Raw genomic sequence first — 67871 nt, 5'->3', positions numbered from 1 at the left:
CTTAAATTTTATACCCCAGCACACAAGAGCCTGCATGACTTCCTACAGCACAGTAACAGGAAACTACTGTTTGGAAGCTGTTGGTGGCATGGAGCTGTATCAGTTTCCCAGCTCACCCACTGCTCACATCTGTCCTTTTGTCTCCTTGCCCTTTCCAGCAGCTTTACACAGCCAAATTCTGCCATCCCTTTCGTTTTAAGTATTGATGAGGGGTTTATGTAGCTGCTTTCTGAAAACTAAAAGCTGTGAGGTACAAAGCTGCTCCTTTCAGTTAAAGAAGACCCAAAAAATGGTCTACAAAAAACAGTGTTGGGAAACTTTTCTTGATAGAGTGCTGAGAATTATTGTCCTGTGTTCTTTGGGTGGAAATCGAGATACCAGAGCTTTCTCTCCTGTTGTGCAATTCCATTTTCTGTCCTGCGTCCCAGCTCAGGGTTTGTGGGCTGGTGGTCACCTCTGATTCCTGAAGCCATCCCACAACAGCTGCTGTTCCCCAGTGTCCTGTGCTCAAGGGCTCTGGCAGCGTGGGGGGAAGGTGTTGAGCAGAACAGTGTTGGGGAATTATGCAACTGCCATGAGGAAGTGAGGGGGCCACAGCCCATCCTGAAGGGGGCAGATGAAGGTACAGAAAAAAGAAAATGAAGGGGTGGGCTTCAGGTTGCTGCAGGCCTTTTTGAGCTGGGAGGCAGGTTACATCTCCCACATCACTGGCATGCTGTGTTCTGCAGCAGGGAGGCCCGGCTGGCTGTGCAGTACCTGCTGCTGGGGCTTTGCTGCTCTGCTGTTGTGTCTGTCTGGTACAAGTAAGATTTACTTGTAAATCTTTACTTGTAAATCTTACCTCTCCACTCATGAAATAGGCACAGAAGTCTGAGGAAGACATCAAGCCATGGTGTTTTGATTGTGTTTATGAGCCTTCATTTAAGAAACAATCAAGATCATATGAGATCCTTGCAAGGACCTGCAGAATCTTGCATTTCAACAAGTGGTCTTAAGACTAGCAATAACACTTTGTAAAGTTAAGAAAATTAATCTTCCTGAGGCTTTTTGGGTAATCCCAAGTATCCCTGAATAGTGAGGAGCAGATGTCACCAGAGGATCCTGCTGCCCCACACCTTGGTGGCCTGGCCCCAGAGGGGGCAACTTATACCTGCACAGCTCCCTGGAGGGCTTTGGGAAAGCTGCAGGGCAGAAATGACACTTCCCTGCCAGCCCTCTGTTTGAGCAGAATTACAGAATAAGCTGAGTTGAAAGGAACACACAAGGATCGAGTTCAACCCCTGGGCCTGGACAGGACACCCCAACAATCCCACCCTGGGCTGAGATCATTGTCCAAATGCTCCTTGAACTCTCTCAGGCTTATGCTGTGACCAAATTCCTGAGCAGACTGTTCAGTGCACCAGCACCCTCTGGGTGAAGAACTTTTTCCCAAAATCCACCCTAACCCTGCCCTGGTACAGCTCCAGCTGTTCCCTCCAGTAGTTTAGCCCTGTGTTCATTTGAGCAGGCATTCACAATTTCAGTGTTAGAAATGTCTGTTCTTGATCAGCAGGTGAATTCTCTGTGTAAGTGCCACATGAAGCATGAACAGTATGGAATTTTAAAAGGATGCATTCAGGGAGGTCACCAGCGATCCTGATATGCCCTGTTTGAGCTAAGTGCAAATGGGATATTCTTATGGAGTGTGTGGAAGTGAACAGAACCAATTTCATTAGCTCTTGATGTTCCTTATATTAGCATCAAGCTATCAATATTGGTGTTCCATGTTCCATGTGTTTGGGTATTCCTCAATGAGCAGGAAACTGTAACTTAGGTACAGGCTGTGTAAAAATCAAGGCATTGCAAATGTGTAAGGACAGTGTGTGGTGCAGCCTTGGGAAAGGCCCGGTGATTCCCCCTTAGGCTGTGATTGTGGCAATGGTTTCACACACTTGCAGCCTCTCCCAGGTGGTCTGTAGCACTGGGACAGGAGCAGAAAAGCACAGATCCAAACATGAGTCCTGAGCCATCTCTCTGCTGCCTCATTCCAAGTACTCCTAGAGAACAGCCTGGACCACAGCTCTCCACAGCCTGGGGTAGCAATTCAGAGTTTCTGCTCATGGCAAACATGCTGGACTGGAAAGAGCAAAGGAGTAGAAGCAGAAGGTGCAGTGCAAGGCACTTTTGTTTGTGGTCTTTGGAAGGAAAGAACCCAGATGCTTTGCTTTGACAATCTGTGCAGTCTGTAGTTCTAGGAGGGTTTTTTCTAATTTGTTCTTGATGAAAGCTTTGCAGTCTTGAATTTTCCATTGTGCTCGAAAGGAAGAAAATGCCTGTCTCTAGCTGCTCTGAAACACGGTAACTGGGAGCTGATTTATGTAAACTTTCAGCAGCCTTTTTTTTTTTTTTTTTAATTTCGCTTAAGGGTGCCTTAATACCAAATGTATTTGTTGGGGATTACACCCACTGGTTATTTCTAAATTGCCTTAGCTCTACGTCCAAGATTAGCATGTTTAATTTTGGTGTACCAAATGTTATTTAAAATTCTGCCTTGACAATTGTGCTTTGATTCTAGTTTGAGCTTTTAAGATTTTGTTTATTTTCTTGTGATTTAATGTTTTCATTGGCTTTTAAAGGAAAAGCTTAAAAAAGAAAAAATCTTGGCCTTCTGGGAAAAACAAAAGCAAGGGCGAAACCTCTTGGCAGGTAGGAATGGAATCATGGATTTGACATTCTCCATGAAGCAGCAGCAAAAAGACTCTGGATCTTTTCTAATGTTAATCTGGGAAAATATCCTGGACTCAATATAAGGACCATATTTAACAAAGCATTTAAACCCAGTGTTACACCTGACCTGTGTGGGAATGCTCTAAACTTGTCTTATATCACCTGGAGTGGGTTGCAGCCCTGTCTGCCTCTGGAAACTCTGGGATGGATGTTCTGTGCCTTGCTGAGCCAACAGCACATTGCTGCAGCTGTGGGTAACCAACCACTGGGGCTGGAGCGGGATGGGGCTCTGGCAGTGTGAGAGATGCTTTGTGCCTGTTGGGATTGCTGCTGGCATGTGGCACACGGTCCTGCACAGCAAGTGCCACACGAAAGGGACTGTAAAAAACCAAACAGGTTTATTCCTTGCTCTGTGTGCCACAGGGAAAGCACTCAACAGGTCAGTCCCTGGCCCCATGGGAAGCACAGTCTGGTTTCAGTGAGGGAGGACCTGGCTCTTGTCTCTGGCTGCTGTGATACCTCTTTGTTCCCAAGTCCTCTCTGTGTTGTCCCAGCTAATTGTCCTAAAGCGCCTCTTTCTGACAGGACCAGGAAATTTATTAATGTTTGCTTTACTTTTTAGGCAGTCACAAAGCACTGCTAAGGTAAAAACAGGAGTGAATTTCAGGCAAACACAGCTGTGTGTTTGCATTGGTGTGGCAGTCATTCCTGGCCTTGTGATCTTTCCTCTTGCTTTATTTCCTCCACTGAAACTGCTGGATGGAACCTCAGGGGTGCATCACCATCAGCTGTTGTGTAGCTTCTGATGAGACTTCATCAGACATGGTGGGAAGAAATGGAGCTTTTCCTCTGGCTTCAGGGGTGTTTGCAGTGCCCCAGAGGACCCTGTGGTTTCCCTGCTGCTTTCACGGCTGTTGCTGAAACAGCTGTTGGAATCTGCTGCACCTCTTTACTGCCTGAGATACTTCTATCTTTCTTTCCTGTTAAGCTGTGGAGAGTCTTTTAAAAAAAACCAAACCAGATCATTGCTATTTCCTTGCTGTTTGTGAGGGAGAAGTGCTGAAGGAGAGGTAGTGCTCTTAACTTCTCCCTCTCACAGCTGTGCTTCAGTCAAGCTGTTCTGTGGAAACAAATGCTCAGGAAAACTTCGTATTTATTCTGTAGGCAAAGATTTTTGCCTCAGATTACTGAGGTAATCTCCTCTTCATTGGCAACTTCTCCTTAAGCTGGTTTAGTTGCGACACAAAGCTTTGCTTTCTGGGAAGTCTTTACAGGTGTGTGGCAGTGCTGGGATGTGTCTGTCTTCCTGTTTAACTGGTAGAGAGCCCTTTGGTACATGCTTAAGAGCTGCTTGGAATAAGCTCTTGACAGGTTTAAGCAAATAATAAAACATGGGATGGGAAGCCATCAATAAATTGTTGGCAAGTCCTTTGCATTCAGGTAAATGATGACGTGGCACTTGGGATCATTCATCTTCCTTCTTTAAAGAATTTCTCAAGAACTGGACAGGTAATTTTTGGAAATCGATGTTACCACAAAGGGAAGGGAAATAAATATATGAATAGTTCAGGAAGTCAGTAACCCTCACAATCTAATTTCTTTTTTAACCAGTTTTGTTTGCCCTAGGTAGTGAAGAGCAGCTCACCAGCTGGTAATCCAACATTCAAATCCAAGTTTCATCCTTACAAGAAGAAAAAAACCCTAGGGACTTCTCTGTATTTGAGCACTGCAAAGTACTCTGTATGAGGCAGAACTGGCAGGGTTTGGGGAGCCAGGGGCTGCAGGGCTCACCTGTGTGGAATGGGGCTGTGATTCCAGCTGGTTCCAACAAGCTCCAAACTAGACAAACACAGCCCATTGCACACCAAAACCACAGCTGGTCAGAGCAGCACACTGCCTCTGCTTGAATGTCTTTAAGAAAGGGTGGAAGCTGTTAGGGACAGGATGGTGAGGTCTTGCTGTTTCTTGCAGCTATATGGATAAAAAGTGTGTGTTACCCTTTCAGAGTCCCAAGGAAAGCAGAGGGTCTGGAGGGAAGGGCAGCTGGGAGGTGGCTGCTCCCTGGGCTGCTGGCCAGGTGATGTGTCAGGTAGTGTAGAAACATTCCAAAGTGGCCAGTCTGAGAGGCTGAAGGTGTCTTGGGAAATTCATAGAACAATAAGGCTTTTGTTCAATAGAGGGGGAAAGAAAATGAGAGAGAAAAAAAAATCAGCAGAGAGTTTTTGTCTTGTTTTCAACTGAAGAGCGATTAATCTGAAATGGAAAATTCTGTTATCAAGCTGACCCATAGCTTTCTTTAGGAGGCATAATATAGTTCTCCATTACATTATGCACATTTCTCGTTTGTCTGACAGAACTTCTGTTTTTACTGTTGAATTGTATTGATTTTATTTCTTTTAAATTATGCAAACTTTTACCAAAAGACAGATAGAGATTAAAGCAGAGAAGACACTAAAATGTTCTGCATCTTTCAGACAACTTTTTTCTTTCTTTCTTCAAAGAATATATTCCTTGTGAAATATTTCTGGGTTTTTAACTTAAGAGCCAGGCACCTCTGAGAAAAGCATTGTGACACTTCAAACACAAACACACACTTCAAAGAAACTGTGTGTTTATACAGCTTATTTCATGCCATGACTGCTGTCCTTGGGCTCATGGAGGTTAGCTGGGACATGGGTGCTCTACCTCAAGGGGGAAGCCAGGGGTGGGGCTGGAGATGCAGAACTGGCCAGTGTAGCAGACGAGGAGCATGGAAGGATCAGGAAGGTATTTCTGGATCCGGTTTCCTGGGCAGTGACTGAAGGATGATTATTTTCTCTGCTGCCTGAGAGCTCTCCTGTGCCAGGAGCTCTTGTGTTGGGGGCATCCAGGACACACAGTAAGGAGTAATGCTCTGTAGGGCTCTTTTCCCCTCTTTTTATTCTACTCTTTGTTTTATCTCCCTCCTCCCAAAATGTGCAGTCTTGGAAGGCCATAGTGCAAAGTAGATTCTTGTAAGAAAGTGCCGTTACCTGTCTTAATGTGATACATGCTGGGGCCTGAGCTCTGCCTAGGGCTGGTGTGTCCTCAGCAGGAGAGAAGAGGGGAAGCAAAGCTCTCCCCATTCTCTGTTTGGATATGCCATTTATGAACATCACCCCTTTATTCTTTCATAGATACTTCACGGTTATCTCTCTCAAGTGATTATAACCATTCCCTTGTTCACTTCACTCGTGGTCTCTGGTTTTTGCTGTATAACCATTCCTGGAAATCAAATGAACAGGCAGAGTCCAGAAGAGAGAACTGAAGAAGGAAGTCAGTCAGCTGCACCCTGCCATTACAGCCCATGCTGAGATCTTGACATTTAAATTTGTGTATAATGCTGAAGCCAAACAGCATCCTGTAATATGCTGGCAGAGGTATGAGAAGTATAAAGCACTCTTCAAAATGGCACCTATCAGCAGAGGGAAAATGAAGTAGGCACATGAAGTCTGGCAACTTAAATATGGCAACACCATGAGACTATAGAAAACACTGTTTGAAAATAAATTCCAAAAGATAGTAAAGCTACCAATATTATTAATCCTTTTATTTTCAAGTTGCAGAAGGAACATGAAGCCTGCTAGAGGGGCAGAAGGGTTGGTAGGGAAGGAGATTGGAAGGGAGTTCAGAGATCCCTTTGAAACAGCCCAGAATTAATTTCTGCATCTGGCTACAGGTAAGAGGAACTTGGGCATGCTGGGCCCTGCTGTTTGTGAACAGAGAAGGGCTGGTGGGAGATGTGGTGGTTGGAGTCTGTCTTGGGCATAGTTGTCTTGAAATGAGAGTTTTCAGAATGGACTCACAAAACTTCTACTTTGGATTTCCAGACTTTAGCCTGCTCAGGGTTGAGGCAATTCCTTGGGAGGCAGTCCCGAGGGACACTGGACATTCTCCAAGAACAACATCTGAAAGGCACAGGAACAGGCCAGCCCAATGTGCCACAAGACAAACCAGCAGGGAAGAAAACTGGCCTGGATGAACAAGCAGCTTTTGATTGAACTCAAGGGGAAAAAAATATATTTACCAGCTTGGAAGAAGGGACAAGTGATTCAGGAAGATTAAAAGGGTGTCATTAGGTTATGCAGGGAGAAAGTCAGAAAGGCCAAAGGCCCAGCTAGAATTTAATTTGGCATATGCCACAAGGGATAGCACTTTTTTTTTTTTCCCCAAATATATTAATAACAGAGGGCCAAGGAGACTCTCCATCCTTTATTACATGTGAGGGGATTACATGTGACTCTCCATCCTTTATTACATTGCCACCAAGGATGAGGAAAAGGCTGAGGTACTTGATGCTTTCTTTGCTTCAGTCTTTAACTGAAAGACCAGTTATTATCAGGGTGTCAGGCCCCCTGAGCTGGGAGATAGGGACAAGATATCACCCCTGTAATCCAGGAGGAAACAGTGACCTGCTGTTCCAGTTAAAATTGTACAATCTGCGGGGCCAGGTGGGATCCACTCAAGGGAACTGAGGGAGCTGGTGGACAAGCTCATGGAGCTGCTCTCCATCATTTACTGGCAGCCCTGGTCAACTGGGGAAGTCCCAGAAGACTGATGGCTAGCCAGTGTGACACCCATCTACAAGAAGGCTGAAAGGAGGATCTGGAGAGCCACAAGCCCGTGAGCCTGACCTCGATGCCAAGGAAGGCTGTGGAACAGATCATACTGAGCGTGACCAGCCAGGGGGCCAGGCCCAGCCAGCACACGTCCATCAGAGGCAGATCCTGCTTAACAAACCTGATCCTGCAAATTTCTGACTGTCTAAATGTACTGACCATTTTCCTTTCATCTTGGGCTACTGCTTCTTGTATTCAGGGAGGCTGATTGAAATGTAATGATGTTGCCATGTCTGGCTATCTGATTTTCTGTTTGTGGCCTTTGCCTAGGTACATCATTGATACTCTCTGTTGCAAATAACAGACCCTGTAGATACTTTTTCTGGACAGCTTCAGTGAGATGCCATCATATCTGTGGCTGTTTTGTGTACAGTGATCTGGGAACCAGCAGCTATCAAAACTGCCATATCATTTCTTCCCACAATCTGGTTGTTTGGTTTGTTTTTTTTTTTGATAGAAAGTTGCTAATCTCATTCTCTGACTCTTTGTTCTGCTTGCTTTTAATGCATCTTATCCCACAGAGTGTCTATCCAGCATTTCATTACAGCTATACAAGAGGGTGTGTAAACTTCTTTCTTTTACTTCAGGAGAAAACATAGTTCTAAACCCACCCTAAGAGAACTGGATATTGCAGGATTCATTCTGAAAAGGTGAAGTCATGATAAATACAGAAGATGCAGTTAAGAAACAAGTGCCTTAAATGTCCTCTGCCTTCAGCTGCAGTATTTTATTGGCCTAGTATACTACATTTACAATATTTGCTCTCCTCTTACCTCAAACATTCACACGTGCTTGGTCTGCCATCCTCTCTGGGTTCATGAGGAGGAACTCTAAAGCTGTTGGTAAAATGCTAAATCTAATTCCCCTAAAAACTAGGGGAATTTGCTGGTGGATGCATCCCTGTTGGGCATCACTCTGTGTTTCCATGCCTAGCAGCCTGATTAGTTACCTACTGAATGCTGTTATTGTAAAATCTCACCTCTTCTACACTCATTAGTAATGTAAATCTGGAGAAAATTGAGATCTTCAGCTGTTTTCTGGTGGGTCCCCAAAATACTTCTGTCAGGCTCCTTGTGATGGATGATATTTATTGTTCCAGACTCTTAGCAGCGATCTAGGTATGCAAAGGTTTGCTCGACCTTTTTCCCTCCTCTCTGTTTTTTTCCAAGGCTAACGAAGCTGTGTTGCTCTGTGTGTGCTGGATGTACATTTAAATATAGCTTTTATAGTTTAATCCCATAAAGTAGTTGAAGTCTTGACAAAAATACACAAGAACAAGCAGTAATAAAACAAAGAAAGAAGTGAAGCTATACCACAGTGTACTTCCATTTAGCCCATGAAGACTGGATGTTCATGACAAATTCTGGCTGATCTCTACCAGATCCTCCAACCAGCCCCAGGCTGGACTCCTCCAGTGCTGGGTCCCTTGCTGCAAGAGCTGCCACTCTCTGCTTTGCTACCCCAGCAGTACTTTCCCTAGGTTCAGAAGGATATTTTTAGTGCCCAGAACTGCAGGAATGACAGTTGACATGGTTACAAGAGGGCCCAGCTATTGCTTGAAAATGTTGGGATCAACCAAAGCATCTTGCCCAAGATGCAAAACCATCTCTAACCAGTTTCTCTGCATGTTCTGAGGTACAACAAAGAATTACACTGCAAATCCATTTTAGTTAATAGTATATTATGTAACAATAGATACGCATATATTTGCTACTAGTTAGATCATATCTTTACACCCTCTTTCCTGTAATTTTCTGTTAATTTTCAGGCCTATCCAGCTTCATAGGCTAAATCTCCTAATGATCTAGGTATAAGCTGTATTAATTAAATCCTAGATGAGAAACAATAGCAAAGTCCTTATTAAGATCCTCCATTTATACTCTGTTTTTGAAACAACACTTGCACTTCTGCAATATGGACAACTGTAGTTTTCCTGTAATCAGCTGATCACCTCTGGCTAAAACACTTGGTTTTACTTGGTATAGTAAGATTGAGGCCTGGAAGTTTTGAGAACTTCTGCAGAACTCATACTCTGAGAATTACACAGGTCTAATGTAATCATGTAAAAACAATCCTAATTGCTTTCAGTGCAAAGTGAGAATGTAACATTTTGTTCTCTGACATCACAAATGCATGCCCTTAAACAACTTTCACAGTTCATTTCTTCCATTTGTTATGGAAGAATTTGTCTACTTCAACTGTCATGTAGATCATATGATGTTTTATAAGACTATCACTCAGTAATGAAGTTTTTATCTTATTAGGAATGATTTGCCAGGATTCAGGAACTTCTGAATATCTGCTGTTACGATTTTAAAAGTTGAGGATTACAGGAATGCAGGATGTTTTTTGCCTTCATGTAAGTTGGCTTCATGCACAATGCATGTTGTACCATCAGTCAATCATTCAATTATCATCTAGTTTGGGTTGTTTTCCTTTTTTTGCTTACTGTGATTTTGCTACCAAGGAAATATCAGTGAAGCACTATTAATCATATAGGGCAGGAAATCACTTTGCTCAGGGCAGGGTGGACTAAAAGTAGGCATGAGCATGTGCAGATCCATCACCAGCAGATTGGTGGCAGTCTTTGCATGGTGAAGTTACAAGATAATCTGTGGTGGCAGCCCTGTGTCTGGTTCCTTTGTTTTATCCCTTTTGTGCTTGGAACAAGGGATCCTTGATGATTTTCTTATATCAGAGTTTACATTGTGCATTGATATTTCTCTTTGCATTTTGAAATTTTTGTTTGGACACATTTTTGTTAGCATATTTCAAAACCTGTATTGGTTAACTTGGCTTTTAAATTTAATAAGCAAGGCAATGAAAATTATAGGCAGCATTTTGATGGAAAGCACCTGGGCAGAAAAGGGTCTGGTCGTCCCCTGGACCACCAAGCTGACCAGAAGACAGGAGATGTCCTCACAGCCTGTGGAGCATGGCCTGCAAGGTCATGGGGAGTGATCCTTACCCACCACTCGGCACTGGTGGGACACACCTGGAGGGCTGGTTCAGGAATCCCACCATGAGGGAGGCCCGTCCGTACTGGAGCAAATCCAGTAAAGGGCCACCAAGGTGAGAAGGGGACTGGAGCACACAGCGCATGAGGAGAGGCTGGGAGAGCTCTGCTGACTTGTCTTGGACTAGAGCAGGCTGGGCTGTGTGTTCAGGGTGTGAAACATCTGGCTGAAGGTGGGTGGCTGGGGGGGTGGGTGAAGGTGGGTGAAGTGAGACTCTCCTGTGTTCAATGCAGAGATGGCAAGAGACACAATGGGCACACCTTGAAGTGTGGCGAGTTAGAAATGAAAGGAAGGGTGGTGAAACACTGGCTCAGGTAGCCCAGAGTGCCTGTGGAGTCCCTGTGCTGGGACGAGAGTTGTCATGAGTCCATCCATGGTGCTGCCGTGCATGGAAGGATCTGGGGAGAGGAGAGAGGTCTGGGACACTACAGAGCAATATTTGTTTCAGGCAGCTGAGGAAGAACTGCAGCAGAGCCTGAATTTAGTGGCTGTACTGATAAAGGAGGGATTTGATGAATGTGCCAGCAAGTCTCATGGAAGGGAAGGTGAGCCTCCCTTGATCACAGGGTCAAGGGGGAACTGGCACAGAATGAGGGACACCGGAATTTGGCAAAGTCCTTCCCTGAGGTCCCTGGCATATGAGGGAGCACTCCCTAATGAAGGAGTAAAGTATTTGGTGAAAAGAGTGTGTTTGCAAGGGGGCATCCTGTACTTAGGGCTTGGGGTGGGAGCAGGCAGCTCTGTGGAAGGCTCAGCTCAGTTACTGTGGCAGCCCCAGCAGCAGTGTGAGGGCTGGGAATTCTTAGCAAAGGAGGAGAAAACAAATCAAGCCATTTTCCCACTAGTCTAAAGCTCAAAGTGTAGCAACAGTGGGTTTTCAATTTCTTCCTTTTTCCTTAATTACTTTTTAACTAACTTGTTTGTTTATGGTGCATCTTTGTGACCTTTGTATCATCTACTCATTACGGATGAATGATGTCACATCCTCCTTTTTTTTTTCTCCATGTACTCACCATTCGTTTTTATAAAAAGGAAGTGACTATAGAGCAGTAGTCATACTTACAGACTTTAATTTTTTAAACATCCTTTCACCTGAGCAGGGAATTCTGTGGTATCTTGAAAGCAGGTACAGGTGAGTTTTGTGCCTTCTCTACAGCACCAGCTCTGTCCCACCAAGTCAGTGCCTTTTGTCTTCGACTGTTCAAAAAATTATTTACAGGGTTAACCCAGCTGTGGTGTGTGGAGGGTGGGGAATGTAGAGGGGTCTGTATAAGGCAGGGTGGGCTGGTTTTTGCTGCCTGTAGCACTGGCAGCACATGCTGGTATTTCTCTGTGGGAGGAGAAAACTTTCTGGGGATCCAGAGCTGATCATTTGTGTGTTGGCTGCCTCTCCACTGTCCCCCAAGTCACAGTGCCTTATCTTAGGATAACAACCAGTGCGTCTAAGAAGCCATTTTCTGGGCACATGAGATGTTCCATATGTGACCCAGGCCCAGAGATCAAGGGAGAAATGAGAAACGCAACACTGTGACCTGAGTTCTCTGTCCTCTTCGCAGCTTGTTTGGTTTCTTCCTCCCAGAATTTTTTGCATACGTGTCTCATGTTCAAAATGACTGGAAGATCTAAACCGTGACAGATAAGTTTTCTTATAGTGTTCCCAGAGTTTGTTGTGCACTGCTATGAAGGTGGGACACACACATTTGTGAAGGAAGGCTCATACTCTGCTGCCTCGTCTGTCAGGTTGTTTTCTTTCCTTCCCTTCAGGCTGTCTCGGGAGAGCAGGCTCTGGCTGGAGAGAGAATGCTCAGGACGCCCAGCTGCCCCCTAAAGCTGACCAGGGTGGTGCTGAGCCACAAGCTCTGTGCCCTGTTTATCCTCATCTTTGTGTTCATATACCTTGCCTACAACAAGTTGTACTGGGGCATCGGGGAGGACCCAAAGAGCAGCGTCCCCACCTACGGCTTGTCTGCTGAGATCAGCTGTGCTCACTATGTGCCTTCTCCCCTCGACATTGCTGGTGGGCCCTCTCCTTCCACAGGAAATGTGTTTTTTGTGGAGACCTCGGAGCAAACTGCCCCAAGTTACCTGTTCTCCTGCTCCGTGGAGTCAGCAGCCAGGACACACCCCGCATCAAGAGTCGTGGTGCTCATGAAAGGCTTGGCCAAAGGGAATGCCTCCTTGCCCAAGCACTGGGCTTTCTCCTTGCTCAGCTGCTTCCCCAACGTGGAAATCCGACGCCTGGACCTCCAAGAGCTCTTTTCTGGAACACCCCTGAAAAGGTGGTACTTATGGCCTCTACGGCACTGGGAGCCTCATTTTTTACCCAACCTCTCTGATGCCTGCAGAATTGTCCTCATGTGGAAATTTGGTGGCATCTACCTGGATACAGACTTCATCGTGCTTAAGAACTTACAGAACCTCACCAACGCCCTCGGCATTCAGGATGACCATGAACTGAATGGAGCCTTTCTGTCCTTTGAGGCCAAGCACAAATTCATTGAGCTTTGCATGCAGGACTTTGTGCAGAATTACAATGGCTGGGTCTGGGGGCACCAGGGCCCAGAGCTCCTAACTCGTGTCTTCAAGAAGTGGTGCTCCCTCAGGACTATCACAAGCATGAGCTGCAAGGGTGTGAGTGCTCTTGCCCGAGAAGTTGTTTATCCTATTCCCTGGCAGGACTGGAAGAAGTTGTTTGAGGCAGTCAGTGCCTTGGAGCTTCAGAAACTCCTTAAGAACACCTATGCAGTGCACATATGGAACAAACTGAGCCACGGGACCAAGTTAGAGATCCCCTCCCAGGCTCTGCTGGCTCAGCTCTATTCCCAGTTCTGCCCTGCCACCTATGCAAAGATGAAGCAGGACTCTGAAGAGTTGTCAAGGCGTGCAGTGTGACCTGGGGCCCTTGTCTGTAGGGACATTCCCCAGCCAAAAGGAAACCGAGTGCCTTTGACCTTCCCCGGAGTTGGTTTCTACACCCCAGAGCAGCTGCATCACAGCTCTGTGGTTCTGTGTCACAGCTCTGTGGTTCTGTACCTGACATTCCTGATATCTGCCTCTGATCCCCTGTGTTTCATATTTATAGCAGAACCTAACTGCAGCCTCTCTTGCTGTCCTTCACGAGACCTGTTGCTGTAGGGAAGGTTGAACTCCTTCATCAGCATGTCTCAGCTGGTCCATTCTTGGTGTTCTCCAATGGCTCCTCCTGTGAATCCCAGCCTGAGCAGCCCCTTGTGATGTTTCAACAGCTGTAGGGACCCTTGGCTTCCTCTCTGTAGCATTTATGACTTTCTGAATCACTGCCAGTCAGGGACAGAGGTCACAGGTTGCTGGGGCTCAGATGAGAATTCCCTGGTTGGCAAAGATCCTTAACATGTGGGGAAATAAATGAAGAGTATATGAAATTTGCTTTAAGAAGCTGAAAACTGTTTAGATCCTTGTGTCGCTCACTGTGAAGTTGTTCTAAACTTTTGAAGTGAGGGAAGTTCAAATAATGCTTCCTACAGTTTCTAAATCCACAGCAGTGGGATGATTTGTCTGAGATGCCTCAGGAAAAGAAACAGACAAAAGCAGTTCGTTGAGGAGCAGAAATTATGAATATCCTTGCCCTGCTGAAATAGTTCTTGTGGATACCAACATCTAAGCAGCCATTGTCACACTCTGAAGGGGCTCAGCATTTCCTCTTTCTGCAGTGCTGTGAGGAGGATTGCATCCCTTTCATTGGAATATTGAGCCCAATGTGGAAGTCCAGGGGACGACATGTCCCCATCAACAGAAGGACCAAGTGCAGGGCACCAAGCAGTGTCCCCAGGAATAAAAATAAAAACTCAGAAGCACATGAAGGTTGGAAAAGACCTCCAAGATCAGGGAGTCCAACCTTCAATTCACTATCACCATACCCACAAGCCTGTACCCCAAATGCCATGTGTTCTCATTTTTTGGAGCACTTCCAGGGATGCTGACTCCACCACTTCCCTGGGGAGCCTGTGGCACACAGTGCTTAAGCACGCTGAAATTTTTCCTCATAGCCCAGCTGAACCTACTGTGGTGCACAGAGTGCTGCATCCAGCCCTTGGCCCAGCACAGGAAGGACAGGGAGCTGCTCGAGCCAGTGCAGAGCAGGGCCACCAAGGGGATCAGAGGGAGGGAACAGCTCTGCTGGGAGGAAAAGCTGAGGGAAGTGGGAATGTTCTGCCTGGAGAAGAGAAGGCTTTGTGGTGACCTAATCATGGCCCTCCACTGCCTGAAGGGAGCTTAAGGAAAGATGCAGACAGACTCTTTGCAAAGGCCTGCAGTGACAGGACAAGGGGGAATGGCTTCACAGTGACAGAGAGAAGGTTTAGGTTGGATATGAGGGAGAAATTCTTCCCTGTGAGGGTGCTGAGGCCCTGGCACAGGGTGCCCAGAGCAGTTGTGGCTGCCCCTGGATCCCTAGAAGTGTCCAAGTCCAGGCTGAATGGGGCTCTGAGCAACCTGGGATAGTGGGAGGTGTCCCTGTCTGTGGCAGGAGGAGTGGAACAAGATGATCTTTAGCCTCCCTTCCATTCCACACCATTCTATTCATTTCCACTCATCCTGTCCCTTGTTCCCAGGGAGCAGAGCCTGACCCCCAGCTGGCTGCACCCTCCTGTCAGGGAGGTGTGGAGAGCAGTAGAGCTCCCCTGAGCCTCCTTTTCCTCCAGGTTAAACACCCCCAGCTCCCTCAGCCGCTCCTCATCAGACTTGTGCTCCAGCCCCTTGCCCAGCTCCGTTCCCCCCTCTGGACACGCTCTGGCCCCTCAGTGTCCATCTTGCAGTGCCAGGCCCAGAACTGGACACAGCCCTTGGGGTGAGGCCTCCCCAGTGCCCACAGCAGGGGGACAGTCACTGGCCTGCTCCTGCTGGCCACACCATTGCTGGCCCAGCCCAGCAGCCATTGGCCTTCTCGCCCACCTGGGCATGCACTGTGGGCCAGCAGGCCCAGGCCCTTCCTTCCCTGCTGGGCTCTTCCCAGCCACTCTTCCCAGCCTGGAGCTGCTGGCGCTTCCTGTGACCCAGGGGCAGTACCTGGCACTTCAGATCTTGTTCAGCCTCAAGAATATGAAAGGGGACTGGCTCTGACAGTGCGCCCTGGGGCACAGCACAAGTGACCCACTGCCAGCTGGATAATTCCACCACCACCCTCTGGGCCCAGCCATCCAGGCACTTTATTCCCAGCCAACAGGGAACCCTTTAAATCCATGGGCTGCAAGGACAATGCTCTCCAGGAGAGCGCTGTGGAAGCAGTGGTCAAAGGCTTTAGAAGGCCCAGGTACACAACATCCACAGCCTTTCCCCATCCATTGGCTGTTCATAGAAGGAGGTTGGGTCAGTCAAGCAGGACCTGCCTGAACGTGTGCTGGCTGGGCCTGATGCCACAGTGGTGCAGCACACATGGTGCCATTGCACTCCAGGTAATCTGGTCCATACCCTTCCCAGGCACCGAGGTCAGGCTGACACGCCTCTGGTTCCCCCAGGTGTCCTTCCAAGCTTTCCCCTAGAGGGGTGTCACATTGGCCAACCTCCAGTCACCCAGGAGCTCTCCAGTTCACCGGGACTGCTGATAAACGATGGAGACTGGAGCTTTTTGGGCTGCTTCACCAGCTCCCAGCAGAAGGATGGCATCTGCCTAGACTTGTGCATGTCTGGGCAGCACAGCAGCTCACTGACAACTTCCTCCTGCAGAGTGGGGACCTTGTTCTGCTCCCTGTTTCTGTCTTCTGGCTCAGGGGGCCAGATATGCAGAGGTCACCTGGGCTTTGAGTTAAAGGCCATTGGGTGCCTCAGCCTTTTCCTCATCCCTGGAGGTCGTGTTCCCACCCCAGTGTGCAATAAAGGATGGAGAATCTCCTTGGCCTCTTTTTGGTATTAATGCATTTGGAAAAGCATTTCTTCCTTAGCTTTTATGCTGGTGGCCAGATTGACTTCTAGCTGGACTTTTACCTTTCTAGTTTTCTCTCTGATTAACTTCCTGACATCTGTGTAGTCTTCCTGAGTTGCCTGACCCTTCTTCCAGAGCTGCCAAACTCTCTGTTCTTCCCTGAGTCCCAGTGGAAGCTTGCTGTTCATCCAAGCCAGCCTTCCCTGAACCAGCTTCCAGCACATTGTAATTGGCTCCTTCTCCACCTCTATGGAGGTTCCTTCCTGAGGAACCTCCACTTTCCTGGGCTCCCTGGCCCCTCAGGACTGCCTCCCAAGGGATTCTCTCAACCCATGGTCCAAACAGACCAAAGCCTGTCCTCCACAAATCCAAGGCAGTAATTTTGCTGACCCCCTTCCTCTTTCTTCCCTCCCTTCACCGAGAACTGAAATCAAATCGTGTCACGGTCACTGTACCCAAGATGGCCTCAGGCAACCTCACTTCCCCCCAGTGCTCCTCTGTTTGCAAACAGCAGATCCCCTGGGACACCTCCCCTGGTGGGCTCGCCTGCCACCTGTGTCAGCAAGTTCTCTTCCACGTGCTCCAGGAACCTCCTGGAGTGTCTGCTGGGTGGGATTCCAGCAGACGCCTGGTAAGTTGAAGATGGCTCTGAGGTTGTAGGCAGTCAACGATGTGGGGTCATCCATCTACCCCTAATGCAAATCCTTGCCCACCACTCGGCACTGGTGGGACACACCTGGAGGGCTGGTTCAGGAATCCCACCATGAGGGAGGCCCGTCCGTACTGGAGCAAATCCAGCAAAGGGCCACCAAGGTGAGAAGGGAACTGGAGCACACAGAGCATGAGGAGAGGCTGGGAGAGCTCTGCTGACTTGTCTTGGACTAGAGCAGGCTGGGCTGTGTGTTCAGGGTGTGAAACATCTGGCTGAAGGTGGGTGGCTGGGGGGGTGGGTGAAGGACACAAGTGAGACTCTCCTGTGTTCAATGCAGAGATGGCAGGAGACACAATGGGCACACCTTGAAGTGTGGCGAGTTAGAAATGAAAGGAAGGGTGGTGAAACACTGGCTCAGGTAGCCCAGAGTGCCTGTGGAGTCCCTGTGCTGGGACGAGAGTTGTCATGAGTCCATCCATCGTGCTGCCGTGCATGGAAGGATCTGGGGAGAGGAGAGAGGTCTGGGACACTACAGAGCAATATTTGTTTCAGGCAGCTGAGGAAGAACTGCAGCAGAGCCTGAATTTAGTGTCTGTACTGATAAAGGAGGGATTTGATGAATGTGCCAGCAAGTCTCATGGAAGGGAAGGTGAGCCTCCCTTGATCACAGGGTCAAGGGGGAACTGGCACAGAATGAGGGACACCGGAATTTGGCAAAGTCCTTCCCTGAGGTCCCTGGCATATGAGGGAGCACTCCCTAATGAAGGAGTAAAGTATTTGGTGAAAAGAGTGTGTTTGCAAGGGGGTATCCTGTACTTAGGGCTTGGGGTGGGAGCAGGCAGCTCTGTGGAAGGCTCAGCTCAGCTATTGTGGCAGCCCCAGCAGCAGTGTGAGGGCTGGGAATTCTTAGCAAAGGAGGAGAAAACAAATCAAGCCATTTTCCCACCAGTCTAAAGCTCAAAGAGTTGCTTTCAGTTTCCTCCTTTTTTTTTTTTTTTTTTTTTTTTTTTTTTTTTTTTTTTTTTAATACTTTTTAACTATCTGGTTTGTTCAAGTGATTCTGTGTGACCTTAGCATCTGTTCCTGGTCACATAAATGGTGTTACACCCTTCCCGGTTTCTTTCCCCTTATGTTTGGACTCCATCGCTCCTCCTTATTTTTCCGAAGGAGAGGGAGCTGTCAGACCATAAAGTTCTGGTCATCCTCTGAGTTTTTAATTTCATTAATATCTTTTCCAGCTGAAGAGGGATTTCTGTGGCATCCCTAAAAGCAGAGACAGGTGAGTTTTGTGCCTTCTCAACATCATAGCTTCTGTTCTAACCTAGTCTGTGCCTCTTTACTTTCTACAGCTTAAAAAATTATTTACAGGGCTATCCCAGCTGTGGTGTGTGGAGGGTGGGGAATGTAGAGGGGTCTGTATAAGGCAGGGTGGGCTGGCTATGCCTGCCTGTAGCACTGGCAGCATATGGTGGTGTTTCTGTGCAGGAGGAGAAAACTTTCTGGGGATCCAGAGCTGATCATTTGTGTATTGGCTGCCTCTCCTCTGTCCCCCTGTACCTGGTGAAGAGTGGTGGCTCCATGCTCTGACATTTGGATGCCTCCCAGTGTGGCTGACAAGTCCTTTCTGGTCACAGGGGAAGCTCCGTACGTGAGCCAGGCACAGTAATCAAGGAGCAATGATAAATGGGTCCGTGCCACCTGGGTGCTCTGTCGTGTTCCCTGCCACTTTGGTTACAGCTGCTGGATTAAAGCTTTTCCCGTTTCCTGAACCTTTCTGTCCTGGAGGGTAGGGCTTTGGAGATGGAGCTCAGCGAGGCAGGAGAAATGATGGAATCCTTTAGGATGGAAGAGATCTTTGAGTGACTGCATCCAACCCCAAAACCCGCTCTGCCAAGTCCACCACTAAACCCAGACCCTAAGTGCCACACCTACGTGTCTGTTAAATACCTCCAGGGACAGTGGCTCCACTGCTTTCTTGGGCAGCCTGTGCCAATGCCTGGTAACTCTTCCAGGAGTAGAATTCTGAGTAATGTCCACTCTAATCTCCCTTGGCACCACTTGAGACCATTTCCAATGGTCCTAAAAGGCACAGCCTTCCTCACAGCTTCTTCATGTGCTCTTGCTCATTGACCTTTGGGGCCCAGTGGTGGGCACAGGAGGTGCTGCTTCCGCTGCCCCTCGATTTATGGAGGGCAGCAATGGCAGCAAGGGCAAGGGCAGCAATGATGATGCTAATGCTGAGGATGGAGCTAGACTGACTTATCTGTTTGTTGCTGCCTTCTTAAAAATCTCTTCCACTCCAACCCTCCCTTTTGCCAGAAGGAGCAAGGAAGGTAAGGGCAGGAGAGCAGAGGGAATGCCTGTCCACCAGCAGGATCCACTGGGAAAACTGAGCAGGGCAGAGCCAGTGTGACCTGTGCAGGGCTGGGAAGCAGCCTTGGAACTCCCTTTACAAAGGCAGCTCTTGACCTTATTGTCTGCATCTGCCTCCTGAGCTGCCCTGAATCCATTCCTTTCCCACTCTCCATCCGTCCTGCCAGGCTACGCTGCCATGGACAATGGGCCAGGCTCTCTGCAGGGGCAGGTGATTGGCTTGGAAAGGCAGCAAGTGCCAGCTCAACAACTGGAAGGCTGAGGCTTGTGTTTGGTTTGGGGGAAGGACACGTCGTGTATCAGGAGAAAACAACTCCCCTCATGATAACCAGCTGTCAGTGGGCAGCAGTTCCACACAGTGTCTGTTGACAGGGCTCCAGGAATGGTCACAAGGAACATTGCTATTTCCTCCTGCCAGGACTTTGCGTGTGTTGACAGTGACCTGAAGTTCTAGAGGGTGACAGATGAGTTCTCTAATGGTGTTCCCAGAGTTTGTTGTGCACTGCTATGAAGGTGGGACACACCTGTCAAGGAAGGCTCATACTCTGCTGCCTCGTCTGTCAGGTTTTTTTCTTTTTTCCTTCCCTTCAGATCATGACGGCTATCTCGGGAGAGCAGGCTCTGGCTGGAGAGAGAATGCTCAGGACGCCCAGCTGCCCCCTAAAGCTGGCCAGGGTGGTGCTGAGCCACAAGCTCTGTGCCCTGTTTATCCTCATCTTTGTGTTCGTATCCTTTGCCTACCACAAGTTGTACTGGGGCATCGGGGAGGACCCAAAGAGCAGCGTCCCCACCTATGGCTTGTCTGCTGAGATCAGCTGTGCTCACTATGTGCCTTCTCCCCTCGACATTGCTGGTGGGCCCTCTCCTTCCACAGGAAATGTGTTTTTTGTGGAGACCTCGGAGCAAACTGCCCCAAGTTACCTGTTCTCCTGCTCCGTGGAGTCAGCAGCCAGGACACACCCCGCATCAAGAGTCGTGGTGCTCATGAAAGGCTTGGCCAAAGGGAATGCCTCCTTGCCCAAGCACTGGGCTTTCTCCTTGCTCAGCTGCTTCCCCAACGTGGAAATCCGGCACCTGGACCTCCAAGAGCTCTTTTCTGGAACACCTCTGGCACAGTGGTTCCTGCAGCCTCAGCGGCAACAGGAGCCTCATTTTTTACCCAACCTCTCTGACGCCTGCAGAATTGTCCTCATGTGGAAATTTGGTGGCATCTACCTGGATACAGACTTCATTGTGCTTAAGAACTTACAGAACCTCACCAACGCCCTCGGCATTCAGGATGACCATGAACTGAATGGAGCCTTTCTGTCCTTTGAGGCCAAGCACAAATTCATCGAGCTTTGCATGCAGGACTTTGTGCAGAATTACAATGGCTGGGTCTGGGGGCACCAGGGCCCAGAGCTCCTAACTCGTGTCTTCAAGAAGTGGTGCTCCCTCAGGACTATCACGAGCATGAGCTGCAAGGGTGTGAGTGCTCTTGCCCGAGAAGTTGTTTATCCTATTCCCTGGCAGGACTGGAAGAAGTTGTTTGAGGCAGTCAGTGCCTTGGAGCTTCAGAAACTCCTTAAGAACACCTATGCAGTGCACATATGGAATAAACTGAGCCACGGGACCAAGTTAGAGATCCCCTCCCAGGCTCTGCTGGCTCAGCTCTATTCCCAGTTCTGCCCTGCCACCTATGCAAAGATGAAGCAGGACTCTGAAGAGTTGTCAAGGCGTGCAGTGTGACCTGGGGGCCCTTGTCTGTAGGGACATTCCCCAGCCAAAAGGAAACCGAGTGCCTTTGACCTTCCTCAGAGTTGGTTTCTACACCCCAGAGCAGCTGCGTCACAGCTCTGTGGTTCTGTGTCACAGCTCTGTGGTTCTGTACCTGACATTCCTGATATCTGCCTCTGATCCCCTGTGTTTCATATTTATAGCAGAACCTAACTGCAGCCTCTCTTGCTGTCCTTCACGAGACCTGTTGCTGTAGGGAAGGTTGAACTCCTTCATCAGCATGTCTCAGCTGGTCCATTCTTGGTGTTCTCCAATGGCTCCTCCTGTGAATCCCAGCCTGAGCAGCCCCTTGTGATGTTTCAACAGCTGTAGGGACCCTTGGCTTCCTCTCTGTAGCATTTATGACTTTCTGAATCACTGCCAGTCAGTGACAGAGGTCACAGGTTGCTGGGGCTCAGATGAGAATTCCCTGGTTGGCAAAGATCCTTAACATGTGGGGAAATAAATGAAGAGTATATGAAATTTGCTTTAAGAAGCTGAAAACTGTTTAGATCCTTGTGTCGCTCACTGTGAAGTTGTTCTAAACTTCTGAAGTGAGGGAAGTTCAAATAATGCTTCCTACAGTTTCTAAATCCACAGCAGTGGGATGATTTGTCTGAGATGCCTCAGGAAAAGAAACAGACAAAAGCAGTTCGTTGAGGAGCAGAAATTATGAATATCCTTGCTCTGCTGAAATAGTTCTTGTGGATACCAACATCTAAGCAGCCATTGTCACACTCTGAAGGGGCTCAGCATTTCCTCTTTCTGCAGTGCTGTGAGGAGGATTGCATCCCTTTCATTGGAATATTGAGCCCAATGTGGAAGTCCAGGGGACGACATGTCCCCATCAACAGAAGGACCAAGTGCAGGGCTCCAAGCAGTGTCCCCAGGGACAAAAATAAAAACTCAGAAGCACATGAAGGTTGGAAAAGACCTCCAAGATCAGGGAGTCCAACCTTCAATTCACTATCACCATACCCACAAGCCTGTACCCCAAATGCCATGTGTTCTCATTTTTTGGAGCACTTCCAGGGATGCTGACTCCACCACTTCCCTGGGGAGCCTGTGGCACACAGTGCTTAAGCACGCTGAAATTTTTCCTCATAGCCCAGCTGAACCTACTGTGGTGCACAGAGTGCTGCATCCAGCCCTTGTCCCAGCACAGGAAGGACAGGGAGCTGCTTGAGCCAGTGCAGAGCAGGGCCACCAAGGGGATCAGAGGGAGGGAACAGCTCTGCTGGGAGGAAAAGCTGAGGGAAGTGGGAATGTTCTGCCTGGAGAAGAGAAGGCTTTGTGGTGATCTAATCATGGCCCTCCACTGCCTGAAGGGAGCTTAAAGGAAAGATGCAGACAGACTCTTTGCAAAGGCCTGCAGTGACAGGACAAGGGGGAATGGCTTCACAGTGACAGAGAGAAGGTTTAGGTTGGATATGAGGGAGAAATTCTTCCCTGTGAGGGTGCTGAGGCCCTGGCACAGGGTGCCCAGAGCAGTTGTGGCTGCCCCTGGATCCCTAGAAGTGTCCAAGTCCAGGCTGAATGGGGCTCTGAGCAACCTGGGATAGTGGGAGGTGTCCCTGTCTGTGGCAGGAGGGGTGGAACAAGATGATCTTCAGCATCCCTTCCATTCCACACCATTCTATTCATTTCCCCTCATCCTGTCCCTTGTTCCCAGGGAGCAGAGCCTGACCCCCAGCTGGCTGCACCCTCCTGTCAGGAAGGTGTGGAGAGCAGTAGAGCTCCCCTGAGCCTCCTTTTCCTCCAGGTTAAACACCCCCAGCTCCCTCAGCCGCTCCTCATCAGACTTGTGCTCCAGCCCCTTGCCCAGCTCCGTTCCCCCCTCTGGACACGCTCTGGCCCCTCAGTGTCCATCTTGCAGTGCCAGGCCCAGAACTGGACACAGCCCTTGGGGTGAGGCCTCCCCAGTGCCCACAACAGGGGGACAGTCACTGGCCTGCTCCTGCTGGCCACACCATTGCTGGCCCAGCCCAGCAGCCATTGGCCTTCTCGCCCACCTGGGCATGCACTGTGGGCCAGCAGGCCCAGGCCCTTCCTTCCCTGCTGGGCTCTTCCCAGCCACTCTTCCCAGCCTGGAGCTGCTGGCGCTTCCTGTGACCCAGGGGCAGTACCTGGCACTTCAGATCTTGTTCAGCCCCAAGGATATGAAAGGGGACTGGCTCTGACAGTGCGCCCTGGGGCACAGCACAAGTGACCCACTGCCAGCTGGATAATTCCACCACCACCCTCTGGGCCCAGCCATCCAGGCACTTTATTCCCAGCCAACAGGGAACCCTTTAAATCGATGCGCTGCAAGGACAATGCTCTCCAGGAGAGCGCTGTGGAAGCAGTGGTCAAAGGCTTTAGAAGGCCCAGGTACACAATATCCACAGCCTTTCCACATCCATTGGCTGTTCATAGAAGGAGGTTGGGTCAGTCAAGCAGGACCTGCCTGAACGTGTGCTGGCTGGGCCTGATGCCACAGTGGTGCAGCACACATGGTGCCATTGCACTCCAGGTAATCTGGTCCATACCCTTCCCAGGCACCGAGGTCAGGCTGACACGCCTCTGGTTCCCCCAGGTGTCCTTCCAAGCTTTCCCCTAGAGAGGTGTCACATTGGCCAACCTCCAGTCACCCAGGAGCTCTCCAGTTCACCGGGACTGCTGATAAACGATGGAGACTGGAGCTTTGTGGGCTGCTTCACCAGCTCCCAGCAGAAGGATGGCATCTGCCTAGACTTGTGCATGTCTGGGCAGCACAGCAGCTCACTGACAACTTCCTCCTGCAGAGTGGGGACCTTGTTCTGCTCCCTGTTTCTGTCTTCTGGCTCAGGGGGCCAGATATGCAGAGGTCACCTGGGCTTTGAGTTAAAGGCCATTGGGTGCCTCAGCCTTTTCCTCATCCCTGGAGGTCATGTTCCCACCCCAGTGTGCAATAAAGGATGGAGAATCTCCTTGGCCTCTTTTTGGTATTAATGCATTTGGAAAAGCATTTCTTCCTTAGCTTTTATGCTGGTGGCCAGATTGACTTCTAGCTGGACTTTTACCTTTCTAGTTTTCTCTCTGATTAACTTCCTGACATTCTTGTAGTCTTCCTGAGTTGCCTGACTCTTCTTCCAGAGCTGCCAAACTCTCTGTTCTTCCCTGAGTCCCAGTGGAAGCTTGCTGTTCATCCAAGCCAGCCTTCCCTGAACCAGCTTCCAGCACATTGTAATTGGCTCCTTCTCCACCTCTATGGAGGTTCCTTCCTGAGGAACCTCCACCTTCCTGGGCTCCCTGGCCCCTCAGGACTGCCTCCCAAGGGATTCTCTCAACCCATGGTCCAAACAGACCAAAGCCTGTCCTCCACAAATCCAAGGCAGTAATTTTGCTGACCCCCTTCCTCTTTCTTCCCTCCCTTCACCGAGAACTGAAATCAAATCGTGTCACGGTCACTGTACCCAAGATGGCCTCAGGCAACCTCACTTCCCCCCAGTGCTCCTCTGTTTGCAAACAGCAGATCCCCTGGGACACCTCCCCTGGTGGGCTCGCCTGCCACCTGTGTCAGCAAGTTCTCTTCCACGTGCTCCAGGAACCTCCTGGAGTGTCTGCTGGGTGGGATTCCAGCAGACGCCTGGTAAGTTGAAGATGGCTCTGAGGTTGTAGGCAGTCAACGATGTGGGGTCATCCATCTACCCCTAATGCAAATCCTTGCCCGCCACTCGGCACTGGTGGGACACACCTGGAGGGCTGGTTCAGGAATCCCACCATGAGGGAGGCCCGTCCGTACTGGAGCAAATCCAGCAAAGGGCCACCAAGGTGAGAAGGGGACTGGAGCACACAGCGCATGAGGAGAGGCTGGGAGAGCTCTGCTGACTTGTCTTGGACTAGAGCAGGCTGGGCTGTGTGTTCAGGGTGTGAAACACCTGGCTGAAGGTGGGTGGCTGGGGGGGTGGGTGAAGGTGGGTGAAGTGAGACTCTCCTGTGTTCAATGCAGAGATGGCAAGAGACACAATGGGCACACCTTGAAGTGTGGCGAGTTAGAAATGAAAGGAAGGGTGGTGAAACACTGGCTCAGGTAGCCCAGAGTGCCTGTGGAGTCCCTGTGCTGGGACGAGAGTTGTCATGAGTCCATCCATGGTGCTGCCGTGCATGGAAGGATCTGGGGAGAGGAGAGAGGTCTGGGACACTACAGAGCAATATTTGTTTCAGGCAGCTGAGGAAGAACTGCAGCAGAGCCTGAATTTAGTGGCTGTACTGATAAAGGAGGGATTTGATGAATGTGCCAGCAAGTCTCATGGAAGGGAAGGTGAGCCTCCCTTGATCACAGGGTCAAGGGGGAACTGGCACAGAATGAGGGACACCGGAATTTGGCAAAGTCCTTCCCTGAGGTCCCTGGCATATGAGGGAGCACTCCCTAATGAAGGAGTAAAGTATTTGGTGAAAAGAGTGTGTTTGCAAGGGGGCATCCTGTACTTAGGGCTTGGGGTGGGAGCAGGCAGCTCTGTGGAAGGCTCAGCTCAGCTATTGTGGCAGCCCCAGCAGCAGCGTGAGGGCTGGGAATTCTTAGCAAAGAGGAGAAAACAAAAAAATCCCAAATGTTTTCCTGACACAGTCTAAAGTTTAAAGTGTAGTGACAATGAGGTCTGAATTTCCTATTTGTTTTTATGATTACTTTATAACTAGATGGCTCCTTTGCCGTGCTACATACAGCTTTTTTTTGAGCTACTCACTGTTGTGATGTCACATCCTTCATCTACATCGTTTTTCCACGTATTCAGACTTTTTCCTTTTGCCACTTTTTTTCAGAAAGCGGAAGTGCCAGAACACAGAGTTTTAGATGCCCTCACAGACGCCAACCGCTTAAAACTCTTCTCCAGCTAAGCAGTGAATTCTGTGGTGTCTTGAAGGCAGGGACAGGTGAGTAGAGTTTGCAATTTCTTTGGAATAGCACATGTGTTTTCAGAGGAAGAGTCAGAGCCAGGCTTCCTGTATTTCTTTTGTAAATGAATTGAACTGGCTATTGCAGCGTTGAAATTGTTGCCCTGTCTGCTCCAAAAGCAGAAATGTATTTCTAACTTTATAGAGATGTGACGGGAGTAAAGTTTGGTCCTTTGCTCAAAATGTGCCGACAAGCTCAAAACTTGCTTGTGGTTAGATGAATGTGGCACTTTCCTGACCCTCTACTACACAGGAACTTCTTCCCAGGCCTGTACCGCTCTCTCCTCCTATGCTTGCAAAGCAAAAAAATATTTACAGGGCTATCCCAGCTGTGGTGTGTGGAGGGTGGGGAATGTAGAGGGGTCTGTATAAGGCAGGGTGGGCTGGCTATGCCTGCCTGTAGCACTGGCAGCATATGGTGGCGTTTCTGTGCAGGAGGAGAAAACTTTCTGGGGATCCAGAGCTGATCATTTGTGTGTTGGCTGCCTCTCCTCTGTCCCCCTGTACCTGGTGAAGAGTGGTGGCTCCATGCTCTGACATTTGGATGCCTCCCAGTGTGGCTGACAAGTCCTTTCTGGCCACAGGGAATCTCCATACGTGAGCCAGGCACAGTAATCAAGGAGCAATGACAAATGGGTCTGTGCCACCTGGGTGCTCTGTCGTGTTCCCTGCCACTTTGGTTACAGCTGCTGGATTAAAGCTTTTCCCGTTTCCTGAACCTTTCTGTCCTGGAGGGTAGGGCTTTGGAGATGGAGCTCAGCGAGGCAGGAGAAATGATGGAATCCTTTAGGATGGAAGAGATCTTTGAGTGACTGCATCCAACCCCAAAACCCACTCTGCCAAGTCCACCACTAAACCCAGACCCTAAGTGCCACACCTACGTGTCTGTTAAATACCTCCAGGGGCAGTGGCTCCACTGCTTTCTTGGGCAGCCTGTGCCAATGCCTGGTAACTCTTCCAGGAGTAGAATTCTGAGTAATGTCCACTCTAATCTCCCTTGGCACCACTTGAGACCATTTCCAATGGTCCTAAAAGGCACAGCCTTCCTCACAGCTTCTTCATGTGCTCTTGCTCATTGATCTTTGGGGCCCAGTGGTGGGCACAGGAGGTGCTGCTTCCGCTGCCCCTCGATTTAAGGAGAGGCAAGGGCAGCAATGATGATGCTAATGCTGAGGATGGAGCTAGACTGACTTATCTGTTTGTTGCTGCCTTCTTAAAAATCTCTTCCACTCCAACCCTCCCTTTTGCCAGAAGGAGCAAGGAAGGTAAGGGCAGGAGAGCAGAGGGAATGCCTGTCCACCAGCAGGATCCACTGGGAAAACTGAGCAGGGCAGAGCCAGTGTGACCTGTGCAGGGCTGGGAAGCAGCCTTGGAACTCCCTTTACAAAGGCAGCTCTTGACCTTATTGTCTGCATCTGCCTCCTGAGCTGCCCTGAATCCATTCCTTTCCCACTCTCCATCCGTCCTGCCAGGCTACGCTGCCATGGACAATGGGCCAGGCTCTCTGCAGGGGCAGGTGATTGGCTTGGAAAGGCAGCAAGTGCCAGCTCAACAACTGGAAGACTGAGGCTTGTGTTTGGTTTGGGGGAAGGACACGTCGTGTATCAGGAGAAAACAACTCCCCTCATGATAACCAGCTGTCAGTGGGCAGCAGTTCCACACAGTGTCTGTTGACAGGGCTCCAGGAATGGTCACAAGGAACATTGCTATTTCCTCCTGCCAGGACTTTGCGTGTGTTGACAGTGACCTGAAGTTCTAGAGGGTGACAGATGAGTTCTCTAATGGTGTTCCCAGAGTTTGTTGTGCACTGCTATGAAGGTGGGACACACCTGTCAAGGAAGGCTCATACTCTGCTGCCTCGTCTGTCAGGTTTTTTCTCTTTTTTCCTTCCCTCCAGATCATGACGGCTATCTCGGGAGAGCAGGCTCTGGCTGGAGAGAGAATGCTCAGGACGCCCAGCTGCCCCCTAAAGCTGACCAGGGTGGTGCTGAGCCACAAGCTCTGTGCCCTGTTTATCCTCATCTTTGTGTTCATATCCTTTGCCTACCACAAGTTGTACTGGGGCATCGGGGAGGACCCAAAGAGCAGCGTCCCCACCTACGGCTTGTCTGCTGAGATCAGCTGTGCTCACTATGTGCCTTCTCTCCTCGACATTGCTGGTGGGCCCTCTCCTTCCACAGGAAATGTGTTTTTTGTGGAGACCTCGGAGCAAACTGCCCCAAGTTACCTGTTCTCCTGCTCCGTGGAGTCAGCAGCCAGAACACACCCTGCATCAAGAGTCATGGTGCTCATGAAAGGCTTGGCCAAAGGGAATGCCTCCTTGCCCAAGCACTGGGCTTTCTCCTTGCTCAGCTGCTTCCCCAACGTGGAAATCCGGCGCCTGGACTTCCAAGAGCTCTTTTCTGGAACACCTCTGGCACAGTGGTTCCTGCAGCCTCAGCGGCAACAGGAGCCTCATTTTTTACATGTCCTCTCTGACGCCTGCAGAATTGTCCTCATGTGGAAATTTGGTGGCATCTACCTGGATACAGACTTCATCGTGCTTAAGAACTTACAGAACCTCACCAATGCCCTCGGCATTCAGGGTGACAGTATACTGAATGGAGCCTTTCTGTCCTTTGAGGCCAAGCACAAATTCATCGAGCTTTGCATGCAGGACTTTGTGGAGGATTACAATGGCTGGATCTGGGGGTACCAGGGCCCAGAGCTCCTAACTCGTGTCTTCAAGAAGTGGTGCTCCCTCAGTACTATCATGAGCATGAGCTGCAAAGGTGTGAGTGCTCTTGCCCGAGAAGTTGTTTATCCTATTCCCTGGCAGGACTGGAAGAAGTTGTTTGAGGCAGTCAGTGCCTTGGAGCTTCAGAAACTCCTTAAGAACACCTATGCAGTGCACATATGGAACAAACTGAGCTACGGGACCAAGTTAGAGATCCCCTCCCAGGCTCTGCTGGCTCAGCTCTATTCCCAGTTCTGCCCTGCCACCTATGCAAAGATGAAGCAGGACTCTGAAGAGTTGTCAAGGCGTGCAGTGTGACCTGGGGGCCCTTGGCTGCAGGGACATTCCCCAGCCAAAAGGAAACCGAGTGCCTTTGACCTTCCCCAGAGTTGGTTTCTACACCCCAGAGCAGCTGCGTCACCGCTCTGTGGTTCTGTGTCACAGCTCTGTGGTTCTGTACCTGACATTCCTGATATCTGCCTCTGATCCCCTCTGTTTCAAATTTACAGCAGAACCTAACTGCAGCCTCTCTTACTATCCTGTATGAGACCTGTTGCTGTAGGGAAGGTTGAACTCCTTCATCAGCATGTCTCACCTGGTCCATTCTTGGTGTTCTCCAATGGCTCCTCCTGTGAATCCCAGCCTGAGCAGCCCCTTGTGATTTTTCAACAGCTATAGGAACCCCTTGTTCTCTGTTCATTTGAAATTTTCACAGAATATTCTGTGTTGGAAGGGACCCACAGCCATCTTGGGTCCAACCCCTGGCCACTCCAATAATCACGCCCTGCGCATGACAGCGTCATTCTTGGGGCCGTGACCATCCCTGGGGAGCCTGTTCAGTGCCCCAGCACCCTTTGGGGGAAGAACTTTTCCCTGATACCCACCCTGACCCTCCCCTGACACAGCTCCAGCTGTTCCCCAGGTCCTGTCCCTGGTCACACAGAGCAGAGATCAGGGCCTGCCCCTCTTCTTCCCCTCGTGAGGAAGCTGCAGAACTGCTGTGAGCTCTGACCTCAGTTTGCTCTTCTCCAGCTGAGCAGCCCTCAGCTGCTCCTTGTGTGTCTTTCTCTTCAGGCCCTTTACCATCTCCAAAACCCTACTTTAGACACTTTCAAACAGCTTTAGATCTTTCTTATATTGTGGCACCCAAAAACACACACAATATTCAAGGTCAGGCTGCCCCAGCCCAGAGCAGAGCGGGACAATCCCCTCCCTGGCCTGGCTGGCCATGCTGGGCCCAGTGCCCCAGGACAGGGCTGTCCCTCCTGGCTGCCAGGGCACTGCTGGCCCATGTCCGACTGGCCATCAACCCCTGTTGTATTGCACTAGTTTATTTAGTTGTTGTTTTGCACTGGGTGTGTATTTTGCACTGAATAGTATGTTTGTATCCTCATGGGATTCCACTCTTATATCACATGATCTTTCCCCCCTCAAGCCCTGGTGGAGGTCTCTCCCCAGGTTACCCCTCTCCCCCTGCCCCTCCCATCACTTGTATCCCATTGGCTGTGTTCCCTCTTCTCCACCCTCTCCCCTTGCCCCTCCCATCACTTGTATCCCATTGGCTGTGTTCCCTCTTCTCCACCCTCTCCCCTTGCCCCTCCCATCAATTGTATCCCATTGGCTGTGTTCCCTCTTCTCCACCCTCTCCCCTTGCCCCTCCCATCAATTGTATCCCATTGGCTGTGTTCCCTCTTTTCCGACCCCTTCCCCTGCCCCTCCCATCAATTGTGGTCCCATTGGCTGTGTTCCCTCTTTTCCACCCTCTCCCCTTGCCCCTCCCATCACTTGTATCCCATTGGCTGTGTTCCCTCTTCTCCGCCCCCTTCCCCTGGATTTAAAATCCCCGTTATCACACAATCGGTCTCTTTTTCCTCTGGTCCTCTTGGCCTCCCTTGGACCTCCTGGAGTAATTCCACAATAAAACTATGTGATTTTTGGTCCCAAGGAGAAGAGCACCTCAAGTCTCACTTTTGTCCTTGTAAGGCTGTGAGGGGCCGGGGTCCAAAGCTAGCGAGATGGGACCCGAAAGGCCCTGAGAGATGAGCTTTACAAACCCCCAGGTCCCTTTCCACAACACTGCTCTCCAGCCTCTCATTCCCAGTCTGTCTGTACATCCAGGTTTGTCCCACCCAAGGTGCAGAATCCAGCCCTTGCTTTTGTTAGCTTCACACAACTGGTGACCAGGGCTCTCAGCAGAGCCTCTTCACCCTTGAGGGAGTCAGCAGCTCCTCCCAGTTTTGTATCATCTGCGAGCTTACTTAGTATCCCTTTCTGTCCTGCATTTCTGCTTTTTATGAGGATTTTTAAGAGAACAGGGCCTTAGATGGTGCCCTGTAGAACCCCACAAGTGACAGGCTGCCAGTCTGCTGTCACCCAGGTACTATGATTCTTTGTGCTCGACCCAGGAGCAAGTTGCTCAGCCATCACATGATGTGTTTATCCAGCTGTGGGCTGCACACTGAGATCAATTATATCCAAAGCTTTACTGAAATCCAAAAATATTACATCTACTGATGTTTTTGGATCAACTGGGTGGGTTACCTTAGCATAAAAGGAATTTAGTTTTGAAAAGCAGGACTTTCCTCTCACGATGTGTTGGCTGTGACCAATGACTGTGTTGTCCTTCAGGTGTTTTTCAATACCTCCCAGAATAATGGTCATCATCTCCATAATTTTACCAAGCACTGGAGTGAGACTCACAGGCCTGTAGCTTCCAGGGTCATCCTTCATGCTCTCTTTGAAAACTAGGACCTCTCCAGATTCTCAAGACTGTTCAAATATTATCAAGAGATGCCTCATGATGATATCAGCCAACTCTTTATGTATTCTCACATTAATCCTGTGATACCCCATAGACCTAGAGGGATCCAGCTGGGGCAGCAGATCCCTAACATCTTCAGGGTTAACTCAGAGTTTACCATTCTCATAGTCACAGTCCTTCAGCTCAGGGTGCTGGGACCTCCTTAGTCCATCTTCATTGTTGAAGACAATGAAGAGGGAAAGAAAGCCCTAAACATCTCTACCTTGTCCATGGCCCTGTTTGTGAGGTGACCATCCTCATCCTGTAATGGGCTGATGTCCTTTCAGCACTGCCTTTTGCCACTAATGTATTTTAAACCTTCTTTTTATTATCCCCCACATTTCTGGTGGCTTCAACTGCAGTGGAACTTTGGCCACACAAGTTCTCCCACTACAGTGGTAAGCAGCATCTCCGTACTCCTTCCATATCACCTGACCTTGCTTCCACCGGGCATACCCCTTCCTTTTTTACCTTATCTCCAAAAGAAGATTCCTCTTCAGCCAAGGTGGCCTTCTGCCTCATCTGCTTGATTTCCACTTTTTAGGAATTGCCTGTTCCTGTGCCCTCAGGAGCTGGTACTTAAAAAGTAACCACAGCACTGATGGATCCCAGGACCTTCAAAAGCATTTTCCCAGGTGTGTTGGTTCTCAAATCACTTCACAAATCTCAAAATCTCAAATTTTGAGGAAAAAAAACCCTCAATTTTTTTTCTCAAAATCTCAAATTCAAGATTTCAAAAATCTCAAATTGATGAACCAAAACCACTACACCGGGGGACTTTACTTACTGGTTCTCTGAGCAGCCTGAAGTCACTTCTTCTCATGTCCAGGTTTGAAGTTTTGTTGGCACTTTTCCTCCTGTCGCCAGATATTTTAAACTCGATGGCTTCATGGCCACTGTGGCCAAGACAGCCACCAATCTCCACTCAAGGGGATCACAAGATCCTCTCTGTTGACAAGCAACAAATCAAGGAGGGAGGGCATCTTTCTGAGTCCTTCTTAGGACCTGTAGCATGAAGCTGTCATCCAGGTGTTTCAGGAATACATAGGGAGTATATGAAAATTGTGTTAAAGAAACAAAATATTTTAAGGCCTGCTGTGGACCTGATGACCATCTCCTCACCTAAATGCATTCCCTGTGTGTCCAGGTCATTGTATTGTAATAATGCATTTGAAATTACCCTCTTATGGAATGAGAAGAGATTAACACATCCTGGAGTTCTGCCTGTGCCAAATCAAAGCTTCTGTCTGGAAGGTAAAGTGTAAGCAATGTGTGGTTATTGCTTTTTTAGATATGCAGTGACTAAAAACCAAGAGAAATATGTATATCAATTTTAATAGAACCTTTTTCTAAATGCCATTATTTGCTGAAAAGTACAGTGCTATCATGTAGAAGGGAAGACTGATGTAATTTAGATGTAAATTTAATGTGAGCAGGCGTATGTTTCATGGTTTCTCAGAAAATGTCACAGCACACTACTGATTAAACATTCCATTGCAGACCAAAAGAGACAGAGTCATCAATTTTTACTTGAAATGAGTTGTATAAAACAACATATTAACTTTGCTGTCTGGTCCTGTCCACCCCCCATCCATTCCTCCTCTCTCCACACTCCTCCTTTCCCTCAATTTAAAAAAAGAAGTTTCCTGCTCGCTCCACTAATCTTCACTAGTGGTGCTGAGCAGTACTGGATATGCTGTTCCAATGTGCTGCCCATGGCGCCAGACAACCACCTGTAGCTCGTACTCATCTATCTTCACTGTTTCACGTGTGACTCTTTCTTCAGACAGCAGGAAAATGACTGTGTAAAGGGCAAATTCAAACTCCGGGCTGACACCAATAAAGGTACTTCCGACTGGCTTGACCGAGCCCTTCCAGCTGAACTGGATGCTCAAAACTTGGTCATCTTTATCAGGCTGAAAGCATAAATGAAACAACAGAATAATCTCCAATACAGCTGTGACTGGACAGATAGAATTTCTGATTCTAGATTTTTGAGAGCTTTGTAAGATTTAGTCATCCTTGGTGTGCCTGGGTGCTATAGCTGGGCACAATCTTTTTCCTGACCTCTGGAGCATACATGATCATTTATCCCAACTAAGCCTCAGCAGTGTTGCAATTCTGTAAACACCAGCACTACTTTTTAAAATAGTTTTTGCAAAAAAAGAAGCTGGAAGACATGTAATTGTTCATTCTTCTTATACACAGTTACATACTATATATACTTATTGCAGTTCAAAACACTGAGCCTATGACTGCATTATTACACTTGTTTCATTACAACTTTTATCTCTGGATCCATTTGTCTTACTTGCAAAGGCCCCCAAAGGTTTGTTCTTACCCTGGTTTTGTTCTTCCGAGCTATGTATCCCTTGTAATCAATCTGGTTGCGCTTTTCCTGAAGGTAAAACTGCACCCAGTTGTGCAAACCTAAGATCTCTTTACCATGCCTTGTTTCTCCAACAAAAACATGTTCAAAACCACAAGAATCAGGTCTGTAATGAAGAAGAAAACAATAATATATAGGTATTTTATATGTTTCATAGAGCCATAGAATGGTTTGATTTGGAAGGGATGTTAAAGCCCATCTCATTCCAACCTCCTACCATGGGCAGGGACACCTCCCACTATCCCAGGTTGCTCTGAGCCCCATCCAGCCTGGCCTTGGACATGTCCAGGGATGGGGCAGCCACAGCTTCTCTGGGCAACCCGTGCCAGGGCCTCACCAGGAATTCTTCCTCACAGGGAAGAATTTCTTCCCCATATCCAATCTAAACCCACTCTCTGTCATGCTGAAGCTATTCTGAAGTTGTCTTCCAGTTCTATGGGTAGCAGATGGCACTCGGGCTTACATTTACCTAAATCAGAATAGCACAGAGATTATCAGTGCCCACACCCATCAAACATACCTGTCTCCTCCTCTCCTGGCATAGAGCTGGAACCAGATGTCATAAAGCTGATGTTTGAAATCTGCAAGGTTTGGCCTTGCTAGGTTTTTTTTTAGCAGATAGTCATGAGCTAGCTGAAGGGTAGAAAAGCAAGATACATATACAGTTTACTTTTTAATCAGTGTTTTCAGTGACAAAAAAGATCTGTGTTACTCACTCTCATGACTTCTGTTGCTAAGATAGCATCAAGGAAACAGTTGTTTTCAACTATTTCTTCTGGAGTCACTACTTCTGCTACACCAGTTGATGTCTCATAGTTGTCCAATAAGGAAATAAAGGCTGCAGAAAAAGAGAAACTTTCAGTCTGCTCATATGCCTGACCCAGACATTAGAGTACCATCATAAAAAGTCACCATAGAATATGTCTTGACAGCCCTTAGAGAAAGCCATTCCTTTATATGTCAGATTCTACTCTCAGGTATACTGTTAAGTGTAGACCTCAAGGTGACTCAAGGCCAGATCACTGCTGTACTTTTTATAGCTCTTTTTAAAGAGAAACAGCTACTGAGCTTCCTTATGGAGCCAAGGACTGAAATAATAATGACCTACCAAAACAAATCACTTCTGCCCACCACAATTATAGACACAAGCTTAGGACCTTGAGCTATGCTGGCACAAGGTTTTGTGGGCATTATTTCAGTAGAGGAATAATAGAGCATAAACCAATATCAGATGTCTTGAGCTTGATAAAAATTAGGGAAGGAAACATACATTCATAGCCATGGCTGAAGTGTAGTCCCCAACAGAAATGCAAGACCTAGCTGTGGGTCTGGTACTATCTGAAAGGGCTTGGAAGTTGTGAGTAAGGGAGCAAAGTTGAATTTGGTGTCTTTTTCAATGCATAGACTCATAGAATGGTTTGGATGGAAGAGACCTTAAAGCCCATCCAGTTCCAACCCCCTGCCATGGTCAGGAACACCTTCCACTTTCCCAGGTTGCTCAGAGCCCTGTCCAGCCTGGCCTTGGACACTGCCAGGGCTGGGGCAGCCACAGCTGCTCTGGACAAACTGTTCACCATTATGTCCCGACTGCCCTCATAGGAAAGAATTTCTTTTTAAATTCTAATCTAAACCTCCTCTCTGTTAATGTGAAGCCATTGCCCCTTGTCCTGTCTTTCCAGGCCCTTGTTAATAGTCTCTCTCCATCTTTCTTGTGGGCTCCCTTCAGGCACTGCAAGGCCACAATGAGGTCACCCCAAAGCCTTCTCCTCTCCAGGCTGAACAATCCCAATTCCCTCAGCCTTTCCTCCCAGCAGAGCTGCTCCATCCCTCTGATCCCCTTGGTGTCCCTGCTCTTGCCTGGCTCCAGCAGCTCCCTGTGCTTCCTGTGCTGGGCCCAGGGCTGGATGCAGCCCTGCAGGGGGGGCTCAGCAGAGAGGGGCAGAATCCCCCCTGCCCTGCTGCCCTGGGGCTCTGGGTGCAGCCCAGCACAGGGGGGCTCTGGGTTGGGGCAGGGTCAGCTCTCACCCACAGCAGCCCCAAGTCCTTCAGCCAAGGCTGCTCCCTCTGCTCATCCCTTGCCTGGATTGATCCCAGGGGCTGCCTTGACCCAGGTGCAGCACCAACACTTGGTCTTGTTGAACCCTGTGAGATTCCTTTGGGCCACTTCTGGAGCTGGTAAGCATCTCATCCTTTTTACTTTGCAGTGGAAAGAGACAGAGAATTCAGATTTTGCCTGGGGCACAAAAGGATCCTTCTCCCGAGGCTCAGGTACAGGTAATCTCCAAGCAACTGTTACAAAAACTCCCTTCAAATGACCTGCAGTCTGATGATCCTCACCACCGTCCAAATTATATACAATGTTATATTTTAGGCAAACATGTCAAATACAGCACAGATTTTTTATATCACATCCACCATTAACAAAAGAACAGGTCTCACTTGCAAAAGTTTTTATGCTCCTCAGGTGTTCTTCGTTTACATTGTGAAACAGATGTCTGGCTGCGTTGTCCTGGATAGCCCTGTCACCTTGCTGTGCTGGACCTGCTTTTCCCTAGCAAAAATGGAGGAAAACAAGGAGTAAGATGTCCTTAGAGGAAACAGTGCCTGCCTTTGTGATAATCAAACCAAACCCCATAATGCCATCAGGATTCTTTGCTAGGAATTGTCTTCCTGTGAAATGAGAGACAATATTACAGAACTGCCAGCATAAAGAAAAAAGACAATCTCTGACAACAGTAAGAGCCTGAAATTTCTGTTTCCTCAGAGATTATTGTAATGGCCCATGTGATAGTTCAGTTCTGCTCAGTAACCAGCTGTGCTATTATACTACATAAATCACAAATGGTAAACAGAAGTAATGTAGAGCAAGTAATGTGGTCCCTCCCACCACAAATAAATAATAAGGAGAGTTGGGTGCCTTCTGTCTCTGCAATTTTAAAGAGGCTTTCCTGATAATTTTCAAATTTCTATTTCATAAAGGGCTTTCTGAAGGAAAGAAGATAGTAGATGAGTAGCAGCTTGTTAACACAGGCAAGAGGTACTAGAGCCTTGTTCTGACAAATGGAGAAACCATATGGCAGAAGTTTTCCCCACACACAATTTGGCTTGAGGTAGGTACCACTATTTCAAGTTTATCACCAACAGGAAATTATCTGTTATAATATGAAGCAACATTGGAATAAAGTGCTTGAGTAACATCAGAATAACGTGTTTGAGTAACATCAGAATAAAGTGAGTTCTTGTGTGAGTACAAAATTGGACTGTGAATATTCTCGCCTATTGCAATTTGTGGCCAAAACAGATGGTCATGTTTGCACTGCACTGAGCCAGCAAGGAGTGAAATGGCTGCTTATGAAATCTCTCACTCCTCTCTCACATTTCCCTGGGACTGGAAGCAACAGTCCTGAAATCTTCACCCACCCCTCTCTGCTACTCCCTGGTCTCCCAGAGAAACCCAGGAATTTCTCAAATTCCTCCCTTATTCCCCTAAGAATGACTTGGGACCTATCTCCCTTTCTCCCTCACTGCAAGTCACCCACACCCCACACACAAGCTGTCACTCACACACTGAAACACACAGGGTGGAGCAGAACATCTCTAGTGCTGCTCAAAGTGTGGTTAACACTGAATTCAGACTATTTCTCAGGGTGTCATCTTTTTGGGCCTTGAAAGCCTCCAAAGATGGAGATTTCACAGCTTCTCTGAGCATCCTGTTCCTTTGTTTTTGTTAAATTTCATGGTGTTCCTTCCCTAGCATATTCCTCCAGCCTACCTATGTCCAGTGGAAGAGAAGCCCTGCATCTGAGCATACCAACTTCATCACTAGAGTTTGCTGTCATCTGCAAAACTGGAAGGGCTGCACGCTAGTTGTTCCTCCTCCAGCTCACAGATAGGGAGATGAAATATTACAGGACCCAAGACAGACACCTGAAAGACTCCACTTGTAACCAAGGTCCAGGTAAGTGTGAACCATTTGTGTTCTCTGTATTGTTCTCTCTCTTAAGGGATGCTTTCCCCACCGGACATGACAAAGCACAACTTTTTCAGCAAAAGGCACTTTTCCAGGCACCTTTTCCTGCAGCACCACACTGCCCTTAATCCTGACTTGGCAATTGGTTACCTGCACATCAATTGTGTAGTCTTTCCCAGGCCTAAGGCGGTGAACATCTGCATCCCACATCTCATTGAAAAGCTTAGAAAGTTCATGATTTAAGGCCTTCCTGCCAAGAAATACAGAGGAATGCGTGTAAGGCAGAAAAAAAAGCACATGCTGTTATTTCTGCAAGTCACTTGTAGAGTCTTCTAATGCCTCTCCATGTTCTGGATATCATCCTGGCATCAAGTTTCTCTTTCTCCCCACATCTTCCTGTCAGTGCCACTGCAAAACCCGCAATACTCATGGTCCACATTCCTTTTTAAAGAATGCAGGTAACCTGTAAGGAAACCTGAGTCTTCCCTAAGACTGTCAGACAACAAAGTTCTTGTTGATAAGTTCCTGTGGTTTTCCATGCAATGAAACAAAAAGGAAGATGGTGGTGTTTCATTCCTGAGGATTCTGTGCACAAACCAGAGGCAAGCAGGAGATTGTTCCCAGCATGCAGCAACACTGCCAACAGAAAGGGAAGCAAAAAATTCTCCCTATGATGCTTTTCTCACAGCAATCTTATAAACTCTTCCCTTCTTCCTTCAAGCAAGATTCCACACAAAATGTTTTCTTTTGCCATGGGATTATCCCAGCATAAAGGTAATGGTGACAAAGGGTAAGTAAGGCTCTAAACACGATGTCTGCATACAATAAAAATCCCTCATGCACTGATCTCTGATGCACATACCTACCCCAGCTTCTCCTTCCCTAATTTTTAATGGAGTCTTGTCCAGCATAATTGTGTACAGTTTTCAGAAGTCTGTCCATCCATCTATCAAAAAAATTTAGGTAGGGTTGTGTGTTGGTTTTGCATGGCCTGGTTTTTGGTAGCTGGGGAGGGGACAGAAGTGGCAGCTGTGAGAAGCTGCTGGGAGCTCCCACTGTGTCCAGCAGAGCCAATCCCTGGTGCCTCTGAAGGTGGACATGCTGCTGGCCAAGGCTGGGCCACTTAGAGGGGATGGTAAGGCCTCTGTCATAACAGATTCAAGAAGAAAATCAGCACAAATTGGGCACAGCTCAATTCCTAGCCAGAGAAGAGGAGGAAGTGAGAATATGTGCGGGAAACAAGATGGTGACCCAAGGTCAGTGCAGAAGCAAGGTAGGAGGTGCTCCAGGCGCCAGAGCTGAGGTTCCTCTGCAGGCCATGGTGAGACCATGGTGAAGCAGCTGTGCCCCTGCAGCCCATGGGGATCCATGGGGAATGCAGAGATCCACCCACAGCCTGTGGGGAAGGTGCCCATGCTGGAGCAGGTGGATACCTGGAGGAGGCCATGATCCAGTGGAAGACCCACTGGAGAGAGGGGCCCCTTGATCCTAAGCTGGAACAGCCTGTCCTTGGAGGACTGCACCCCGTGGAGAGAGAGACCCACATTGCAGCAGTTTTGGGAGGACTGTCTGCCGTGGGAGGGACTCACGGTGCAGCAGTTTTGGGAGGACTGCTGCTCGTGGGATTTGGACCCACACTGGAGAAGTTCACTGAGAACTGTCTCCTGTGGGAAGGAACCCCACAGTCTCACAGGGGAAGGACTCCTCTTCCTGAGCAGCAGAAGAAGATCTTGGGTGATGAGCTAACCAAAAACCCCCATGGCCTGTCTCCCTGCACTGTTGGTAGGAAGGAGGGAGGGCCTTGGGGGGAAAATGTGTTTTAATGGCTTATTTTGCTTCTCATTATCTTCTTCTGACTCTGTTAGTAATAAATTCACTTTGTACTTCTAAGCTGAGCCTGATTTGGCCTTGGAGTGTTTTCTTATGGTCCTTAACTCATGAACCCTTTGTTCATTTTTTTCTCTCCTCTACCTAGCTGTGGTAGGAGAGGGTGAGGGAATGATTCTTGTGGGTGCCTGGTATTTGGCCAATGTCAAACCATGACAGGCTGTTACTGTGATGAAGCGCCCAGAGGTAGCTCCAGTTTCAAGTACATTATGTTCACACTAAGAGGGGATCAGGACAACAGAGTGGAGAAAAAGAGAGGTGGCCTCATCTTTAATTAACTGAGAGTGGAATCAATCAGTTACAAACCAACACATGCACCAAAGCCCAGAGAAGAACCACTTGATAGTTTTGAATTCTCCTCCAAAAGAGATGTTTTCCAGAAAAGAAGAAAAGTACAGAAATCTGTCAACAATTGGTATTTCTTTCAAAAAGCTCTTGGAGCAACCTGCCATGATTTTAACAACTGGTTTTCCCAGACTGAACCAAGGCATGTTCAAGCCCAGCTCTGAACCTCTGATTAGTGTTATGTCTTCTCCTTCTGTTCTGCTCAGGATAGAGATAACTTCCTGCATCCTCCTGCCAGTGGCAAATTCCATGCTCTCTAGCAGGAAGAGCAAACAAAGATTGTGGCAAAGGCACAAGGGCAGGGCAGATAACCATAATTATAGCACCTGCCACACCTCAGCCTGCCTGCAGCTGTGGATCTGAGCCGCTGTGTCCCTGAGCAATGCTGGAGGCACGGTCCATTTTCCCTTGGGTTCTCTGGTACTTTGGGATAGCTGTGGATGGGAAATCTAAAAGATCACTTGAATTTTTAACTGGGCTTGAACACATGTCAATACCTGAAGAAAGGAAAAAGATTAAAAAATCTAGTGTTTGGTAGCCAAAGGACATGTTCGTTGCCCGGGTTAAACAGGAATGTGAAGGAAGAGTTGTGCTGGGTACAGGTACTTGCATGGATCTCACAGTGGAGAAGAAGGAAGCTGTCACAGAGGAGCTTCATTCAGCCTTTGCCCAAAACTCAGGCTCTGCTTGTGCAGTCAGTGGGGCATTGTCAGCACTGGCTGGGCAGCCCAAAGGAGGCCCTTGCTCAGTGTCACAGGGAGCTGCCTCAGCAGCCACCAACAGCAGCAGTTTTATTTATTTCCTGCCATGCTTCCATATTCTTTCTGGAGTCTTATGAAGAGCAAGCCCTTCTTGAAAGAGCCTACAAACCAACACCAAACAGAAAACTGCTCACTTCAGCAGCTCAGCTGAAGGCCCAGGGATAGGACTGGTGAGCTCACAGAACAGTACTGGAGATGTTTTTCAAACTTCAAGCCTTTACCTTGGACTGCCCTAATTTTATTGGATCACTTTTGTGCTGTATTCTGGACCCTCCTGCTGTCTGCTCCTCTGTACCAGTTTATCCTGTTTGAGAACCATCATATTATGTTTAATAGAGTTTTTACTTTGGAAGGAATTACTGCTTGTGAAGAGGAGTCTGCTGCCTGCTGAAACCCAGGTATGTGGAACATTAGGGAGGGTGTCACTCGGGTTTTATTATAATATTTTGTTTCTCAGATACAGTATTTTATATACATATCTTTTAGTATGTGTATATTTTGGTAACAGTCACCTATCTAGGAGAGATCTATCATCTCTTTAATACCCACTTGCTCTCAGTCTGCTCTTAGCAGATTTGACCTTCCTCCTTTAGAAATATTATGAAATATCACATGAGCTCAAGGTGTCTATTCAGGGTTACAATAAGAGTGTACCTACAGATTTCAATCCTTATTTTTGTTCTATAAATATACTTCTCCTACTAGTATTTCTCCATTCAGGAAACTTGTCCCAAAATTGAAATCACTAAATTTTACAATGTAAAAGCCTCTACTGTCCTTTATCTCTGCTAGGTGCTACCACAATATCATCATGGATTTTTCCTCTCCTTTCTGTTGTCCAAACAGAGAGAGCACCTGTTTATGCTGTAACTGAAGACTGAAAAAATATAATTGCCAAAGCAAAAAACTTGTCTAGCAACTTATACAGTCACCTTGTAAAACTCTTTCTGGATGGTATCTCTTTAAAAGGGGCCATAAACTTAGCTTACACATGCAAGGTGAGACAACTTAAATGAGAAGATGCCCAACACCTTCACGCAAATCCGTGACACACCAGCATGTAGGTAAGGTTGTTCTGGAAAATGGTATTGCATATTTTCTCCCTGGTTTTCAACACAATGGCATGGGTGACTCAAACCAGAGATTTTTATCATCAGTTCTCAATCTTTTCCCTGTGTGAAAGCTCTGAGTTGTTAGATTTATGCTTGCACATAGAGTTAATTATTTCTGTGTGAGAAGTCTGGCCAATTGGATTTTGTCCAGTTGGAGCCTTGCTTGGATGTGCTCACGTGAGCAAAGCACCACCCCAGTAACAACACTCAGTCTGCACTTTTAAGAGCTGAGAAAACCTGGGGGAGGCTCTTTGCAATAGCAATTGATGCACCAGCAGTGTGTTTAGAACCAAAGAATCTAACATCTCCATTTTCTTCTTCATTCTACCCAAAACAATGCTCCAAGAAGAAGACATTATTGCTATAAATCAGAAATTATTCAAGACATGAAAAGAATTAAAGGTCAGTGGCTAATAATGTGAGAAAGTCAACAGTGTTAGAGCAAGAAGAACAGGTATTGCAAATGGGTCACATGAAGCCCTGCAAATAAGGTCTGATTGAGCACCTTCTCCAAAGTAAATTTACTTTCAGAGATCCTTTCAACAATATGCAATTTTATACAGCCTTTAACTTTTATATAGAGAAGAAAGGGATTTGGAACACCTGATGAGCAGCCAAGAAGTTTCCAATAATTTAAAAGACTTAGTTCAAATGTTGTGAAATACATGGAACAGCTTTTATTACTAACAGAAGATAGAAACAATTCTCTAGATTTTCATCTTATGCCAGTGTCTACATCTTCTATTTGAGTCCAGTGATTTTTTTTTTTCATGTAAAGCTGGTATTTAAAATACCAAAAATACATAAGGCAGGTTTTGTATGTGGAAAGGAAAAGGCAATGTCAAGGGGCAAACATGAGAGTGGAACAATCTGCCAAGGTCCTGGGCAGGCAACTGATGTCTGAAGAACTGATTCTGAGTTATCAGCTATATTTAAGCACAATCTGATTTTACCATCACCTTTATTTTAAGCTAGTGGTTGAGTAGCCTCAACAATGTTGTACACTGCAGTGAGTCAGTAAAACAGAATAGAAAGAGGAAGAGGGTTCTTGCTGTGCTGCATGTCATGTAATATTCACCCTTATACAGAAAAATATATCCCATCCCCCCTACGCTGCCTGTTAGAGGAGAATTTGTATGATTGTCTCTTACCCACTTGCCATGCTGGGAAGAAGTTTTTCTCTTGGGAAATACTCTGAGCAGAGAGAAGGCAGCCAGAAGCTCAGCAATCCTCCCGCAGTCCAAGGCATGAGCTGTGCTCCCCTCCCACTCCTCTTGCCCTCTGAGGACTGTCACTCAGCCTGGCAGGAAGGCACAGGAGAGGCAGGAGGTGCCAGTTCCCACAAGAGTCTGAGGATGGCACCAGAACTCACACTGCTCTCGGTGCAGGAACACTCACACCAGGAAGTCAGAGGCACCTGTAGCAGGCTCCTGCCTCACCTTCTCTTGTATCATGGATTATTTGCCAAATGGATTTTATGTCTCTGGAGGAAGTTTTAGCCCAAAAAGAAGCACTGCAAGTCTGAAGGCCTTGAAATGGATGTGACATTCTAGTCCTGTTATTCTGTATCCAGTTATTATTTGACAGTAGAAGGGAAGATGATAATTAATCTGAGATCAAAAAAAAATCAAAGGTGGTGAAGGACAAAACCCCAACAAATGCATCCCTATTTACAGCTGAAACTGCTATGTGTGATCTTATTAATATTAGGAGGTGATATAAGCAAGAAATGTTTTAGAAACAGAACTTTGCATGTGCCACTGGAAGCAAGTAGTGGCAGGTGCTGGTGCCTGTCCTGGGAAGCTTGCATTTATTATGTGCCTAAATCAACCTTCAGATGGTTTAAAGCTTATTGTTGTTTGGTTGGGACTTGTGACATCTTCTTCTTCATCATAATAAATTTCTGAAAAGCATAGCTTTAGGTCTAAACTAGATATATGTATATAGAGAAGCAAGAATGGCTTGATGCTAGCTACCAGTCATACAAGTGGTTCTGCACCTCTGGTCCATGAACCCCTTCAAAGAATCAATTTAGGGCTAAATAAAGCCCCTGATGGTGAAGACACACAAAATTGCATAGGGAACAAGACATGCAGCCCACTTAAAACACTTAAAAGTGAAGCTTCCTTCTGACACTGGTAGGGGAAATTAAAGTATCTCAAAACTGAATATCTTTAATTTTAACAGAAAATTTTTTACCATCTTTGGTTAGCATTTATTGCAGTTCAGGGTAAACAAGGTAAATGACAAAAATCCAGTGTCCTGGATTTGTCAACTGCACCAGTTTATCAACTGAATGCAGGAAATCTTCTTCTGTGCTTTCATTTAAAATACAAAAGCCAGTGGGCATATTCTGTCTATAAAAAAGGCAACTTCTTTACTCACATGAGGAGAAAGAGCCCAGATGGGAGCCCAGGGAATTTTCACTTACAAGCAGCATCATCACTGGACTCAATGGTTTTAAGTTAATCTTTAATAAAATTACAGCTCAGAAGCATCACCAGCAATTTCACAACAAACTCTGCACTTGTATGTCTTTTAAAATTTCTGTCTTTTGATTTGGACACTGATATAAGAAAAATGCAGAGATCCTGAGGAGAGTGAAAGAGTGTGTTTGCCAACAGAAACCAAACACTGATCAAAGGCAAATTAGATCAGCACAGAATCTGGGTTGTTCCGGGATCTAATACAGAAAAAGTGAGTGTGCAGAGAGCAGCCTTGGTATCTCCACGGGTGTTATTATAGATATTGGCTTCCTCTGCAGCATAGCCCAGCCAGTGCTTTGTCAAACCCATTGCACAGAGCAGCGGATGTAGGTTTTGTGCAAGAGTTGAGGCCAGGCTGCCTCTGTGCTCTGTTCCTCTTTTTCTGTCCCAAGGGAATGGGGGGAGTGTTTGGTGCTGTCTCACTCACACGTAGCCAGCATTTCCAAAGGAGGGCAGAGAATTTCTAGAAGTTCTGCCTGACAAAACCATCATCTCAAGCATCAGCTGCTGACCTTTGCCAATGTAAAGGATCAAGGATATCCTGGGAATGAAACATGTTTCTAAAGCATGTAGGCATCTCTGGGCATTTCCGGCCTAAATATTTTACTCTTCCGGTCACGGTGGCCAACGAATAAGTGTTGGTTTGTCACTTCTAGTCTGGTTCTTACACTTCCCTGAGGGGAGAAAGAGTTATTTATACTTCTTTGGTTAATCTAGAGAGGTGTGAGTGAGAACACTGAGTTTTACAGGCTTCCAGACCAAAGCAGGCAGGGCTCACACCAGCACAAAGGGCACGTTAGGGCTGGACAGGCTCACTCAGGGAGACTGAGTAAAAGCTGCCAGCTGGAACAAGCACCCTGCAGAGCTCCAGCACACTCAGCCCTTTGCCAGGAAAAAGCAGAGCAGGGCTTTGGGTCACATTTTGCATGGAAAGAGGAAAGTTTATGAGACACTGAGGATGCTGGATATTCCCATGGGAGCTTTGGCTATTGCTGCCAAAACCCACAAGCTAACCCACACTGAAAAGCAGTGGAGACACAGCCTGGGCTGGTCACTTGGAAGCCAGCCAGGTCAGAGCACAGTGAAAGCCAGGCATGGGTACACTGAGGTCCCCACCCTTCCTTAAATATTAATATTCAGGTTGGAGCCTCTCCTGCCAGATTTTTTCACAGTAAATTCCAGGATCCCTGTGCCTGTCTCAGTTATCTCCCTTTTCCTAAGCCTCAGCCTCTGGGTCCTGGAGTCCTTCTCTGTAGCCAGTGGTGTTACAATCCCTGCACTTACTGGGGAGTTTCTGGTGGAGGAGCTGTGATCCTGAAAGAGAAAACGATGAGGATTACAGAGCCAGGCATGCTCTTGTCATAGAAAAAACAGGAATAAATAACTCCATCCTTGCAGCTAAATGTGCATACATGGACTGAGGCACAACCTTCTTAGCATTAGGTTGGTCTGTTAATATTCTTTCACTTCTCAGAGCTAATTCCCAAGTTTAATAAGTTAATCATGATAGACTTATGTTCTCACAGCCAGATGAGCCAGCTGCACACTCAGCAAACCACGAGGATGAACGAAAATATCTGCTTGGGCACACAGGGGCTCAGCACCTCTGTGTGAGCCTAGGGGATAAGGGAGGACATTTTTCTTATTATTTTGTTTTTAGGACTGCCAAGTGTACACCTTTCTTGATTTTGTAAGGAGAAACTGTCTAGGAATCATTGAAGGCATGTTGTGAGGACATAACATGTGAAGACATATTAATTAAAGAGATTTAAAGTGTTTCATGTTTAGCACAGACACAAAGACACATGTGGTTATTAGTCACTAATTTTCACACATTGGTGTAAACCAATATTTAAGGGAGCCTGGCTGAAACTGTATCTTACTGCACAGGTCAGTTCCAGTGCTTTTTGGATAAACGTTGTCATTAATTAGTCCTTAAAGCTAAGAGAACTGGGATTAATCAACCTGGAGAAGTTTTGGGGCGACTTCACTGTGGCCTTGCAGCGCCTGAAGGGGGAGCCAGAGGAAAGATGGAGAGAGACTCTTGACAAGGGCCTGGAGTGACAGGACAAGGGGGAATGGCTTCACACTGACAGAGAGCAGGTTTAGATTGAATATTGGGCAGAAATTGTTCCCTGTGAGGGTGGTGAGGCCCTGGCACAGGGTGCCCAGAGAAGATGTGGCTGCCCCTGCATCCCTGGCGGTGTCCAAGGCCAGGTGGGGCTCTGAGCAAGCTGGGATAGTGGCAGGTGTCCCTGCCCATGGCAGGAGGGGTTGGAACTGGATTATCTGGACAATCTCTCCAACCCACGGCAGTCTGTGATTACTCAGGCAGTTAACAAAGCGCAGAAGGGCACTGGGGGCGCGCTGCCCTCACACGGCTCCGCGACAGCCCCGCGGCCATGGCGGGGTAGGGCCGGACGTGACGTCACAGGCGGGACGGGGCGAGACATGAGCAGTTAATCGCGGTTCGTGACGTCACGAGAGGGGCGTGGCCCCGCACTGTGTATGTCGTCACGGGGCGGGGCGGGCCCGGCGCGGTTCATCGCGGAGTGGGGCGGTGTCCGCGGTGTGTCGGGGCAGCGATGGGGGCACAGCTCAGCGTGGTGAGTGCAGGGGGGCGGCCGGGAGCGGGGTCCCTTCCTGCGCAGCCCCGGCCCCGCCCGCAGCCCTCGGGGCGGGGCGGTGTCCCCGGGTGTCCCCGCTGTCCGGGGGCTACGCGGTGCCGGGAGCCCCGCGGCGCTGCGGAGGCTCCGGGGCCGTCCCGCGGCTGCCGCGCCCAGGCGGTGTTGGTGCCTGTGCCGGCTGCCTGGCCGGGGCGTTTTGCCCTCCCAGCCCCGCGGGTATCTGTTCTCGTTATTGTTCCTGTTGTTATTGTTGGGGGCTCTGAACGTTTGCGGTGTTTTCCCCGTCGGGATAATTTCAGACTGTAGGTCTCGAGTGGCTGTGAGGAAGCAATTCTTCCCTGTGAGCGTGGCGAGGCCCTGGCACCGATTACCCGGAGTTGTGGCTGCCCCATCCCTGGCAGTGTCCAAGGCCAGCTTGGATGGGGCTCAGAGCAGCTCGGGATGGTGGAAGCTGTCCCTGCCCACGCTGTGGGCACGAGATGATCTTTAAGGTCGCTTCCAACACAAACTATCCCCGATGCTGTCTATGGCCGTGCTTGCTGGGCAGCGGGTCTGCAGCGCTGTCAGCTCCGCACGCATCGCTTCCCTCTTTGCTCAGCTGCCCCTTACGGTTCTTTGCTTTGGTGCTCAAACACTCTTTTCTTCGGGTTTGTGAGAGGGCTGGGTGGAGCTGGATTCAGCATGTGCTCGTTTGGGTGCAGCTGCTCGTAAGGTGCATTGAACAGGGGAGATGAGGCTAAAGCTGCACAAGTGAAGAAATCCCGTTATCCTCTCGTTGGCTTGTGAAACAGATGAGAGGAATCTGTTAGCTGCCATTCCTTCAGAACCAGGGTGTGTGAAGCCGAGGGTACAGCGTGTCTCATGCCCAAGCAGGGTTTGGTTTGTGTGTTTGTAGGGCAGGGCAGTGCTGGGGTGTCAGGCTGTGAGCCTGTGTGCTGGACTGTGCTGTGCTCACCACGCCCGGCACTGCAGTCTCCATGGCTTTTCTCTTTGTTATCGCACAGAGCCCTTTTTCCATTAATAAAAATTCCTGCTCTGTTACTAATTCTGCCTTGTCTGTTTGCAAAGATTAGTGCAGCTGGAAATGATGAGTCACGAGGTCCCCATTTAGTGATTCCCAGGCCTTGTGGTCAGCCTGTTGCTCTCTGCTGCTGGAGACCTGATGCTGTGCAGTTCTCTTCATTTACATCTTGGTCTGCCCTGTGGTGAGAGTATATAGGTCACTTTTAACCCAGAGAATGTTTTTCTTAGCAAGCATGGCTTTTTGTAAGCATTCAGCCTTCAGTTCTTCCCCTTTTTTCTGCCCACCTGGTGATACATCTGAGTAAGGGACTAAAATAGCTTTCTGAATTAGGGGGTGTGCTCTGTCTTTACAGGCCAAATCCCATGAGACTTTTGCACTAATTGACCATGAATAACAAATTGCTTTCCACGAGGTTAGTGCTGTGTTAAAATTATTTCTCATTGCCTGATAACAGCAGCTCTATTTTTTGGTTCATTTGAGATAGCCACATTTGGAAATAAAATTGTTTTAACTTATTAATGTCTCATTTGAAACACCTGCTGCAAAGTCAGCTTGCTGTTGCCTCCAGACCTCACTCACCTGTTAATTTCTCATTAAGGAGTTTACTTGCTGCTCTGTCACCTTGAACAGCTTCCCTCCTTCTGCCCTTTTTTGTGACTCAATACCAAAATTTCTTCCCAGGGCTGCAGTAATCTGATGGATCTATGAGAGTCAAGGAATAATTTTCCTGTAAACTTCAGCTTCTTCAGAAACAACCTTTATGGAGCTATTTCAGTATTCCCAAATAAAAGTGAAAAGTGCAGCGTGTGTATGGCATGGTGTCCCCTCAGGCTGTACACAGTGATGATACATTTTAAACCTGCACAGCAGCACTTTAGGACGAGAGAATTTATGCTGTTACACAGTTTTATTATTAATAATGTAGGAAATTTTTATAGCCTCCTGAGGGACTGCCACAGTTGCACAAATGCTATTCTAAAATATTGTTCAGGTCCCTTTAAAATAAAATGAAAGTGAAAGCTAAGCAGGCAGAACTTTGAGCTCATTTTTTCTATTTTTGCTATAGTCATGCTTTTCCCCTCTCCTCTGTTGAAGTATTTAATAATAAATCACTGAGTCAGAGAGGATTTTTTAAGTAGTTGTGCAGCTTATTCTCCTGCCCCAATGTGAAGAGGGTGGAGGGGAGTCAGAGCATAATCTGTTCCTGTTTTATAGGGCTTCAGAGGTGGGGGAAATTATGGTAAAGGCACAAGAAGGGCTGTCCCTTGGCTGTGTCCTGCAGCTTAGCTGCTTTCCCAGGGAAGGGCTGCTGCTCTGCATGCATGGCTCTGTGGTGGTGGAAATGCCAGTGCCTGCACCCAAACTCTGAGCTGGAGGGTGTGTGCATGGTGCCAGCATCCAGCAGCAGCGTGGCATGGCTGGCAAAGCCCCCCTGCTCAGCTGCCAGAGAGAGAATGGGGTCTGTGCTCATGTGTGAGACCCCAAATTACGGGGTGTCTGCAGCACGTGGAGTGGCCTGTGACGGGGTCTGTGCAACAGTGGCCCCTGTGTCCAGATGGCAGCAGCTGGGGAGCCTGGAGAGTGGGCACACTCTGCCAGGGCAAAGCCAGCTGCTGGGGGATCCACATCGTACAGGTGTGTGTGTATGGAATTCCCAATCGCTGGGGGTAGGAACAGGATGAGCCTGTCGGGGCTGTCTGTGGGTGTCTGGCTGTGTTGATCAGTGTGGTCTGCCACAGGTTTAGGCTGGATACTAGGAAAAGGTTCTTCCCCCAAAGAGTGGTTGGGCACTGGAGCTCCCCAGGGAATCGTCACGGCCCCAAGCCTGGCAGAGCACAAGGAACATTTGGACAGCGTTCTCAGGGATTGTTGGGGTGTCCTGTGTGGAATTGGACTGGATGATCCTGATGGGCCCCTCTCAACTCAGGGTGTTCTGTGTGTATTTGGATACGTGTGATACATGTGTCTATGTGCCTGCTGGAGATGGGGATTCAGCCTCCCTGTCAGGGCACCTGGGGATATGGAGCTGTGACAGCCTCACTTTGTGTCCAGCTGCCAGCCCTGTGCTGGTGTGCAAGTGCCTCAACACAGGAGTGATGCTAGGTCTTCATAAAGCAAATCTGTGGGTTTGGGATTTATTTTTTTTTTTAAATAATGCTTCCTCTTCCTGCTCAAATAAACTTTTTGGTGGTTAGAGTGCCATGGCATAGCACCCTATTCCCTGTCACCCAAATAACTCATTCTGCACACACGTCTGACACTGTTTCTGTGCTGCTGCAGTTGCGTCAGGTTGTGACATACCCAATATGGCTGATCTACACCACCTTCATGAGGCTCTTCAGGAATCCCCAGCCTGCAATTACCCTCAAGGACCCAGAAGTGAAGTATGCACTGAGGCTGATTGATAAGGAGGTAGGTGCATGTGCAGTGCTGAGCATGACCTCTCCATGGGCCCTGTGAAATGCTTATGGCTTCTGAAGCCTTGGGTGATGTCCCAACAGGGTGGACAGTTTTGTCTTGAGGAAACGACTTCTTTATAAAAGCTCTTTGTGTGGTGTAACTTGCAGTTCTGCAAGCAGCTTGTTTCCAAATAGCTTAGAGTGGAGAATGCTCCTTGTAAATGATCAAACTCTCAGTGACGTGTGTCAGCAGAAATTCCCAAACTGTGCACCACTGACTGGGCTAAGGGACACAAGTCCTGCTGTTGGGCAGGGCAGGCAGCTTTTTCATGGTCAGTGGTATTCAACAGCAGCTGCCAGAACTATGCTGATGCTGGTTCCTGTTACTGGATTGATATACTGTAGTGTTTTCCGGGAAGAAAGGTGTTTAAGTCATGCAGTCCTGACAGTACCCAAGCTGTCTCAGCTTCTCTACTCTCTTTTAAAAGTAAAGGTACAAAATTAAATGCTTGCTCAAGTGGGATACTAGAGGAAGGTCATGATGCTTTCAGGGGTGGATCTTCCCATCAGAAATTGGTAACTAAGCTTGTGGGAAGTGAGCCAAAGACCCCAAAGTTGAAAAGTCTAGGTTTCTATTGGATAAACCCACTATCAAAAGCATGAGAGAGATATCTTGGCTTCTCAGGTGTAAAGTCACACCTGAGGATATTTTTAGTGTTGACTTTTTAAGGCTATGAGCTATTCAGAAATTTATCAGAAGACTTTGGACTGGAACAGAGCTTTGTTTGAGGTTTAGAGGGTGCACTGGTAGGTTGGCTTTGACTTTGTCAAAGGAAACAAAAAAAAATACTGTCATTTTGAGTCCTGGGTTTGTGGGAACTGAGAGCTTCCCTGTGGCTTGGGCTGGGCTGCATTGCTGAATTTGTTTCCTAGGTGTGCTGCAACCACACTGTTATTATAGGCTCCCTACTTCTCATGAGGTCAGGAAAGGCTGAGGGAATTGGGATTGTTCAGCCTGGAGAAGAGAAGGCTCTGGGGTGACCTCACTGTGGCCCTCCAGTGCCTGCAGGGAACCCAGAGGAAAGACGGAGAGAGACTCTTGACAAGGGCCTGGAGTGACAGGACAAGGGGGAATGGCTTCACACTGACAGAGAGCAGGTTTAGATTGGATATGAGGGAGAAATTCCTCCCTGTGAAGGTGGTGAGGCCCTAGGTGAGGTGCCTAGAGAAGCTGTGGCTGCCCCTGGATCCCTGGTCCAGGCTGGATGGGGCTCTGAGCAAGCTGGGATAGTGGGAGGTGTCCATGCCCATGGCAGGGGGGATAAACTGGGTGATCTTTAATGTCCCTTCCACCCAAATCCTTCTATGATTGTGTGATGTTTCCAAATTGAGTCTGCCACACCTGTCTCTCAAACAGAGAAATAGGAGTCTTGAGGCTGCTTCCTAGTGCATAGCATAGGAGAAATCTTTTATAATATAGTTAGGTGTGCTGATTTAGTTCATCCCTTAAAAAAGCCAACAACTTCAGTTTGGCTGGTTGGTTTTATAATGGTGTGCATAATTAATTTGTTGCCTTTCAGTGGCTTCTGCAAAGCACCAGCCTGCAAAAAGTCTTCTTCAACTTTGAATTTGGCAAGGGTGGAAAACTCCTGGGCACTGCAGCTTGAGACAGAAGTGTGTGGCCAAGGGCTTCCAGGTGCTCAGGGCAGTGCCAAAGGGGAGTGACCTCGTGCTGGAAGTGGATCCTGCTCCAAGGCTGTCTGTAATCCAGCCTTGATGACACCTTGCAGGGTGACAGGCTCAGTGTCCTGGTTGTGTGACAGAGAGAGGCACAGGCATGCTGATCTTGGTGTTGGGGATTCCCTGAGCCTCCTAGTTTCTCACAATTGCCTCATGATGCACCAAAATACCTGTGTTATTCACCTTCAGCTAAACTCTCTCGACTTTAATTGGTGAGGTGATTCAGTGGGAATTCAGAGCTTTGTTCTTTCTGCATACCGTTAAAGACAGCATAATAAAAATGCAGCATTATTGGCAAAAGCCAGTGATTTCCATACAGTGCTGAAATTTCTGTACAGAAACAGCAGCAATGTTAAGCCTACATTAGTTGTCTTTCTAAAGGAATTTTCAGTGGCAGTTACTGCTCCTGATTAGACATAAGTACAGAGAAGCCCTTCTGAGACTGCCAATCAATTCCTTTCTTCCTTCATGATTTGCCTTAAAATGAGGTACTGTGAGGAAAATTTCATCAGTCTGACCATAGCAAGGGAGGATGAGACAAACTGTGAAGAACAAATTTGTCTCTATTTGTTACTTTAAAAACAGTTAGGCAAACAAAATAAGGGTTACAAAACCCTTAAAAACAGAAAGTCACTGGATGAGGCATTAAGCTGTATGATGTTTCTTTCTTTCTTTTTCATTTTTTGCTGTGTTTTCCATTCCTATGAATATGACCTGATTTTTGAAACCTAAAATTTACATAATATATGAAATAGTGTTCAGATACTTATTGCCAAAATTTTATTAAAGGTGTGACTTTCCTAGTAAAGATTAGAATAATTATCCCAGCAGGACTGGATATATTGTCATAATTTTGTTCATATCTAAACACAGTGTTCTTTTCAATTTTATTTACTGATTAAGTCAATTTTTACAGGGAAAATACTTCAAGGACCTTACCATAGCAAAAGGAACCAGGTTGCTACTTCCATTGAAATGATTAATTCATCTGAATTTGAGAGATGAGAATCAGAGTACTTTGGCCTTGAACTCCTGCATATTTAAACTTGAAATGAGAATTGAAGAGCTAATTAATTTATATCTTGTGGCTTTCTTACAGAAGGCAGTGTAAATGTCCATAATATTTGGAAAGTTATCATTTAGTCTTAATCTGCACACAGGTATCATTAAGTGTCATTAATTCTTAATCCTGCAGGATGCCAGACTTGTCTTGTTTTAGAAGTGAAATCACAAACATTAAATCCCAACAGCAGAGCTGACTGTTCTGATTTTCCTTTTTCAGGAAGTTAGTCATGACACAAGGAGATTTCGATTTGCTCTCCCTTCCATGGAGCACATTCTGGGTCTCCCTCTAGGTATGTTCCCTATGATTAATCCAAGTGTTGTGTGCATTAATTACATTATAAGAGATTTTGTAGGGTTTTTTCCCTGTGTTTTGTATTTGGAATACTGTTCATGTGTCTGTTACTGAGAGCTCTGCAAGATTATCCTTGTGCTGTGAGTAATCTGCAGGCTCTGAAGTGCAGTGTGTGTGAGTGAGCATCCAGCTTGTTTCTGTGGAGAGTGGAGGAACAAACACAGGTCTTCACTTGTACTTTTCCAATCTCAGCTTTCCAGCATGTGTTATTCCTATGGGGCTGAATCCCTGCAGTCCCTTTCCATGCCCTGGGGCACCACTCTCATCCACTTCTCCTCTAACACATGTGGTTTACCAGATGATCTACTCACTTCTGAATTTCGTGGAAGTTTTGAATCACCCAGGGGTAGCTGTTTCCAAAGGCCCTGCCACGTGGTGTGGTGCCTTCCATAACAGCTTAGTGCCATTGTTTCCTCCTGCTTGTATAAAGAGCATAATTGTGACTTGTGTTTAATAGGACTTCTGCTTTAACAAGCTGCTGCAGTGATCCATGGCTCCTGTGCTTTGTGGTTGTTGTCAGCACCTTTTCCAGGTGTTGAGTTCCTTCTTCTTTGGGGTGTTAAAAATCTCTTGATCTTTTTAATAGCCATGAAAGCAAAGCTCCTTTCCCTGGCTTGCCCAAAATGATCATTGAGGAGTGGTTTGCAGGGTGAGACTTGGGAAGCAGAGAGAGCTGAAAGCTGCAGAAGATGGAAAAGCAGCTGGCAGCAGCAGAGCTGCAGTTGGGTGGCAGATGCTGTTTAGTCCAGCACCAGCTTTTGCCTTTTATCACCAAAACCACTGAAAGCTTCGTTCTGAGCTTTCTGAGGGAGAGGATTGTATGTGGCCCCGTGCAGAGGCTACCAACTTATGTCCTGTCAGGGTGGGGTAAAGCTCTAACAGGTGAGGGCATAAGGCACATTTTCTCTCTGGGAGGGGCACCTTTTCTGCTTTGTAGCAGTTCTTGTGAGGTGTGCCCCAGCAGCAGCCCCACTATCCAGGCTGACAGTCTGCAGGGGTCACCAGGGCTCTGTGGTCTGTGTCTGCAGCCACTTCTGCCCTAGAGAAGGAACAGGAGCTCCCTGCTGCAGCTCCCTCCAGGTGTGCCCTAGCAGGATGTCTGTAGGCTCTGCTGGGAGGGTTAGTGGAATATGATGTCCATGTACAGCTTCAGGTGAGTTATGGTTGCTTATTCCCCAAGTCACCAGGTAGCACATCTTCCCTCACCTAGCACTTTGTAATCCTTCTAAAGTAAGGAAGTAAGCATGCCTGAAGGGTCAGCTGTTTCAGGAGCTAGTGTAATATGGTCGTTATGAGCATTTGCAAACCAGTTCCTGGTAAAAATCCCCTTTGTTGTGTTCCCATAACAGGCAGAGGAGCTGTGCCATCATTGGAGATGCTTTGTTCTGTTGACCTAATAGTGAAAAAAGCCCCAAAATTCAAAACCTCTCCTTCCCCTCCTGGGTAATCTTCACTTGGGTGTCTTCAGAATAGCAGAAATTTTATAGGAAAACCTTCCATAGAAGTTAGTTATTTTCTTGCTTTTTTCAGGAAAAAATATGTAGACATTGAGAAGAGAAACTGCTGTAGAGAGCTCAGAGGATGTGTGACAGATGGAAACGTGATTGCTGCATTCACATGTTAAACTGAAGGAATAGCAGGGTTAGAAAACTGCTTTGTGTCTAGGCAGCCTCAGCAAAGGCAGCTGGAGAGCTCCTGGAGGATGTGAGGGATCTGTGGTCAAAGCAAGAACAGTTACAAACTCAGTTTTAACTAAACTGTGGCAGTTTACAGCTAATACATTAATTAAGATGTGTGAACAGCATTTGACAGTTCTCTCCTCCTGTGTCCCTTTTATTTGCCTGTACAGGAGAGACAAATCCCATCTTTTGAAGGATCTGGGGTACAGTTCAGGCTTTGGTAAATGTAAATGCATGAAGTTATGATTGACACACAGAATTAGCAGTGGAGTTGTCTGTCCTTCCAGGTAGATCTGTGCATGGCTAACAACTCTGGCAAGGTGTGGCAGTGTCAGGAAAATAAGAAAGGAAGACGTGATGCCCCAAAATAAGGTAGTTAGAGCTTTGAGGCTGCATTTCAGCACATCCACTGAAAGAAAAATCTTTTGAAAGAAAATTAGTTTTTGGGTTTTTTTCCCTGCAATAGGGCAGCACATCTACCTGTCTGCACGGATTGATGGAGCTCTGGTTGTCAGACCTTACACTCCAGTTTCCAGTGATGATGACAAGGGCTTTGTGGATCTTGTTGTCAAGGTGAGATGTCACGCTCTGTTCCCAGGCTGGGCAACTTCTGAACCACCTTTGCAGTGCCTTTATGTGAAGTTTGGTGTGCTGGCTTCTCTTTAGGAATGTGCCAGTACCTAAAAGTCCACATGGCATTCTGCAGGCACTTCTTTAAGTGAGGGTGTCTCATGAGATGCTGCATCATTTGCACCCTCTGTGTAGACCTGCAGATGTTCATATGCTTTTTAATCCTTCTGGAATAAGGAGTTAACCTTGCCTGAAAGGGCAGCTGCTTCTGAAGCTAATGGAATTTGGTAATTATGATCACTGAGAGTGATGATCATTATCATTACTGTTCCAGGCAGTGGGAATGATTGATTTAATTGGTAAGAATGTGATTTTAGCTCTTGTGATAATGCACTTTTATTTTTCCTCTTGGTAGCTTGACTGCCTATCATTTAAAGCTGTTAGGAATTTAAAATATTAATATCTGCACTGGATTTTCTCTTAGAGTTTTGGTCTTTGGAATCACAGTGTTTTGGGTTTTTTCTTTATTTTCTAGCCCCTTTTAAACTTGGGTGTAAATTGTGTTGATTTTTATCAATATTTTCTGTGTTGCAGACCTACAGTGGAGAAATCACTGTCTCTGTCCAAAAATTGGGGCAGGAGTGGCATTTTGATCTTTTGTCAATCAGACATTGCATTTCTTTATGGAGTAATTGTGTTCTTTGCATGAAGAGTATTTGTACATAAAAATTTGAAGGGCAAGTACTCTTTTCTGAGCTGTGAGACTGAATTGCTTTGTTACTGTTTTTGACAGGTCTACTTCAGAGGTGTCCATCCCAAGTTTCCTGATGGGGGGAAGATGTCTCAATACTTGGACAGCCTGAAAATAGGGGACACCATTGACTTCAGAGGACCAAGTGGCCTCCTTGTGTACAAAGGAAAAGGCAAGGCTGGTTTGGAATATAGAATTTACCCAGAGTAAACAGTACAGGAAAAATGTCTTATTACTATGGAAGTGCTTTTTATTGATGCTGTTCTCAAGTAAGGGATGGGTTTTTTCCATGCTTATATAGGCACAGTTTATACACTGACAAAAACACTGGGTATTTGCACTGTCCACTGCTAACTTCCCAAGTAAAAATGAACTTTGAGTAGGCATTGCTTTTATGTCAATGTGAAATATCTTCTGTTAGTATAATGCAGTCACTAATGTGTCACAAAAACCTTCTAGTAGTTTTGTGTGAAGCAGAACTCTGACACGTGGTTTTCCAGAGCTTTGTATGTAGCATTCATGTCATTCGGGATGAAGAGAGCTGTGAATACAGCCCAACACTTTGGGAAGTTTCAGACTCTCTGTGTTTGGCTCAAAAAGAGAAAAATTAAACAAACAAACAAAAAACCAAAGCTATGGTACATGCTTTATGTTTTTCTTTAAAATAATCTGCTCAGGGAAAATAAACTCTCTGAGCAGATGAATTCCTTTGTGTAGAGCTGTTTCCAGAATCTGGGCTTGTGAATGTCACTGGGGGGTGTGGGATGTGAGCAAATTGAAATACAGGTGGTGTGTATGTAGGCTGTGATCAGGGGTAAGTCATAACCCCTGTCAGTGTCTGATGGTACCACCTCATGTCTTAAAACCACCTTTCAGGATTGCTCTAATTCAGGACATCTTCACCTTTTCCCTTCTCTGGGAAGGAAGGGTGGCAGGGCTGAAATGAAGTCAATTTAGCAGGATGTGCTGGAAAGGGGTAACAGGAGGTGTTCTGCTTGCCTCAGTGTTTTCCATCTCTTTATCTCTTCAGGCAAGTTTGCTGTTCGGCCAGAAAAGAAAGCTGAACCAGTTACCAAGACGGTGAAGTACGTGGGGATGATTGCAGGGGGCACTGGTAGGTATCTGTAAGGATTCATCTGTGGTTTCTGACAGCTGCTAGATGCATTTGCTTACATTTTCCCACTTGTCCCTTCTTTTACTCCCCATCCTCACATCACTGACCTGCCTCTGTCCCCCAGGGATAACACCTATGCTGCAGATCATTCGAGCAATCATAAAGGACAAAGATGACCCCACCATTTGCCAGCTGCTGTTTGCTAATCAGGTAATTCTGTCCTTTTTTTCTGTTTGTAGTGTTTTATTTACCTGGCAGGACTCCACTCAGCAAATGAAATCACAGAGGTACAAACCCTGAGGGGAGAAGTGAACTGAAGTGTTGGAAGCCTCCCATATAAAAGTACATTGATAAATTGAGGGTTTAGCATTACTACAGAAAGGATTGCTAATGTTTGCCTTCCTGTGACTCATTGCTCTGTTTCTAATCCAGTTTATGAATGTTAAAGCCCTGCATTCCTTTGTGCAAGTTGTTAATGTTTTGGGCAAACTTTCAGAACTGTCTCTCTTAGTGGAAACATGAAAGGGGTGGATATTTGTCTCCTCCAGCAATTTCAACTCCCCAGCTTTGCAGCAGTGTTTGTCTGTGGAATCTTTCTGTCAGAGGACATCTTGGGTGAGGCTAAAACTAACTGTGGTCTCCAGCAGCTCCCTCAGTTACAGACTTATGATTCTTCTTGGCTGTCTGCTTTTATTTCCAGCCCTTCTGTCAGTTTTTCACTGCTTCTCCTGCTTTTTGAGGTGTGGCATCCTGCCTACTGGCCAGAGCGAAGCTCTCATCCATGGAATCCTTACAAGAGATTTCTTGGAAAAGCCAAGTGTTGATGTGCTGCTGGGCAGTACCCCTTCTTGGCCTGATGTTCTTTTGCTGTGACTCTTTCTGCTTTTTAATTTCTCCCTCTAATTAATATTTGTGTTTGCATTGAGTCATTATTTGTGGTGAGCTTCACTTCATGCTTGTGGGTTTTAGCTTCTTTAGGATCTCCTCTATTTTTCTTCTCATATTCAGTGTGTGCTTATTCATTTGTGCCATTTTTATGCCTACAGGAAAGATGGAGAGGGACTCTTGACAAGGGCCTGGAGTGACAGGACAAGAGGGAATGGCTTCACACTGACAGAGAGCAGGTTTAGATTGGATATGAGGAAGAAATTGTTCCCTATGAGGCTCTGGCATAGGTTGCTCAGAGAAGCTGTCTGTGGCTGCCCCTGGATCCCTGGCAGTGTCCAAGGCCAGGCTGGATGGGGCTCTGAGCAAGCTGGAGAGTGGAACTGGATGGGCTTTAAGGTCCCTTCTAGCCCAGGCAGTTCTGTGATAGCCGAGTTATAGCCTGAGGTGGTTCTGCCCAGGAGCTACGATCCAAGTGCTGAGATTCCCTGTTCTGAGGAGCCCTGCCGGGGCTCTCTGCTGCTGGCTGGAGCCCTTGGATTTGGCATAAAGTGCAGTGGTATCAGGGCAGGAGGGCCAGGATTTGCTGGGAATGATTCAGAATGGCTATCACAGGGCTGGAGCTGCTTTAGTTGCATGGGAAGCCCACTGCAGCTGGGAGGGAGAGCCTGGGGAAGAGTTCCCTCCCTGTTAGCTATGGAAACATCAGTCCCCGGCTTTAAAGAGTCCTTGCACCCAGTAATTCCACAAATAGGAAGCAGTTTTTAAAAATATTTTAAAGTGTTTAAAACAAGGTACATGGGCTCCTACTGTGCTTCTGGCTGGCACACTTTGAGTTGGCCAGAGCCAGTAGGAGTTTTTCTGGAGCACTCACAGCTGCAGATCCAGGAATAGCACCTTCTCTGTAATAGCTGCTGCACATTCCTCCTTATCCCCACAGTTATGGACTTAGTGGTGACCTCTGTGCCAAATACTATAGCTGCAGGGGATGGCAGCACTTTCAGTCCCTGCCCTTTTCCTTCCTGCCCAGACTGCAGCTGCTCTGAGGGAAATAAGGCTTTCCTTTGGCCTTCAGTGATGCTGCATCAGGGAGGAGCCAAACTTGATACCCTGAGTAATGTTTATTGTTCCAACCAGAAATTGATACCCTTTTGGTTGTTCATTCCACATGCTTTTTAAAAGCCAAGCAGTCTCCATATGGCAATGCTGAATATACTTGAATTGATGAAGGTGAAAAAACTGGCATTTCCATGTCTGGATGGCAGAGTATGAAGGGGCAGGGAGATATTTCTGTGCAGTCATGATTAGTTTTATGATGTGATAGCGCTAAAAGGGGCTTTATTTTTCTGATTCCCTGATTAAGTGATGGTTCTGCTTTGTTTTATTTTTAGAGGGAAGGCATTGCATGGTCAGGGTTTGGAAAGTTATGAGCCTTCTATTAGCTCTGCCATAGGCTAGGCATGGGAATAACTTGGGTTTGGCCTCTTCAGCCTTTGAAATGGAGTTGAACCATCTCTTCCATCTCTCAGGGCTGTGCAGTAGCTGCTGCTGTGTGGCCATGTGAGGGCTGCACTCACATGCAGGGTGTGATCACTGTTTTCCTGTCCTGCAGACTGAGAAGGATATCCTGTTACGTTCCGAGCTCGATGAGATCCAGGCGCAGAATCCCGCTCGCTTCAAGTGCTGGTACACGCTGGACACGGCGCCTGAAAGTAAGACCTGGAGTGCCACTGCTTGTGAGACTCAGGAGCATCAGTGTGCTTTACAGGAGACATGCTGTGTCATGGGTGTATTTCTGAGCTCCATGATTCATTTCTTAGTGCATTCATTGCTTAGTGAATGTCTGAGCAGCCTCATTCTCCACACAGGGATGCACACAGGCTCTGGTGTGAGCAGAGAAGGGTTTCCAAAGCTCACCTCAGGCCAGTGGTAGTGCAGTGTTCCTCCCATGGCTACACCTGCAGATTTACCACTGTCCTCTGTGGAGGGTGACCTTTTCTCCTTCCCCACAGACATAAATACAATGTGTTATCCTTGTGTTTGGAGCCTGCTCTGAGGCAGCTGCAGTGCCAGAGGCACTGTGGAGCTCATGGGCACAGATCCCTGCCTAAGCTTGGTGAACAAGCTTGAGGAAGAGAAGGCTAAACAGTGCCGTTCCTTGTGGCTTTGCTTCCTTACCATTCCTTGTTATGCCCACCCACATCAAATTCACACTCATATTCAGTGGGAGTTTGGGGCAGAGAAGGAAAAGCCATATGTACTTCCTCTTCCTTGTGACCAAGAATACACCTCTGGTATCTCGAGGGAAGGCTCTCTTTCTGTTGTGTCATCCACTGCAATCAGTGTTCTCCTGGAATTTCTGATTGCCATTCCTTCTTTGGGGAAATCGTGACCTGATCTTACCAGTTGGGATAAGAGTTCCTCCTTGGACCTCCTCAAGACTGTTCTGCAGACTTTCATTGTCATAAGTGAAGCCTGACCAAAACTGGGATAAAAAAATGTGTCAGTTTTATGGTACCCAAAAGTTTGGGTGAGCAGCAGCACAGGTTTGTTCTGTATCCCGGGCTGGGCATGTGATGGTTAACCTGAATCCCAGTAAAACTGACTCTCACTGTAAGTGTTCCAACTGGGAACAACTTCATCAGCAGGATTTCTCCTTTCTAAAGTGACTTGTATCTCTCTTTTCCTCCTTTTTACCTCATTCCCCTTCCCCTACTTTCATTTTCTTTTAACAGATTGGGATTACAGCCAAGGATTTGTGAACCAAGAGATGATCAGAGACCACCTGCCCCCACCTCAGAATGATGTTCTGATCCTCATGTGTGGACCTCCTCCAATGATCCAGTATGCTTGCATTCCCAACCTGGACAAACTGGGCTATGCCAAGGACATGAGGTTCTCCTTCTAAACATGACTGTCATTCAGGGATCTTGTGTAGAAGGGAAGGGAAAAGAAAAAAAACTTAATGGTGAACAGGACAAAGTTACAGAGGTGGCTGATGCACAGTGCTGGGAAAATACATTTATATTAAAAATGCTTCATATTTTGAAGTGCTTCATATTTTGAAATGCTTACTCTCTGGCAAGTAAGACACGTAACTGTGCTAAACCTGTGTGTGGAGAGGTGATGATGCCTCGTGCTCTGTGTTGTGTGCTCCATGTCCAGGGAGGACAGTGCAGCTGCTCAGGGCAGCACACACTCACTTATGCTTTTTCTTAGTGCTGTAATAAAGTGGCAGTAATATCCTACTTCCTAACACTGTGCATACCCAGGATTTTATTCAGTATGAACTATGAAAACAATGACAAGTGTTGGATTATTCACCTTGCTTATGCCAAATTGTAATCCTTACAGAGCTCTGAGGGCCAGGAGTGTTTGCCTTGTACTCATAACCTTTGCAACATCAGTTTAAAGATGCTTGTTGAGTTGAAGGATGCCAATGAACATTTATGGCTGAAGGTGTTGCAGCTGCCTCGTAATCAAAACAGAGAGGTAGGCAGTGATAAAAAATTGGTTTCCTTTGTATTTTGGAATGGACTCTCTTAAGTGCAAACACTTTTCCATCTGGTCACAGTTCTCATCCCTGGGCAATGAAAGAAACTACAGAAGGTGGCTTTGGGTACTGTTCCACAAGTACCTTGAATTTTTTGCTTGATGATGTGTGGGATACTGAAAAAAAAATTATTAATTTTGTATTTACTCCTAAGTACTGGGCGATGGCATAGGAGTACAAAAGCAGTTCTTCTGCATGCCCTGTGCAGTGAAAGAAAATGCTGGGTGAAAACTGGATGAGATTTTCTGGTTAATTGTTTCCCAGAGGTGGATTTGGGCTGAAGAGAGCCCAGGTTTCATTGTCAGGGTGTTTTGGCAGGCAGCCCTGCTCTGGGTGCAGTAGCACCCGATCGCCTCCGTGTCTCAATCAGGCAAAGCTTCCCAGCGTTTGCTTGGGAAGGATGCATGGGAACAGCCTTAAATCACCAAACTGACAGCAAATTCAAGTGTCTCACTGAGTCTAAAACTGTTTCCTTGAAGCTGTTTACTACAGCTTCAATTCTTATTTTTAATGTCCTTTTTTTACAGCAGCCTTTTACCTAGTTTTTAGGACACTGCAGGCATCTTGTCTGCCCAACCTTCTGCTTCTGACCAGCAGAGATGCTGCTGAGGTTAGAGGTGTCCTGCAAGGAGTCTAGGGAGCTAAAAACCTTGTTCTGGTGATGACATCAGAGTGACTGGAAGGGTATTTAGTCATGTGTGAAGTACTGTGGGTGCTGAGGTAGCTACAGGTGGCAATGTACAATAGCAATTTTTTAAAGACTGGGTAGGGGTTCAAGGTTATAGCTCACTGTGTTTTCTTTTGTGCCACTACAACAGGTGGGTACTGTGTATTTAAAAGGTTCATTTTTCAGCAAGAATTAAAAAGCAAAGATACTACAGTTAATTTAAGGAACCTCAACTAGATAATACTGTTATTAATTTTATTAATTTGACATTTGCCTCAAGTCTTGAATTTTTTGATGTGTGTTTCTGAAACTTGTTCTTTAATACTATGCTCCAAAGTTGAAATACTACTCAATTTTTCAAGTTTTAGTCCTTTTCTTGGAAGGCAAAAAGCAGAAATATGAGAGAAGTGGTCTTGCTGATGGTCTGTATCACTGTGGGATATGCATAGATTTTTTTTTTTCTTTATTGTATTTGCCAAGGTCATTCTCATCCTTTTTTATCCTGAATAAAGTTTTGAAAAGCTGAGTTTCATGAGAACTGGTTCATATTTTGATTATTCTTAACTTGGAGTTTCCCTTGACACCGAAATCAGTGGGTAAATCTAATCCATCTCCTTGATGGGCCATAAGATCCAAGATAGCCAATCACCAGTTCCCTCAGGATCTGTTCATTTAAAAATTTCAGGTTTAATTTGCCAAACTTAAGGTGTTGGCTATTTCATGATCAAAACAACAAGAAATCTGAAACTTAACTGAAGCTGGCTAAAAGTGGTCCCTGCTGATGACTAATTGATACAACTCATTAAAAAGGAGGTAGGATAATAAAGTAATTCCTGGCTTTCCACACTAAGAATGCAGTACAGAGGATTCTGTTAACCCAAGGGTTTGGGGATATTTGGCACAAATTTATGGTGGCCCAGGTTGGACTAAGTTTTTAACACTCCTTGGATTCACAGGATTGGGCATTCCAACGTGCACTGCACAGGTTTTTGCAGGGAAATCCCTTGATCCCCAAATCCATGGGAGTTGAAAGCAAAAACCCTCCTGGGAGCTGAAGGCAAGAGGATGTTTCTTGGGCCTTTTGAAGTATTTGGTGTGTCCTAAATGTTAGGTTTGAATTAATGCAAATTTTCCAGGATTGTGTTTGGAGTTGCTGGTTTAGGGACGGCAAGGTCTGGATTTGGATTTGTGGGCACTCCCACCCAGCATTTCTTGTGTCAGCTTTAGGTCTGGACTGGTGGGAATTGTTGGAGGAAGGAAAAGGGAATTGAAATGCACAGATCCATTCCTGGAGAAATGATCAGGATGGGAGAAAAGAGGGTGTGGAACTGCTGGGAGCTCCTGGAGAGAGGAAAGGATCCAAGGATTGGGAACAAAAGCTGTGGGACAAAGCCTGAAAAGGGGGCAGAGGAAGGAGGGAAAGAATCCCTGCTCCAGGAATCCAGCAGGGGCCAGGAGAGGATCATTTTGCATCCACCAGCTCCTGGTGAAAGCCTAATAATGAAGGTCAGAGGAAGTTATCTGTTTGCTATTAGGTTTGGAATGAAAGGTGCTATTCCAGAGGGGAATATTCACCTGTTAAGATTCTGTTGGATAAAGAAAAAGAGGGAGGAAGCAGCTGGGGAATGAACAGATGGCTTTTTGGTGGATTCAGGGGAAGATGTGGCAAGGGGCTCTTAGGTAAAATACACCTCACAGCTGCCACCAGGAAGAGCCCCAACTGCCCTTCTTTCCAAGCTCTGACATTGCAGAGGGGTGACCAGTGGTTAGCACATCCCTTTCTATATTGCTTGGATGTCTAGTGCCTTGTTGGGAAGAGATAATATTTGGAACTGAACAAATCCAGGGATGTAATTCCTGATAGTAAAGCCCTGGTGGCCCAGGTTTTGATATTCTTCCCAAACCCAACAGAGGGAATCCTGGAGGAGGTGGAAAACACTGTCACTCTGTTGGTGGAATTCCTGGGAAGTGGAAAGCAGCAGAAGCAGGAAGAACAAAGCTGGAACCAGACTCCAGCTGGGTAAGGCAGACATCAAATCCTTTGAATTAGAACTAGGCAGGGGTGAGAAGAATTGATTGCTGAATTTTTACCACATGGATTCCTGAGCAGGATCCCAGCAGGGAAACTCCATGAGAAGATCCAGACTGAGGACTGTTCCCAAATGGCAACAGTGAGCCTTGGAATTGTCTGAAGGGAAGAAAGAGGGATCCTTTCAGCACAAGGATCAGCTGTCAAACATAGAGATGTTACCAGAAAATTACTCAGAAGTGTTTAGCTCCCAAGCCAAGTCAATGTCCTGCCTCACAAGGCTCGGAAATCTGGGAAGACCTCTACTAAAGCTGGCTAAAAGTGATCCCTGCTGATGACTATTAAAACAACTCGTTTAAAAGGAGGCAGGATTGGTTCAATACTCACAAACCCATCTTGCCAACCCAGAGTTCTCTGCTCACCGAGGACCCAGCAACCAGCAGGGACATTTCTCCCACTCTCCAGCAGAGACCTCCTCCCTCCACATCCAGGGAGCTGCAGCCACGCAGGGAACACCAACTTAGTCCTGGGCTGGGAACAAGAGAGGGACAAGGAATATTTTTACGTCATTCCAACCTCAGTGGTGTCCTGATCTGGGAGAAAGCACTTCCCACACCACTCTTGGAATTTTCTTCCTTGTCCTTTCCAGCTTTGGAAGATTTCTGTGGGAGCCTGACTCTAGTTGTGCAGTTCAGAAACTGCACATCCCTAAAGTATTCCCTTGGGAACATGAAGCTTTCCTTGCTCGCTTCATTTCTTTATCTCAAATATTTTCCCTGATTATCCACAATCTAGAAAGAAAAAATTCTCCTACTTTTCCACCACCGATTCTCTCATTTTTACCTCAAACTATTTATTTAATGGAGCTTTTCTCAAGATCTGCCCCCACATCTTTCCCTACATGCCCACTACTCATCACCTCATCATTTCCTGGAAGTGTTAATTCTCTACTGTTGGAGTCAAGTTTTGCCTCCAAAATTTTCCCTGCCTGTCCACTACAGAGTTCCTCATTTTTCCCCAAAAATATTCATCCTGTCCCCTACAGATAGATGCACAGCTCCATTCCCTTGGGTCTTGCCACTGGTCACCAGAGAGAAAAGATCAGTGTCTGCTCCTTCTCTTCCCTTGAGCTTTATACACATTTGATTTGCCAGGTCTTCAAGAATTTTAAGAATACTTTTTTTTTTTTTTTTAATCTGCAAATGCAGTTCCAGTATCAGATACAGCTTTCAGTATCATTGAAGAGATGATAAATCCCTTATCAAACAAAAAGCCAGGTGAGCTCAGTGCTGTTCCAGCAAGGTACAATCAGCTTCTAAAGGTTTCCTCTGAGCAGCTCTGGGCTGTCCACGCTTCATTCTCCATGGAATTTGTGTTCCAGCCCCTCTGGTGTTCAGGATGCCCCTTCTGCTGGGGGCAGCAATGGACACAGGCTGACTCCTAAGAAAAGTGTTGCAGGAGGAGCTGCAACAATTCTCCTCTTTTGGGCTTCTCTGGTTCAATTTGCAGATTTCTGTTTGATTTGTGGATTGCTGCTTGTGGAGCTGGAGGAGCCAGCAGAGAGTTGTTTCTTGTCTTCTGTCTCTCTGTTACTCATGATCACTTAGGTCTTTATGACAGTGCTCCTTTATGAACCCCCAGCTTTAGAACTTTTTAAATCACAGCAGTTGTCAGGGCTGCCTTGCTTGTGGTTTATTACAGTAATTTACTGCCTGCTCCTAGATTGTCTTTAAAAAAAAAAAAAACAAAACAATGTATTAATCTCCTGTGGCAATTTTTCTGTATTTTGTATCCAAGTTCTGCAAGGAATGTAAAGTTTCCAGTATAAAGACACGTGTTGTGTATGTTGGAGATCAAAGGTCGTTATTACAGGATTCTTACAGTTGCTTTGGTAAATAGCCATGGGAAACACTCCCATGATGTGGGAGCCTGCAGATAAACAGAAAGATCAAATGGAATGCAACTCCAGCGGCAGCTGCAAGAAACATAAGTTTTTCACCAAAAACAAAGTGGGGGACGGGGGGGGTGGGTGGCAGAAAGTCGGGACAACTACTTACATAAATAATCTAAAATACAATTCTATTTCATGCTGCAAGCAAGATACTTGTATGAGTGTGTGGAATGCTGCTCCCTCAGCTCTTTTGGGATAAAGCAAAAGGGGGATGGATTGTTTGCTCTTATCTCTCTCTGTCCCTCTCTGTCCATCTTTGCTGCATTTAAACCAAGTATTTACTCATTCTGGTAAACTTTCTCATCATGGGCACTTCTCTGGTGTTCCAGATTTGGTGATAAGGGTTGGTAACTTTTTAAATGGTGAAAAGGATTCCTGACAGTAGCTGGAGGGGAAGATATTTCCAAAAGGATTATTTTCCTACTTAGTCTATTACAGAACTGCTGTGACTGTCCCATCCCTGGCAGTGTCCAAGGCCAGGCTGGCTGGGGCTCTGAGCAGCCTGGGGTAGTGGAAGCTGTCCCTGCCCATGGCAGGGGATTGGAGCTGGATGAGCTTTAAGGTCCTGCCCAACTCCAGCCATTCTGTGATTCTCATAGGGAGTGAGTATTTAGAAGTTCAGAGTTCAGACATTTCAGTCTCATGGCAGGATGCTTTTCATAGGACAGAACTAAGCTGTCCCTAAAGCATCCATCAGGTGTCTCTGGATGTGGCACTTACACACGTGGTGGACTTGGCAGAGTTAGGTTTACAGCTGGACTGAACAATCTTGAAGGTCTTTTCTAACCTAAATTATTCTATAATTCTAAGAATAGGTTACAGATGTGGGTGTGGGATGGCCAGATTGTCTTTTCCCCTCAAGTGATCAGGCCTTCATAGGTAATTTCATTTGGTCACTGATGGGCAAAGAATTTTATGTCACTGTCATCTGTAATTCTGTGAAATGCCCAGTTTAATCTTGTGTACAACAATGAATGATTACACATTTCCTTGTCATTAAAAAACCTGGGAAGCATCTTCCAACCCTTCAAATTCAAATGGAGGATGAG

The 67871-nt window shown here is 47.0% G+C and overlaps 5 protein-coding genes across 6 annotated transcripts; 4 read left to right on the top strand and 1 right to left on the bottom strand.

The window, feature by feature from the left end:
• Window positions 1-12124: 12124 nt before the first annotated feature.
• Window positions 12125-16283, top strand: LOC139587892 (lactosylceramide 4-alpha-galactosyltransferase-like). The gene has a single exon (XM_071422593.1). It carries the CDS (start codon window positions 12161-12163, stop codon window positions 13250-13252), a length of 1092 nt encoding a protein of 363 aa, XP_071278694.1. The 5' UTR covers window positions 12125-12160; the 3' UTR covers window positions 13253-16283.
• A 3592-nt stretch (window positions 16284-19875) lies between these two features.
• On the top strand, window positions 19876-22884 carry LOC139587891 (lactosylceramide 4-alpha-galactosyltransferase-like). The gene has a single exon (XM_071422592.1). The coding sequence runs from the start codon at window positions 19876-19878 to the stop codon at window positions 21007-21009; it is 1134 nt and encodes a 377-aa protein (XP_071278693.1). The 3' UTR covers window positions 21010-22884.
• A 2914-nt stretch (window positions 22885-25798) lies between these two features.
• Window positions 25799-37978, top strand: LOC139587889 (lactosylceramide 4-alpha-galactosyltransferase-like). 2 transcript variants are annotated; one of them, XR_011678526.1, is made up of 4 exons: window positions 25799-25929; window positions 27848-32720; window positions 36835-36965; window positions 37610-37978. XR_011678526.1 is itself a non-coding variant. In XM_071422590.1 (2 exons), exon 2 carries the CDS (start codon window positions 27851-27853, stop codon window positions 28982-28984), a length of 1134 nt encoding a protein of 377 aa, XP_071278691.1. In that variant the 5' UTR covers window positions 25799-25929; window positions 27848-27850; the 3' UTR covers window positions 28985-33104. The 2 variants fall into 2 exon arrangements, 1 of the variants encoding a protein (XP_071278691.1); XM_071422590.1 differs by lacking the exons at window positions 36835-36965; window positions 37610-37978 and having other exon boundaries at window positions 27848-33104.
• On the bottom strand, window positions 32974-43208 carry LOC139587890 (poly(U)-specific endoribonuclease-A-like). Its single transcript, XM_071422591.1, has 7 exons — window positions 43082-43208; window positions 37976-38075; window positions 36295-36406; window positions 34572-34693; window positions 34376-34488; window positions 33808-33961; window positions 32974-33382 (listed from the first exon to the last, which is right to left on the bottom strand). The coding sequence occupies exons 1-7, from the start codon at window positions 43177-43179 to the stop codon at window positions 33125-33127; spliced, it is 957 nt and encodes a 318-aa protein (XP_071278692.1). The 5' UTR covers window positions 43180-43208; the 3' UTR covers window positions 32974-33124.
• A 3662-nt stretch (window positions 43209-46870) lies between these two features.
• LOC139587888 (NADH-cytochrome b5 reductase 3-like) lies at window positions 46871-63368 on the top strand. Its single transcript, XM_071422588.1, has 9 exons — window positions 46871-47022; window positions 50348-50479; window positions 53489-53561; window positions 55769-55875; window positions 56666-56795; window positions 57654-57737; window positions 57862-57947; window positions 60235-60334; window positions 61358-63368. The coding sequence occupies exons 1-9, from the start codon at window positions 47002-47004 to the stop codon at window positions 61528-61530; spliced, it is 906 nt and encodes a 301-aa protein (XP_071278689.1). The 5' UTR covers window positions 46871-47001; the 3' UTR covers window positions 61531-63368.
• Window positions 63369-67871: the final 4503 nt, after the last annotated feature.

This window comes from Agelaius tricolor, unplaced genomic scaffold (genome assembly GCF_023055355.1).
Source record: "Agelaius tricolor isolate 1412-34295 unplaced genomic scaffold, bAgeTri1.0.p SCAF_3, whole genome shotgun sequence".
Lineage (NCBI taxonomy): Eukaryota > Metazoa > Chordata > Aves > Passeriformes > Icteridae > Agelaius > Agelaius tricolor.
This window is presented reverse-complemented; position numbering and strand designations above follow the sequence as displayed.

What these genes read in the sequence shown, in the direction of transcription:
- LOC139587892 (XM_071422593.1), top strand. Translation starts at nt 12,161, where the DNA reads ATGCTCAGGACGCCCAGCTGCCCCCTAAAGCTGACCAGGGTGGTGCTG.
- LOC139587891 (XM_071422592.1), top strand. Translation starts at nt 19,876, where the DNA reads ATGACGGCTATCTCGGGAGAGCAGGCTCTGGCTGGAGAGAGAATGCTC.
- LOC139587889 (XM_071422590.1), top strand. Translation starts at nt 27,851, where the DNA reads ATGACGGCTATCTCGGGAGAGCAGGCTCTGGCTGGAGAGAGAATGCTC.
- LOC139587890 (XM_071422591.1), bottom strand. Translation starts at nt 43,179, where the DNA reads ATGCCTTGGACTGCGGGAGGATTGCTGAGCTTCTGGCTGCCTTCTCTC. An exon ending in CTTCCCAGCATGGCAAGTGG is followed by an intron (nt 38,076 to 43,081) that starts GTAAGAGACAAT and finishes ATTTCTTGGCAG; the next exon opens with GAAGGCCTTAAATCATGAAC. An exon ending in TAGCAACAGAAGTCATGAGA is followed by an intron (nt 34,489 to 34,571) that starts GTGAGTAACACA and finishes TCTACCCTTCAG; the next exon opens with CTAGCTCATGACTATCTGCT.
- LOC139587888 (XM_071422588.1), top strand. Translation starts at nt 47,002, where the DNA reads ATGGGGGCACAGCTCAGCGTG. An exon ending in CCTTGTGTACAAAGGAAAAG is followed by an intron (nt 56,796 to 57,653) that starts GCAAGGCTGGTT and finishes TTATCTCTTCAG; the next exon opens with GCAAGTTTGCTGTTCGGCCA. An exon ending in AGCTGCTGTTTGCTAATCAG is followed by an intron (nt 57,948 to 60,234) that starts GTAATTCTGTCC and finishes CCTGTCCTGCAG; the next exon opens with ACTGAGAAGGATATCCTGTT.